Source organism: Telmatherina bonti (genome assembly GCF_933228915.1).
Source record: "Telmatherina bonti genome assembly, chromosome: 8".
Classification (NCBI taxonomy): Eukaryota; Metazoa; Chordata; class Actinopteri; order Atheriniformes; family Telmatherinidae; genus Telmatherina; species Telmatherina bonti.
Window position 1 is genome coordinate 12,149,752 of NC_136626.1, and position 72,089 is coordinate 12,221,840.

General features: G+C 40.0%; 1 protein-coding gene and 1 long non-coding RNA gene across 2 annotated transcripts; one reads left to right on the forward strand and one right to left on the reverse strand.

Annotated features, from left to right (window-relative positions):
- Window positions 1–2,551: 2,551 nt before the first annotated feature.
- On the reverse strand, window positions 2,552–48,039 carry pde4cb (phosphodiesterase 4C, cAMP-specific b; the record flags this gene model as incomplete). The annotated part of the gene is given in 17 exon segments (XM_079245368.1): window positions 2,552–2,712; window positions 2,714–3,118; window positions 3,325–3,507; window positions 4,844–4,966; window positions 5,217–5,371; window positions 6,366–6,465; window positions 6,584–6,748; window positions 7,046–7,144; window positions 7,237–7,409; window positions 9,860–9,953; window positions 13,156–13,268; window positions 13,560–13,609; window positions 13,692–13,765; window positions 15,350–15,386; window positions 16,203–16,244; window positions 16,961–17,152; window positions 47,816–48,039. Coding segments are annotated over 17 exon segments (2,388 nt in total). The 3' UTR covers window positions 2,552–2,553.
- LOC306759231 lies at window positions 33,912–47,946 on the forward strand. Its single transcript, XR_013771417.1, has 3 exons — window positions 33,912–33,956; window positions 35,179–35,247; window positions 47,677–47,946. It is a non-coding gene; the product is annotated as an uncharacterized lncRNA (long non-coding RNA).
- Window positions 48,040–72,089: the final 24,050 nt, after the last annotated feature.

Sequence of the window (72,089 nt, forward strand, 5' to 3'; positions counted from 1 at the left end):
AAATGTACATTGTAGGCTGGCAGGTGTTTGTGGGTTTAACACTTGTGGCACACTTTTTTTTTTCTTTAAAAATCTCAACCAAATAAGACTGATCAGATGAGACCCGATCTGTTGTTTGGGTCACAGATGACTCGTTTCTGTCACCAGTTTCTCAAACTGAGTTCTACAACGCCGTCTGCTGCTGTTTAGAAGCTTTTTAAGTCAGTTTTTTAGCTGTGGTTGATGTTTGATGAGAAAGTTAAAATGCTTTTCCATCTAATTATAATTAAAAAGCCACAACTTTAAAAAAAAAAAAAAAGAAAAAAAGAAAAAAGTAAAATGAGCTTTATTATCTGGTTGGATGACTGACTGGACCATCTAGTCCCACAAGTCCCTCTAGCAGCAACATTAAACACAAATCTTTGTAAATTCACCTCATCATTCTACAACCTCAAGATGTTTTACGTTGAGGTCAAAATAAATAAAGCTTTAAAAAAAAAAAAAACAGATTGGACTTAGTTTCTCTTTACTAATCAGAAATACCCACTGTACATATCCTATAGATCCCTGAACAACACACCTGAAATGAGGTAGCATGCTCTGAAACGGCTAAGTAATTCAGTGTAACAGCAGGAAACTGGACTGTCTGGCTGTAAAGGAGAGGACCGGTTTTACTCCAGGTAATTCTAACAAATTGACACCAGGAATGTGGCGCACAGTAGGTGTTAGCAAGCTGTTACAAAGACGTTACTTAGTTGTTCCAGTTAATTTTAAGTTTGATGGTTTCCTGGGATTTTATTGACAAGTTAGTTATCATGACAGATACTATTCGTTCAGTTAGGCGTTCTGGTTCAGATTCGTTTCAGCTGAGACAAATACGCTTTTTACAAAAATATGCACATTTATCTGCCAGTATTCAATAGACACAAACTTAATTTCTTTAAAAAAAACAAAAAACCAACCCCTGAATAAATATTAAAATCAGGGTTCAGTTTATCAGCTCACACCACCAGATGTGCCACAATGGCAGTGTGGATAGAAGAGCCTTCAATAGATAGAGGTGCTGCTAATTAAACAGATCTATCATGTTTGGATGCTGCAGTCAGAAAACTTCACTGTAGGAACAAAAAAAGCTGGAAAATATGGAGCTAGGTGACGTTGACATGATGTTAAAGGATTGTTAGACTCCTTTCTGGATCTTATTTGTGGCAAAAACTAAAACTAAACATGTTAATTAAACAACTTGTATAAATGGAAGTAAAAGAATCCTTTGTCCACACAGCTGCCTCTCACCTGTTTTACACCTAAAACTGGCCACTAGAGGGCTGGGAACTTTGATGGTCCATCAAATCCACCTTTGAGACTTCCGTTTGTTTCCCACCCTGCCTTGTGGTACCTGCAGTCCATGTCCTGTACTAGTTTTGTGAGCGGTAGGCATGCAGTGGGTGAAGCCCTTTGTGTGACTGAACAGAAGAGCTGAACGGCAGAGACGGTAAAGTGCTACTACAGACCGGAGGCACTCTGATTAAGAAATTATTTCTTTGCCTTTTTTTTTTTTTAAAGCACATAAACACAAACAGGACTAGCAAACAACGAGGAACAGTATGAAAATCAAAACGTTTAAAATAAGTTCAGGTAAAAAATAGAATAAAGCTCCAAATAATTATACAGGTGGTGTCTCCTCCATTTCACCAGGTGGGACTGGGGGGCCAGTCTTCAGTGGTCGTGTTCTGTGGCACTCCAAGCTGGTTTCCGGATTCAATTGCTTCTGCCTGATTCTGTATTAAAGGGCTTTTAGTAAATCTATGGACACACACGTTGAACAAAGTCTCATTTGTCTCTAGCTTGGAGACAGATGAGAAAGACAGTGTGTGTGTGTGTGTGGGGGGGGGGGGGGGGGGGGGGGGGGGGGCAGGTCAGGGATACATCTGTGCTACATTAGATTTGTGTTTCTCTTCATACCCTGAGGTTAAGGTCCACTGATTCTCTTGCTGCTCATCTACATCCTCTATTTGGTTAAATGGTTCACACATCATTCTTAAAGACGCATTCTCACATATTCCAACAAGGACTCAATATCGTTACGTCCTTCGTTAAAACTATGGTGCAAAATAATTTCCGAGACCCTGTCATACCGCCGTGAGCCTCATTCGCTGCTCATGTCCAGACGTCACAGTTATTTTGGAGGAAGACATTTCCTTTACCGTTGTTACTTTTTGTTAGAGTACAGGCCTTGGATCTGCTCTTCTTCCCAGTTTAAATGCAGCATTTTCTGTCTGGAAAACTCCAAATTGAGGCTACAGCACACCAGAACGGGATATTAAGGCCTCTCAGGCACTCAGACAGATCCGAAAACGATTCTTCTTGCTGGGAAATAATAATAATAATAATAAAAAAAAAATAAAAAAAAATAAAAAACACAGAGGAGGAAGGTTCCTCTGTTCTCCAGAGCGGGTGTCTCCAGTGTAAAGGGACTGTGGTGATTTTACAGACATTATTGTAAAGGCTTGGCCTGCCCTCGCCGCCGCACACCCACCACTCATGTCTGTCAGGCGGGGCAGCTTGTGCTGGTTATTACGTGCCCATCCGCAAGCAGGCCACGCCGTCGCCATCCTGCTTCAGCTCCATGTCAGCGTCAGCAGCCTCCCGCCCCGGGGAGGCCAGCGTCCTGTTGGGGTGGGGGCTCCGCACCGACATGGAAGTCAGGGTCCGGGACGGGTGAGGCGATGGGGGGGCGGTACCTGCTGCTGCGGGGGTCTGGAGACAGAGAGGGGGAGGAGAAGTCGTGATGCCTCTCACCACCCGATGAGAACTCCTCCTCTAAGGGGCTGTCCAGGTCAGACTGCAGCTCCTCCTCTTCCTCCTCCTCCTCTTCCAGGGTGAGTTCAAACTGGAACTTGTCCGCTCCTCCTCCTCCTCCTCCTGAAGAGATAGCTCCTCCTGCTTCCACGGCTCCATCAGCTGCTCCCACTTCCACGCGGTGCTCCTCGGGGCTTGAAGGCGAAGGGCTGCGGGGGATCATGCTCTGGTACCACTCCCTGTTGTCCTCCAGCGTGTCCAGGATGTCCTGGGCGTCCGGATGAACCAGGTCTGCCCAGGTCTCCCACAGAGGGTGCACGACGTAGTCAATAAATCCCACCTGATGTGAAAATATTAAGATGACATGTATAAGGTATAAATGCGGTCCTGTTCCAACGGTTTACAACTGAAACAAACTGGTGGAAACTCTGTTTTTCAGATATTTGCTTTTGTAGTTAAAAAACAAACAAAAGAAACAAAGTTGTTGAGGTTGTAAATAAATCCCATGATGTTGCCAGATGAAGCAAACGCAGGTGACTGTGTTACCTGGCTTTTCTCTATAGAGGCATTGTGTTTGTCGCACATGGGGCTGATCTCCATGCCCTTGTCTCGCTCCCGGTCTCCCTGCGTGAAGAACTCCTCCATTACGCGGTCAGTCCACTTGCGGTAAAGCTCCAGCGGTTTGGTCGGGTTGCTCAAGTCGGCACAGTGGACCATGTTCTGTAGAACCTGCGGGAACGACGCACAGTCAAACCTTTAGAGGACACTCAATGAAATACCTTGAAGTTATAAATTCTAACCTAAAATTGTCCTTGTGGTATGTAGCAAGCCCAAAGGTGCTAAATGCAACTGGAACAAACGCTAAGAAAACCGCAGATCAGCAGCTTATTTAAATCCAGCTTAAAGCCCGCCTCTCCCCCTCTAGATTTAAATAGTTTTTATTTAAAATAAATAAAGTTGAAGTGAATTGAATTGAATTAAAATCCCAAACCTGCTTGAGTTTGAAATCTTTAAAACTTGATCATGTTTTTAATAGTTTTTTTTAAATATATATAATGTTCTTTCTTTTTCCTTTTTCATATTAAAGTGGAACTATTATGTGCATTTCAGGCTAATTTATTTTTATTTCTGAGACCAGAAGGGCTGGGATTGATGGAGTTATTGTCACAAATCGATTTATTTACTTCAGACCAACCCTCTCCGTAGGCTGTCTATCAGCCTGCAGGCAAAACGAGTGGATTGAGACTCTTCCGCATTAAGCCCCGCCTCCCGCCACTGCACTACATTGGAGCGCGCACCGCACCTGCTTTCGCCGTCATTGTAACATCTCATAAACAGAAGGATTAGGCTAATATGAACTCAATATAAAAAACTAAATACAATGTCAACACATAGCGTACAGCTCTACATGTTGGAACCTGAATCAGAGCCTGAAAACAAAGTGGAAAACAGCAACCCACAGCAACGAATGCAGCAGGATGTCTCTCTTTGGTAAACTCACCAGCCATCGTTGGAAATAACTTTATCCCACATTTTCCACCCGCCTGATGTATTTGTACATGTCCTTGTTAACCAGTAGAAGGTAACCAATCACCGAACCTTATCCCCCGGGACGTCACAAGGATTTCCAAGTAGAAAAAACTCTCTAAAACGATGCGTTTTTCGTCGCCATGGAAACCGAACAGAGAGAGTGCTGGAACTCAAACTCAAACTCAGACATGTGTTTAGGTGATTAAAAAACAGTGCCGTTCACATGTCTGATGAGGATTCAACACTGTAACACTGTAGAAAGCTCAGAAAACTCCAAATACCATCATAGCACCCCTTTAAACTATGATTCTAGTTTTCTAATGTGACGGACTGGTAACCAGTAAATGTATTAACATTTAAAGATGTTAATACATCTATTTGCACCTTCACACATCAGTGTGTTTAAAAGTATTTATAGCAACGATCCTGCTCAAGCAGAAAATAAATAAAATGTTCTGTTTTATGTGTACTTCAATCTTCTGTCCTACTTCTACATACAGAGTGTGTCATCAAAGTGTAATTACGAGGTAGTAACCTGGATGCGGTCGGAGTAGTTGTCTAGCAGCAGGACTCCCAAACTCGTCACTTTCTTGGTCTCCACCATTGTTTTCATGTCTGCCAAGAAGTTCATGTGTTTGGACATATCTGTGGCCAGCACCTACCACAGGACGCAACCACACACACACACACACACACACACACACACACACACACACACACGACATAAACATGCTTCTTCAGCTCCTTTGTTTTACAAAACTCTGTGTCTTTTCTGTCTTCTCGGCTCTACTGACACATACAACGTGACTTTTCCTTGTAAGGTACAAACATGAGTGAACTGTTAAACTGTAATGATAATTTATCTAACAGAACAAAAAGATTGGATCTAAAAAGTGCTCCGTTCTCACCATATCGATCACCATCTTGCGCAGGGAGTCTCTCTGTTTCTTGCTGAGGTTCTGAAAGATGTCGCAGTTTTCCTCTTGCAGCAGTTTAAAGCCCACAGCAAGGTGATGATTTTCCAGCACCGACGCATCGTTGTACATCAGCGCCAGCTCCGAACCTGGAGGAAAGGAGGTTGAAGTTGTCAAAGAACAGTGATCGGCGGCGCCAATGGTTACTCATGGAGGCCCATTTCAATCCAGACCCAGACCGAGTCAAACACATAAAGGGATCCAAATGTGTCAGTACTAAACTACGATCAGATCTAAATCGACACTGAGGGGCAGGAGATCATCTGTTAGAGGGGGAGAACATGTAAGATCTTACAGTTCTAGATTTTTTCTTTATGATTCCAGTATGGCAGACATGTCATTTATGCAAACCATTTAAAAGTTGGCTTCATGAATTATTCTGTTTTTAAAAAATCTTTAAATCATGGTCTGTGAGAATTTTAATGACAACTGGCGTGTAATATTTTCATGTATATGCACACGTATGGCTGCACGGTGGCACAGTTACTCTAAATTGCCCCTAGGAGTGAGCGTGAGTGGTTGTTTGTCTCTGTGTGGTCCTGCGATGGAGTGGTGAGCTGTCCAGGGTGTACCCTGCCTTTCGCCCAAAAGCCAGCTGGGATAGGCTCCAGCTCCCTGCGACCCTGAATTGGATTAAGCGGAATGCACACGTAGTATGGCAAATTCAATCCCTATAATATCCCTTTGCTAGGGGCGTCACCATAGCAACGAGTTAATCAGCTGATTCAGATCAGCTGTCTTTTAACAGGTGAATGAGCGGAACACGCTGTGGCTTCACGGGGGGTGTTTGGTAGAAAAAGTACATCGAGACCAACATGAAATAGTTCCGATACTTTATCATATTTAGCAAGTTTTGTAAAAAAGAAATACAAAGTTGGTATAAAATGTTTACAGTGTGGGATTATGATATAAGCAGATTAAAGAACTCGGATCCGTGCATTAGACTTTTATAATGCACTTATAATGCTGCGCATCGTGGTTTTCTAAACGCTGCGCCGTGCATTAGACGGGTATAATGCACGGCTCCTTGTTGTTTAATCTTTACCTAAAGCACTATGTTTCCAAGGTGTGCGAGTCACCTACTGGTGTTTATGAGGAACTGGTTGGTGACTCCTGGATGGTCTACATCGTGGATGGCACTAGCAAACAGAGCGGCCATGATCTCCAGGTCTGTGAACACCGACTGATAAGAACAGAGCAGAGGAAATTAGATCATTCTGAACAGATAGAAGTGGATCAAATCCGCACAACCAAGATTTAGTCTAATTTACAAACAGCGTCCTGAGGTTTGCGAAGCTTACCTCTAAAGCTGGGGTAGAGAGGAGGACGTGGGTGGACTGCACCACGTCAGCTGCGTGGATGTTGTTGTGAAAAGCTACATCTGCATGGTAGTGGTCCTCTAAGGTCATCATGAAAGTGATGAAGGTGTCAATTGGCACCTTAAAGGTCTTCAGAAGGTCTCGCTCCTGTCATCGAGGATGAACATGAATAAAACAGAGCTGTGTTTTAGCTTTGTCTGATATGAAAGAGAGTTTTTGAAACATGTTTTTTTTTTTTGTTCAGACTTCGTAGATCCCAGTATAAAACATAGTAGAGACCGGAACAGTTCTTTCCCTTTCTTTTTAGAATCATAACTACGTAGTCATGGACATGAAACTGAATAAATAAAAACTATTGATTTCTTGTAAAGATAAGACTTTTTTTTCTTTATATAATGAACCCTATGTGACATATCACATTTTCTAACGAAGGAGTCTCCTTACCTGGAAGATGGAGTACATGATCACCATTAGAGGCCGGTTTCCTGAATATTCTGCTAATTTGAAAATATCCATACCCCAGCGATTTATTTCCTCGATTTCCTGCAGAAAAAAAACAACACAGGGCATTTAAAAGACTCAGTGCATCAATAAGTGTGTGACTTTGTGTCAGGATGACAGCTGTGTGATCCCACCTTGGCCAGCAGGTTCTCGTGTGGTGTGTTCACTCCGAAGCGAGGAATGCAGGCAGGTGCTAAGCTCGGACTTTGTGTGACCTTTTTTACGCCACTGATCTGGGACATAGGCCTCTTCTTCTTCTCCTTCTCCTTAGGAGGCGGAGACAGGATCTCCATGTCATGTTGCGTCTCTGTAGCATGAACACAGAGACATGTGATGTTAAAAATCTGATACATGTGACGATGTTCTGAATCTCAAGCAGTATATCGTCAGATTCATCATTTTTACGCCATATCTTAGACAAGTTTCCTGATCTGTGTCCTGGCTCAAAAGTTTCCGCTTTATGCAGACACAAAAGACATAAATGAACAAAGTTTCAGGGTATTTACTGAAACGACCAGTAATATCTTGTACTTTTAATCAGAAGCTGATATTCTTAACTTGGATAGTCTGAACTCAGAGAATATAAAATATTAAATTGTGTTTCAGGCTTCTAGTTGGAAAGTAGAGCCAATGGTGGAAATAAGACGCAGCAAAATACCAAAGAAAATCTTTACATAGAAAAACACAGAATTGTTTATTGCGTTGCATGTTAAAATAAGGAAATTTAAGTTCTTCACTGCAGGTAAAGCACATCTAACAAACCACTAACATTTGTCCTAAATGCTGCTAAAACTTCCCTGTCAACACTTTTCTTATAAATTAGACCTGCAAGATAAGGCTGATGTCACAAAATGTTTAAGTTTAAACAAACAGAAACACCTCTGGCACAACCAGCCCCTTTCACGCATTTAAAAATAAAGCTTTTACATACACGGAGCATCATACAAATAATTAAACTACGTTTGAACATAGCTAATAAGCTCATCGTGGCAAAACAGGAAGTTGTCCACACACTGTAGCTCATGAAATCTTTGTAGAAGCAGCGTTCTACATGTTAGAGGTCAACGTTAGACATTTTATACATACTGATCAGAAACATTTTAATTTATTTTGGTAGGGAAATAACACAAGGTTAAAATACTCTGTTGTCTGACTGAACAGCTCCGATGACATCCAGACTAGCTGTAGTCCTAGCCAGCATCATGACCTTGTGCATCTCTCCTGCATCTCAACAAAATACAAAACCTCATTCATTTTAATAACATTAGCACAGCTTGAGGTTGTATGTTTTATATAGTTTTTACCTTTTAACTGTAAGCGATTTTACATGTAAACAAGATCTTCTAATTTGTAAAACATTATGTTGCAGAATACGAGCAGAAAGCTAAATATGACAGAAACAACCATCATTTTCTCGGGAGCTCAGTTTTATGTCACATCCAATGACATGGCATTCATATTTCTCAAAACATCCCAGACCTGATCTCATAACAGGCTGGTATTCTCAACTTGATGTGAAAGTATTGCCCTTTACAATAGACGAAAAAATGAAGAAATCAAGGTTTTCAGCCACAGACATGATCTGAACGTGATTTGTTGACACAAAGGTGTCCCAGCAGACATGTCTGTGGTAAAAATGACTCATCCAGTTTAACAGAAACCAAGGAAATAATGATCCCACTTTGACATCACAGACAGCCGGCTTTACCTCATGTCCACATATCATCCTCTGCATCTTTGTTATTAGCCTGGCAACCTCGACAGCCGGAGCAACAATCAGATCTGAGCCCTGATACGAGCACACGCCACCGTAAAGATGCACAACAACCTGAATGGCAGCTTCATACGAGGCACAGTCTGGCCTCTCTCACCTCTCTCACCGTGTCTCCTCTTCCTCACACCTAGAGCCATGGAGTTCATTTCCAAACGCAGCCAGGCATGAGGCACTCATCTCAGAACGGCACCTGACATACGGCTCCATCCTCATTCGGCTGGATCATCATGCCGGATGGGCTGCTGAAGACTGAGCCTCCTTTTGATGCAACACGCCGCTGAATAATATTGCACCCTGTTGCTACGACAACGCCACACAATGTGTCCGGGAATTCTGTCTGTTGCCACGCCTCCTCCTGATTCAGAGAAGGAAAAATCCTCACCTTCTCCAGTCCTCTCCTTTACCGCTTTCATTTCACTTACATGTTAAACATTCACCTCATTTCTTCCATCCTTCTCTCTTTCCATCTGTGAATTCTCAATTCCTGTCCTTCCATGTACATTTCTCTTCTATTTGACCTTCTCTTATTGCTTAAATAATCCCTTTCTCCTTCTTGCTTTTTTAAAAATCCTTTTTTTTAATTTACCTTTTTACATATTTGACATTATGCTGAATGCAAGTTAACCCCGTAAACAACAGTCTGATCTGCTGCCTTAACCAAACAACACGATTTACAACCGTCAGTAAAAGCAGGTAATGCAGTTATGCAAATGAGCTACATTTTAAGAGTCAGGATGTTATCGCATGCTTTGCGTTTATGTCAGACCTTTATACGGCATTTCAATTAAAAACCAAACATTCAAACTTTTGTAAACCTTTTGTTATTAACATTATACCACACATCATCCAGCTTTGTGTTCATTTCATTGATGATTCTTTCATCCAACTTTCAATGTCTGATGATCTTTTTCTGATGAGTCCAGCTGCTTTTTTTTTTTACTGTTATTTTCAGAAGAAATTATTTTCTAAAGAGTCAAACTCACCGAGGAAGGTGCTGGCGATGAACTCTGACACCTGATTCCCTGAGCGGCTCGTCTCTGACAGCTGTGTCAGCTCACGGTTTAGCATCCTTTTAAACTGTGAGGATACAAGAAAAAATACAAAGATATAGTGCTTAATTTACGCAGATGCTTACAGGTTTATGTTTTTCATTTTACTGGTTGAAAGTCTGGTCAGCCTTTTATTTGTGACTGCATACAGTGTCCTGCCCTGGACATCTGGTAGGGGGGAAATAATAAATTCAGGTGGAACTGAAGTCCACTGTGGTGCAAACATACACATTGTGCAGATTATTCATATATTTTTCTCTTCAGCTTTTCCTATTAGAGGGCGCTGGAGTAAATCTTCTGCCTCCATCTGACCCTCTGCAGCTTCTCCTCTTACACCAACTTCACATCCTATCCATTATACCCATATATGTCCTCTTTGCTCTTCTTCTTGGCCTTCTGCCTGGTAGTCCCAACCTCTGTATCCTCACTGTTCCTCCTCTGTACATCCCTGTCCATCTTATCTAACAGTCTCTTTTATGTCTACAAAACATCCAACATGTGCTCTGATTTACTCATTCCTGATCCAATTCATCCTTGTTACTCCCAAATAGTCCCTTTCTCTGTCTCCAAGCAACATAACATTGGTGATGCTGCCACCAATTTGTACATGTTTCCTTTCATTCTTGCTGATTTATCTCATATCACACCAAAAAACTTTTCTCCACCTGTTCCAACCTGTTTGTCCACTTGGGTCTGAGTTATTTTGGGGGCAGACATAATGATCCTATGGAGAATTTAACATACTGGTTAACAGTCTGGTGATTGCTTCAAGTTTGAAGCTATTCTTTGGTCTATATATTCTCCCACTTCTCTCTCTCTGCTTCTCCTACCTGTGGCAAGGAGCATGAAGGACTTCACTGAGGGGGAATGGGATCACAGGCTACACATTTTACTCTGCAGTCTATCTCCTGAGATACTAACATCCTGCAGGGAGCTGTCCTGACCACGGTGCAGATGTCTGTAGCAGTGCTGACACAGCTAGTCACTGCAAATGATGACGTCAGTCAGGAGACTCGTATCCAAACCAAACCTCTTCATTGGCATCAAGAGGGAATAAATTTCTCTGGAGTACAATGTTGAACAAGGTGCAAAATATTCACCTCCAGTTTGGCTTAAAATCTTTATAAAAGTCAGGATTCTGACACTTTTAGTGAACAGAATTAATTGTTTTTAGTAGTGAAGCTGCATTTACAAGAAAAAAAACAACCCAAAACTAAATATTTTTTTAGTTGTTAAACTATAAACATGCTAGAAAATAGAGCAAAAACATCGTGTCTGACGTAGAAACAGAAAAATCTCAGATTTCTTTAAAAAATATCATATAATGATTTTATAATATAAATCATAGATAAAATCCAGTAGGCCAGGATTAGAGTATCTGTTTTTGTATGGAGATGAATTGTGAACATGAAATGACGACATATGTTCAGCATTAATTGTAAATGACATAAAAAGCCTTGTGAGAATCCAGACAACGTGTTTTTTTTCCAGGGAAGGTCTCAGTTATTGTTTCAAGAAATTTTTAAAACCCATTCTGCACCCATTAGGGTGCCAGGACCTTCCGCCAGTCCAGATCCATCACCTACTGGACACATCATGAAATGAAAAACTGAGAAAAAGCCCAGAAACATATGAATGAGAAACCAACTTTGAGACACTGACAATCCATTGTTCTGTTTGCCACGCAAGTAGACTGACGCTCAAGTATCAGGATGCTTTACCTGTAGGCTTATTAAACTTTTTTAACTTGGCTAAAAAAGTCCTACAATCTGTAAAAAAGGATAAAAACACCAGTGTCTGCAGAAAACACTTGTAAGTCATTCATGACCATAATGTTTATGAAAAACAAAAGTGTTCAGTGTTTCTCTCAGATTTTTATTGCAGCTTTAGTTTCCACACTGATTATGTAACAGCTTCAGCACGTGGTGAATGAAGAGGAAGGGGGGTGAGAGCAAATCTGCAGTTGCTACACGGTTACTATGTGACACACTTAGGGATGCACATGAACACGTACTGTCCTGTAGTTACAAGCAGAATCGGTCTCGGCTCGTCGTGCAGTTTTTGTCTCCTGCAGGGTTGTGAAACATTTTCACATGCAAACACATAAACATGCTTACTTGCAACACTTTTCTGAACTCCATTAATAACAGAGAGCTCTACTCATTCTGTCTTTACATCACATGTTCTCTGTAAACGTGCACTTCTTGTCAATGTTCAGCCTGTTTGTAGATTCAGTCCTGAGTCGGATCGGACGGCCAGGCTCACTCAGCATTTTGCCCCCTGCAATGCCGATCAATAGATCCCACTGTAAACAAGGAAAGCCAGCAGCACTCCCCATCACTCACCTGTCTGAGTCTCCAGCAGAGACAAACCCAGGATGCCAAAGGAAGCATGTCCACCCATGCATGTTGGTGTCAGTTACAGCTAAAATCCAAGTTTGCTTTCTTAGTGAACAGCTGTAATTTGCCTTCTAGAGCAAATCCTGCTTCATGTGCAGAAGACACTGAACGTAAAAGGAAGTCCATATGGAAATAAAAGTTCCCACAGTCCTAGGTGTTGTGCAGGAGATGGAGGAGGGGTTAGCGGGGTAGGCGTGGGAAGCTTGGGATGTGCTCTAACATTAGGGAAAAAACTGTGACTGCAGTCTCTTATCCAGCTTCTGTTACACACTGTCACAGAGAAATGTACAGGGAGGAAGAGAGAGAGGCTGAACAACCCTCCCTCTCTGTCCTGAACGTTGTCCCCCTCATGTCTGACCAATCACATTAGCTTGGTTTCAGGGGCTGGGTGGATGAGAGGGATCTGATTGGCTGAGGAACCACACAGAGGAAAGAAGCAGAATGAGTGATGCTAATTAACTCCTTTTGTTAAAGGAGGTTCCACTCGTTGTTCACTGTGTTAAAATCACTGTTAAAAACTGCCTCAGAACAAAACTTGTGTGTTGAAGCTCCACATAAGACCAACATGTGATGACATAAGGATATTCTATTGCAGGAAAGACAAAAATTTGAAATGTTTTTTTTTTTGCTGAATCATCACTTGCTCAGTCACACTTTGATTTTCTGAGCTGCAAAATATCATCCTTAGGTGACTGATACTGACACACCTTTAGCCCTGTTTTCTTTTATTCTGTTCTTTTTCGCTGGACAGTAAAATCTGCTCCAACGGACGCATCTTCAGTGACCCACTGACTTCACAGAGAGTAAAAAGCTGAGTCATTGTGTGCTAACCTTATTGGACGCCATCTCGCTGACTGAGTGTCTTGTCTGCAGCGTTTCCAGCTGGTCCAGACACCAGTCCAGCTCCTCCATTGTCTCCATCGCTAGCTTCTGATAAGGCTCCTCTGAAAGGTCACACAAGCACATGCTGCAGGTCAGAAGTAGGGCAGCGGCTGCATGAAAATATCTGAAATGTGCTGGGTTGATATTGTGGCTGACCATCTACTCATTTATAGAAAACAATGATGTGGTTAGAACATATTTACAGAGGGAGGGGGTGTGGTTTTCACCAAATATACATTTTAATAAGATTTTTAAAAAAAAGCAGATATCTTTTTTTTGCTATCTTTAAAAAAACCTGGCGACTGCAGCTTTGCACTCTCAGCGCCCCACCATTCAGCGATATTAACACTGACCTGCGAGACATGGCTTACACATGGGTGGCGGGTTGCTGCCTGACGGCCGTCTGAAATAGGAACTACATTAAGTATTTGTAAATAAACAATGACAACAATCTGTTGGTCATCCAGGTTATTTTCTCTCCTTACTTGTTTCCCACACGATCTTGAAGATGTGTCAGAACAGCAAAGTTACTTCTCACTGTTCGCAGGCTGGCAAGAACCTAAGAAGGAAAAAAATGTATAAATGCGATTTAAACATGCAATCTTTATTATCAACAACAACAAATGAAAATACATTGTTAGAGATCAAGCATGTGAAATCCGTTTAGTTTTAACGTTTCACAGCTTTGTATCAGACAGAGATTTGATTCATTTTTGTTCTCAGACTTTGTCATTGCCTACAAACCTGAGATAATAAGAGTATCTGTATAAAACATAATGTAGCCCAGCATAACATATAATTAGTTTCGGAGACATTTTGCATCACTTTAAAGTAAAAAACTTTGTTCAAAATGCTGTTAAACACAATCTGATACTTGTCCTCTGCCCCCTGATAAGATATTAGTAAGCAGAGGATTACACTAGAATAATTTTGACATATCACATGATAATAAATGGTAAATATACCCAAAAATGTATGTTGTTATTTTTTACATATCAAGGGACAAATTAAGATGTGCAGATAAGTAAAATGTGAATTCTCTTTCTATTTTCTTTTGTCATGGGGTGGATCTTTATGGGTAAATTTAAGTGGTGGTTGCAAAGTACATGCTGGATTTTGAATCGGAGAATATCACATTAGACCAGGAGTGCCCAAGTTCAGTCCTGGAGATACCATACTGCAACTTTAAGATGCAACCTTTCACCAACACACCTGAATATAATGGATAGCCTGATGCCAGGCCTCTGCAGAGCTGAATGACATGCAGAAGAGAGAATATAGTTATGTCTTAGAGAGGGGGTGCATGTAAAAGTAGCAGGATGGTAGATCTTGAGGCAGCCATGCGTTAGACCATTTTAACAAGCCATGGCTCAAAAGGATGCAAACACACAGAAAGCATCAGAACAAGCTCAGTACAAAGAAACTGTGTGTGTTGATGTTTTTTCTGTCAAAAATAAACCATTTGAATATTTCTGAAACTGGTGAGTGAAGAACATCATGGAGCCACGTGTAATATCTGGACAGGCTCACTTCTACAGCTGAACTATTTTCTTTGTTTGTTTGTTTGAATGTGTCCAAAAGTATAATTCAGCACACTACATCAGACTAAATATGCATAGCAAAGAAAAGTAAATCACAATTAACGGGGTCAAATTGTGATATCTGCTAATTTTAACAATCAAACAAATACTCAGAATTTATATTATTTAGTATTTTTTATTAAATATTTATGCAATTGCTGCAGTTGGCAAAATGAATGAGGTCTAATGGCTTAAAATCATTGCGAAAATATCCTCCTGTTATAATAAAACACTTCTAGTGAAGACAGATTTGTAACTATTGTGCTCTTTTCTGTACATAAGGCACCAAATGTGCTTTTATTACTTACATAATGGTTAGAGAATAAAATCCATGACATAACAAATTTAATTGATTTTAAATCTACAAATAAAAATAAAACAGAAACACACTGTTTCTTGCATGAATTTTTTACAGAAATGGACTGCTGCTGTATAGATTTTCCTTTCACCCTTTGGTTTCTGATATAAAGATGTTTAGTTGGGTTAAACTTCACTAAACTAGACAATAAAAAAATTTGACAGAAGCATCTGTGAGCTGGCGGATATGTATAAATGTGGCTTACCTGTGCAAAAGGAGTCACTATCATGTCTTCTCCATGTCTGGGGAAAAAAGTCACAAAGATCTTGTGAAAACATCATGGGAGGGGACAAACACAGCAATAATGTTGCAAAATCCTGACAGAACAGACACACATAGTGACAACATGTAAGGATACTGGAGAAAAACTGCAGTTGGTTGAGACCATGCATGGTCCTAAAATCACACCGGGTGAAGGGAATGGAGGGTGGAATGCACTAGTTTCACTCAAACTAAACATCTCGGTAACTGTTACAGCTAAAGGCAAGTGTATATTACTGTTTGGCCAAAAAAGAGCGACAATCACTGTTTTTATGAGGGTCAGAAATCACAGATGGCCTCCTAACATGTTTGTATAAGTAGAAAAGTGTGCAGGAGGGGGAGGGGGGGGGGGGGGGGGGGGGGGGGGGCAGTGTTCATGCTCTGAGTTTTTAAAAGGAAGAGAAACTTTAACGTCACCGCATGCATCTTAGACACCTTAAAGGTTCCGGGTAAAACCATGCTGCATATGAAAGGTAGAAAGTCAACCTGTGCATCCCCACCCAGCAAACATTTTGACTCTGTGTGAGATGCACGTTGCGTGACGCTGATATATAAAAAATTATATGAATTTATACACAAACAAACAAAAAAAAGGCAGATTTCAGTTCACCATTCGTCAAATGCTTGCTGGTGATTTTGCAGCCGAGCTTTCTATAATAATGTTCTTCAGGTCGTGTTTGGGACAAGGTGACTTGTGTACAGGAGGGTTGGGAAGGGGGAAGGGTGACTCATGACCACATGGCACAGCCAAAGGAGATTGACAGAAAAATCACAGCAGTCTTCACACGATGTCTCACCGCGGTAGCCAATTGACTTCCCAATGCTTCAATCCCTCCTCCCTTCAAAACAAAGGAGCGACAGCTATTGGTGGTCGAGGCCCCATTTACACTGTCACTGGCTTCAAACAGACTGCTAGCTGCACAGAGAAATCTTTAGCTTATAAACATACAGAAACTGGATGCAGCACAGCCCATTTCTCTGCTGGAACCTTTGATGACAAAGTTACGCTGTGCCGCCAGAAGCCTCTTTAAAGCCAGATGTTAAAAACACCTTTTCTTAGAATGAAAAAAGGACCTTGGATGGGCCAACAAGAAATATCTTTTAATATTACGAGACTGTTAAATAAATTCCCAAACTCTGTCCTCAGCAGTGCTGGAACAAAGCGTTTGATGCTGATGGTATGTGGACTCAAATTTACATTTTGATCACTTATTATAAACATCAATATCTGTCCGTCTGTAGGTTTGTAAATGATATGTTAAGAGGAAAACAGATTAGGTGACTTATTGTGATTCTGTTCCTCATGCACATCTTTAAACGTTATAACATGTATACTTATTAAAATAACATTCTTTCACATCTTCCTTCATTAGTTGTTATTAGAAACCTTTACGCTGTTTTCAGAACAACAGTATTGTCGCCATTTTGCTGGGGGGGTGTAAACTAAAAGATTTCTAGCTTTTTCCAGAGGAGTATAGAGAAAAGGCAACAAGTGTTTACAGGCTGGTTGACCGCATTTGACACAGAGCAAAGAAAAGCGTCTATAAATACTCACAGGTCGCTGGCAGTGGATGAGTTGCGAGACATAGTTTTGGGTGACAGGTCGAAGTCTGAGTCAGAGCGGTACAGGAAGGACTCACGGCGCTGACTGTGGGGGAAGTTGGCCTGAAGTACCAGACCAGAGCCCGGGCTAGTCTGAGAGTCCAGTGGACTACGTCCCACCGACAGGCCATTCTCCACATCAAAACTGCAAAAACACAAAAAGAAAAGAAAATCATAAAATTTTTTATTTTCATTTTATTTTATTACAATTTGACTGATTGTATAAATTGCTTTTACAATTAAAAACATGTGCACTTAGATAGTACTACAGATACCCGTCACCTGATTGACGTGTTTTCCATTTACAACAATGCCAAATAAACGCTGGGAGAGTCGGGATGTTAACAATGCAGACTGAAGAAAAAAGAATGAACTGAGATAAAAGTGTAACAAGACGGCTTACAAACCGTTAAAGCTGTTCAGAAAGGCGAGCAGCTGAGAACTCAGAGCTTAAAACCAAGTTTATCTTCAAAAATATCTCAAGAGATCACTGTCAGATCTTTGACAGCTGGCAGAAAGAGGCTACGACTGTAACGGTGTGCAAGAACAGGATTTAAGTCAACATGAACGCTGGTTCAGCAAAAAGCAGGACAGCGTTGCATTGTGGTCAAATAATACAATCAGTTTTAACAAAGCTCAGTAAAGAGTCCACTAAAAGTTGTTAGCTATATATGAGATATGTTATCTAAATATTATCTATATGATCTAAATGACATATTGTTTAAATTCCTGGAAGAAAGAAATATGTTTTGAGATTCTCTGTTAAAAGTTGTTTCATCATTTTGATCATATCATCAGTTTATTTAAAGGTGGAGTATGTAAGATTTTCAATATTTTCAAAATAAATTAACTAAAAAATAACTACAATCATAATTAGATAGTTTTTTTTTTTTTTTTTAAACATGTAGGTTCCAGTCTGTCTATATTTGATGCGTTATTCAATTACAAGTTTAAATAATGACAACGACTGGAACCTACATGTTTAAAAAAAACTATCTAATTATGATTGTAGTTATTTTATTAGTTAATTTATTTAGAAAATATTGAAAATCTTACATACTCCACCTTTAAGCTAAAAATCTGTCAGCTTTCTGATCCTCTATATGAACACACCAACAGTTATTAAAGAGTCATTTTTATTTTTTTGTAGTCATGGACCACAATCCAAGGTGTCCCAGAACGTTTCATGTGAAATTGCGTCCAACTGTTTAAACCCAGTGGTGCATTTAATAAAAATCTGTCTGTTTAACATGACACCAATGGTTTGAAGAGCTGCAACACACTCTGGTGGCAAAAGAAGATGAAAGATGAGGAGGATAAAGATGAAGATGTATAAGAAAAGTCAGATGCACTATGGATGCATTTGCAGTTTGGCTGCAAGGACAGCCAACAAAAAGTACAAAAAAACACCTTCATCTGGTGTCCTGGTGGTTTTAAATCAAAAGGTTGATCATAATAATATATCATATCCATGTAAATAATCAATCAGTATTTGCAGATATTAGAAATTCTGTTACAGTATGATTTTATATCAATTTAATTCAGAAGCTGGCGATCAATATAAGACAATATCATATACTGATTTACTTCCATTCATATCAAATCACAAAAGAAAAAAAGTATTTTATTTTTACGCCCAATCAGGGAAAACAATCAGCTCTTCCTACAAAAACAGACTGTGACTATTATTTTTTTATGCATAAATGTTATCAATTACACACATTCTTCTTTAAACACATAATTTAAAGGAGATTTGCTGTATTAATGTTTGATAAATATCTACAGTTTTATTGCTCTTGGACATCCGCTGATGTATTATTATAACCTTGGTGATTATCGGCTTTTTGCAAGCAAAAACATTTATGTAGCTTTTTCCCTTCACTATCTCTACATGACGTCAATGCAGGCGTCTTACATCAGCACATCTACCAGCCATAGCTGCACCACCTCTCCTGCTGTTTCCCGCTCAGCAGCTGCATTCATGTATGTCTGCATGCATCCCCACAGAAACCATTTTTAAAGTATAATTTAGATGCATAAATGATAACAGTTTTTACAAATCTGTATCTTTGATTCAGTGGCGCCCTAAGCAACAGCATCACAACTACACTTGTAATCATTTTAATCCCTATAAAAACTTCCCAATTGATAAGAAGTCAGATGGTTTAAACTGAAGGTTGTCCCAATTTTCAGACAAAACACACTGATCACACACATATAAGAGCAAACCAATGAGGACAAACCAAGCAGCGAATGGTGGGAAAGGAGCTCGAAGCAAGGACAGCGAGGGGTCAAAGCTTATCTACACGGATGTTTTTTTTCTCTGTTCATCTCCAAACCGTGTTTCATATACAGCCAGTAAGATCTGCTTATTTCAAGGATCCTATGGATCTGTGAGTAAAATTAACTGGTTAAAGGACTGAAACCAGCTGCTTTTGGTTTTCATTTGATCTAAATGTCTGAAAATAATTGTTGAATAAAATGTAAAAGCATTGTGTGTAAATCTCTGTGTTATTATTAATACAGTTGGGTTTTTTTTAAGTGTGTTTTTATCAATTAGATTCATTCTCATTCATGTCAGCTCCCCCCCTCCCTCCATCCATGGGTCGTATCAATTGGAAACAGAGCAGTAAGGTTGCCTCTGCATCTATTTTTAGCTCTGCCTCCAGGGCTCCACCAATAATAGGGCTAGATAAAAGAAAGATGGCTATTATGCAACTGATGCTGAATGAAGCAGTCCCAGTTCATAGAAGAAGGGACAGATGAGGATGGGGGAGGGGGTTGGCCAGGAAGGCTGTATCCAGCACTGTGATGCATTTGGTACCTCACACCTGATTGGTGAAACATGATGGAGAGAGGCAGGGCTGCAGCTGCAGGGTTTACCTCAACCATGTCACCCCACCACCGCCACACTTCGCTTAACCCCAATCTACAACCTTCCCCCCCGCTCAGTGCTGCCAGCCGTGATGAGGCTCCATCAGAGGAGCCCAGTGACGTCAGAAGCTATAAATAGATCTGGCTGACAGGAAAAGAGAGGAACTGGGAGACTTTTGACACCTCTTACAAAGATGCCTCTCCTCTCCAGGCAAGGATGGAGACCATTTCTCCCATTTAGATATAAAACCATACAGGAACCTACCAGTTATATCTCTCCCCTGTAGCCTTAAATGTTACATACGTTCCTTTTTCCTCTTTTATTCAACCAAATTTCTAAGTGAGAAGAGATATCATATTCAGCACGATGCTGTCAAAAACTTTAATACCAAGTCTGCCATTTCTGCAGTTTTAACTCTTAATTTTTTTCTTTATTTAGCCAGAGAAGTAGAAACCTTCAGGTTTTCAACAGCCTTTTAAATGAGTTATTTTACCAAGCGGCTCATCATGATAGTTGTGCAATATAAACACACAAATAAAAGAACAAATTTCAGAATTATAAACATAAAAAAAGGGTAAGTATAACAGGACTTTGCAGATTTTTTTTGAATGACTGTAACGCAGAAAGCGAGAAGCAAATGTGGATAAAAACAGAGAGAGCCACTCGTAATGACTAGATTTAACTTTCTTTTCCTCAGAGTCTGAAAAGGAAACCAGCATCGTGTGAAACTGAACCTTTCTACTAAAATCCAGACCAGACACATTTTTAAGCAGAGAGACCAGTTAAACGTAGAAAGTGGTCACATCAAAGTCTCCATCGCAGTTTGGTGCAAAACAAACATCTGGACAAATCCAGCATTTTACTGAACATCCACAAACACACAAAAACTGCTCAGCAGAGCAGTTTCTGCAGAGCTTTTCTGCTCATGCACCTTACTACATCTTACTGGTAGTTGTCTGTGACATCCTCCATCCCCAAGTCAATGGCTATCTAAAAGAGTGCAGCGCCCACTACTGTAGAATATGAGTTACTGCACTGTCAATTAGATTTTTTTTTCAGTACTTGAACTGCTTTATTTCTACATAAATCACTCTTCTGGAGTCATTTTGTTTTCAGCAATTGCCCCTTCCTCTGTTTGGCTGTTATATAATATTAAATAAGAAGGACATACATGTAACTATTTCTGATAGGGAGCACATTTGCATGCTGTGATTATATTCCTTCAGTGGCACGATGGTGTTACCGGGCCAATAGGTGGAAACACATCTGCTCAGGTTGACAGCAAGAGTCTCATTACCAGCCAAATGACCATAAATACAAAGATTTCCTGCAAAACAAATAAAGCTTTGCAGTTTTTAAAAAATTTTTTTTTATCTTATTAGGCTGTAAAATACATCTTGTTTCAGTGACTGACACTTCACACTCCTTCCCACTGTGGCCAGTGTGTTTGCTCAGGATGGGAGATTGAGTTGGACCTTCCAACTCAATCTGTTGGTTTCCTTCTATAGGCTGTTATAAATTGGCTTTCATCATCTTTTTTTCTGTCTGTAAAGCATCTTGAGATGACATTGCCGTGATTTGACGCTATATAAATAAAGTTGAATTGAATTGAATTAAACAGACAGACTGGCAGCTGGGAGGACTGGCGTCTCCTTTGGTTGAAACATACAACAAACTGACCTTGGTGTGTCTCCCGCCTCCTACATTGTTCTCTATTTCTCTGACGTACATCACTGCTCCCTTTTCTCTCTTTAACTCTGTTTTACTAAACTTTCCTCTTTCACACACAAACACATCTCTTAACACCCACATCCTCGCCTTTGCTTTTGTTCCCAGGATGTTTAGTTTACACCAGGAGGGGAAAATCCCAAAACTGTGCATAGTTGATCATACAAAATAAACAATTAAGGAAATTCTTCAAGGTTTAGACAAATTAGGAAACGTGCTTTCACTACGACAACCAGCAAAGTTTTCATCTGCTGACAACCAAATTACGTCGCAACATATGTTCATTGTGTGTAAGTCTGCTTCACGCAGCCTTGACATCAAACTGACATCTGCCATCCAAACCGGGTCTTATGTCATCCTAAAGTCTTCTTTGAGGGCATGTCTCTGTAGTTACATAAAAAGTTTAAAACATTGTGGGAATGCCAGTCCGCTTCCAGTTGTTGTCCATTCCTGTGTGGTTGACAGAGCTCATGGGAACCAGAGCTGAGGGGTTTAAGTATCTTTTGACTATCTCTGTGTGATCCACAAAGCTGCCATCAAAGCCAGATGTTTGACGGAGGGGAGACACAGACTTAAGTTCAAAGGTCAAAGCACACATACATATACACACTAACTCCCTCCTGTTTTCTTTCCTTGCAGCGTGGGAATTGGCCGACAGGCCTCGAACATCACACCAGGAAGGGAAAGAGGCAAGAGGTGAGGAGGGAAACAATATAGGGACTGCTTTATAATACTTGTGTGTGTGTGTGTGTGAGAGAGAGAGACAGTAAGAGGGTGTTAAAGAGAGAGAGAGAGACTTAGTTTAAAACCATCAAAGTAAGAATATTACATAAAGTCTTCCATGTTTTGAGGGTTCAGGCTTGTTTTTTTTTTTTTTTTTTTTTTTTAGCATTTATGGTAAAATAATGTTGTGTAATTGTTTTAGCAAATCAGCTGTGATGGTTTGAGTTTGGGATGCATTTTTCCAGCTTATGTCCTCACAAAGATAGAAGGCCTGACAGCGTGTCAGTGAGAGTTCCCGGAGTAAAGAGGGTTTGTTTGCTTTACACCTAAAGCCTATTGTACATCTGATCTGAACGCAGCAGAAAAACAAGCCGCTTCCCCTCATCTAGCGCCGTGCCAAACAGATCTTTCCTTTCACTGTCACTCTGCGGCTTGTACTGCATGTTCCGTGCGTCTCAATCTCATAATGACTGCAGACACAAAGGAGACGTTGGGCAGCTGGGTGGGAGAAGACCAAGCAGGAAGGTTACTTACGCAGATTCACTTCTGTGCATTGTAAAGAAAGAGGTGAGACGCCAAAGTTCACACTGTTCTCCTGCACCAACTGTACAGTTTCGGCTTTGTGGATAGTGACAAAGTCCCCTTTAAGTGGTGCAGATGGAATAAAGTAACCAGTACAACATATCCTTTTATTATACATCTGCAACGTCTCTGTGCATGGACAGCTCCATATTCAGTAACAGCTGATTTGCAGGAGAATCAGGAACTAAAGCTGCAACATTTAGCGATGGATTGTAAATTAATGACCAGTTCTGAAATCACATTTGCGCATTTCTGGCCTCAGTTAAGCTTAGTTTTACCTTTAACACCAATTCACGACCAACCTTTGGTCTCAGAGCAATTTCCAGTAAATAAAGAAACCAAACAACCTTTAAAAATAAAGCGGTTTCTCAAAAGTGACACTAAATCTGCAACTTTACTTTGTACTCTGGCCATGCCATTGGCGTTGACTGCAGTTAGATAAACATGACAATGACATGAGGGCAAGTCCGTGCCCTGGTGCCTGGTTGTAGCCCCGGGACCAAGGCGGTTGGGGATCGGTGTGTGTGTGTGAGTGAGTGTGTGTTTGGGTATACATGTGTGTATGGGGTATGTATGGAGGAGAGTTGTGGTGCGTCAGGGTAAGGGAGTGTGGTGCTGCAAGTGGATGGGGGGGGGGGGGGGGGGGGGGGGGGGGGGTGTATGAGGGAGTGTGTTGGTGCGTGTGGATGAGGGGTAAGGGGTAAGAGGGGATGTATGGGGGAGTGTAGTGAGACACGGTTATGGGGGTAGGCGAGTGTGTTGGGGGAGTGTTCGGGTGCAAGTGTGTATATAAATGTGTGTGAGGGTGCAAGTGTATGGGTACATAGTGGTACATGTGTATGGGGGATGGGAGGGTAGGGGTGTGTATAGAGGAGTGTGGGGGTGCATAAAAAAAAATAGATAAACATGACAAGTTTCTGCATATTGCAGAAAACTTGACACGGTTGGAAAAGAAAATATCCCTCCCATTTCTGCAGATTACAGATTTACAGATTTATAGACAAGCTCAGAAACAGTCAGTATCTCAATAACACTATAAAAACACATCACACATGAAAGCTAATAAACACAAAAGTTTGCATGTCACTAGATTTTAGGAATATTTTTGCCACAAATTCAACGTTTTTCTGAAAGTCAAGCATGTCAGAAGTGTGAATACTATAGTTCTATTTCTGTTAACAGACAATCAAAAATACAATATTTATCTTTTACTTACTTGAAAGATTTTATATACATTTTACTGCACAGGAATGATAAATGTAAACAATTTGTATATTAAAGCTTATCTTAACTATCCTGATAACTGCTTACTGCTTTAAACTTATTCTTTAGTGTCTTGATCAAAGGCCAAAAGCTTCTTTCAATGCTAATCCCACTTATATTACTGAAGCATCCTGAGAGACCCTCTCTGATTTCCTCTTGTTGCTCTCCTACGTACAGTATAACTGTACCGGACTGGCAGAGCTCCACGAAGAACCACTTGTGTTTTCAAGTTGCCTGACAAGCCACTGTGGATCTCTGCCCAAACACAGCGAATGCTCTGCGTCCAACATCAACATTTGATCACAGAGCGGCTCATGTCTCTCTAAATATAGCAAAGGGGAGGAGAAGGTTGCAGCCAGTCAAACCAGCAGCTTTATTTATTATTTTTCTGTCACCTCTGACCTACAAGCAAAGGGAGGACTCTTGCCTTTGAAAATAGCGGGCCTCTGCTGTAAAACAACATTGGGATTTGAAATTTAAAGGAAACAAACCAGAGATGCCATCTTAAGTTAGTGGTTTTGTTCTACAAGCGGCCTGATTTAAAATTTTAACGATCTTTAAACTCTCAGTTTTATAAAGCAAACAAGTTGGATTTACACCAAATTCTGAAGGTTTTTTCTTCTGTGTGCCCCTCAGCTCTTCACCAGGTTTCAGGTTATTTACAGTAAGACTAAAATAATTTAATAAGAAAAGAAGGATTATTTAAAGGGAAAGCAAATCTTTACCTCAAACCTGTTCTCACTTTGCCTTATAGAAAGAAAGGCCTTTTTCCTCCACCCCAGTTTCCTAAGTATGAATGCGACAGCACGGAGCTGAACTGGTTAAATTTTAGGAGTTCAGGGCGCCTCAAAGGTTGATTCGCTCCTCGGGACTGATATTGATCATATCTGCAGCGATTAGCTCTGTCTGTCCAGCGGGGCAGAAATCCATACAGAGGCTGATCGGCGTTAACATCATTAGAAACTGGTTAGAGATGTAACGCACTGGTCCGCAACTACCCAGGCCACACACACACACACACACACACACACACACACAGCGGCAGTGTGATTACAGCCCCAGCAGTAGAGATCTACATTTGGCTCAAGCATCGACCTGAAAATCAAACAACCTTACATCACACGGGCGCACAACCGGCAGGCTGGTTCAGGGCAGCAACACACACACACAAACGTCTTTGCCCAGCAACAAGCCATGCTGAGTGTACTCCTCTAATCATGCTCATACGGCACTAATTGGCGCCTTTCGGTATACAGTGATTGAGTCTGGAGTTGAGGCAGGAGTGTGCAGCTTCCTCCTCTAATTAGCCGAGGAGCAGCCAATCACATCGCTGATCAGCAGGCCACAGCAAGATGGAGACAACAGGGGGTGTCTTAAACGTTTTCAGGTGTTTGTTTCTTCATGTCAACAACCGGGACTCACTCTTACTTTTGTAACAGAAGTAAGTGGCTTTAGATTAATTATTCATTGAAATAGAACAAAGCAGGTGACAAAAAAAAGAGAAAAGTGAAGGATAAATGTTTTTACAACACACACCCCGATGCTGTGTACGAGAACAGCATCATATCATCATCCACAGGACTGGACTATAATATAACTGGTCCAAGCTAAATCCCTGTCAGAAACAGCCCACTGTGTCCAGTGTGTGTCACATCCACTCAACCCTAACCCACTCCACACGCTGCTTTTACAGCCAAAACAACCCCTGCATCGTCTTACTTTATATAAAATCATCCAAGTCAGTTCAAGATGAGAAAATTATATTTAGTCATAATATTTTACAAGTTTTCCAAGTTGAGGTTGTGGTTTTAGTGAATGCTAACTCCTCTGATTTACAAGCAACTCTTATTTACAAATAGACATACTACATGAGCAACAACGAGAAGCCGCGACAAAATTTTGTTGCACTTATTTTCAAATTGATTCAAAACATCTATTAATTTGCTGAAGTTTTTGGCTTTTTTTTTAACAAAAAGTGAAAACAGGAATAAGTTGTGTGAATTCCCCCTTTGAGCCCCAGTCCTTTCCTACCTGGCCTCCGGCTGCGGAGGCGGAGCCTTGAAGTGTACATAGGTGATAAAGTTCACCCGTGACAAACTGGGCAGGAGCAGGCCTCATGTGGACGCCTTAAATCCTCATTCGTTAAAAGCACTATTGTCTGTTCCTGCGAGGAAACAGTGGAACAAGCCTCTCTGTTGAATGCTGATTTGTCCCTGAGTTGATCATCATAGCTGGAGTCACGGAGATGTCAGGATAACAGTGAGTCTACTATTCCAGCAGTGATATTCAGCAGTCACAGAAAGAGTCACGCAGGTCTGCTGACGTCAGTCGTAGTTTCATGGCTGCTGCTGCTGCAACGCTGATCGACCAGCTTGCAGGCCTGCAGTCATTCTCAGCCCAACGCTCCACTCTTTGCAGTTTTGATTCCAGTAAATGACATCGTGGAGCAAGAAGGATGCTGTGAAAAGGGCTGCATTAGTGGATGCAGCGGGATTATAGCGGAGATGAGTTTGTTGTAGGTTCTGAAAGGAGTGACTCTAGGTGCTCGATGTAGTTCAGCGGCTTGAGGCGTCAGCTGTGGATTGGAAATGATCTGGGAACGAGTCCAGGAAACAGTCATTGTTGCATCAATATTATAACCCCGTCATTGTGTCGAGAATAAGCGGGTGACAGAAAAGAGACATATCCTCGAATAATGACGAAATGGAGAATTCTTCAGATTTTTTCCTGTTCAAAGAAAAGAAACATTTAGAGAGGAAGAGATGTATGACATCAGACGGCGACAGCTGCTGGGCGCAAAACATCTGGGACAGGCGACAGAGTCAACAAGAAAGAGAACAGCATCAGGAGTGGAAAGGCCCTTTCCAAACACTGTAGCTGTCCACTGTTAGTGATATCATCATCAGACAGCGCCCAGCAGATTGGAACGTCGCCTCGTGGAGAATAGATGGACATTTTTCTAGAAGAACGCTCTGCTTGTTTCTAAGAGGCGGGTTGTGTAGCTTCTGTTTGATTCATGTATGATGAGGCAGTAGTCGTCCAAGTCGTCTTTGTAAGGTTGATAAGTTTAATAAATGAAGAAATCCAGTACCAGTGTGTTTGTGAGTCACTTATCGCCACGTTTTTGCTAAGTAACTACCAAGTTAGCTTACCACCCACACACAACCCGTTCCCATTATAAACTGTACCAACTGGGAAAGGGATCAAAGGCCAGTGGCTAAAAGTCAGAGCAGATTAAAAGGAACCATTCATATATTTTAACAGAACCAATCATTTACAACCACCTGTTTGTTTTTTTACTTCATACTGTTTTAACTGTTTAGGGACACATAAGGAAATCCCTAACACACGCTGAAGGTTAAGGTAAAAGTCAACAACTGGATCTTCTGCCAGTTAACATCTAACAGTAAATTACCCAGTTTACGGTCTATTACTTGAGCTGGAAATGAACGACTCAATAACTAACTTTGCTTTTAATTCTGTTAATTTGTCATATTTGGTTTCTATCAGAAAATCTAGGCAACATCTAGGCAAGTCCGATTTCCTTACAGAGACCAAATGCTTACAGAAATTCTGCATAAGCATCACCACCCCACGTCATATCCAGCTGCTTAGGGGACTCCCGAAAAATGAAGGATTACGAGCCAGTTTATTGGATAAATGTTACTGACGGAGGATGCTGTGAGGAATTCAGTGACGAAAGCAGCAACCTGTCAGCACACGCGTGTCACAGGGATGTGGAGAACATGCCTGACAAGCTTAAATCAAGCAGACGGAGCAGGAGGGACACAGAGGGAGGAATTCATCAGCATCGCCAGAACAGGTGAGCAAAGTCGAAAAGGCAGCCGAGGCGTAATGAGGCTGCCCGTACCGTCACCTGATACTCAGAGCTGACTCATCTTCATGGTGAGCATGACTTTGGCGCCATGTCAGGGCTAACATGACTCCCTTTTCACATTATGTCGCAACTCGCTGGCAGCGTTGACTTTTGACCTCATGCTTAGAGAGAGAGCTGTCTGTCACGTCGCGCTGTGTTGACAAGACCTGAGGCACACGGGGCTGAGGAACCTGCTGTGACGCCACCAAAGGTCAGCTGTTACATCTGAGCTGCTGCAAGGGACGGGCTGCACGCAGAAAGCCCAAAAACTCAAGTCATACCTGCACAGAAGATCTGCTTTTTCTTTATGAACTCCATTCAGATCTCAGTGATAGACTCCAAGGGTCTTGCCACATTTGTAGATCAGCTCTACACAAAATAAAGTACCACTTTCAGACCCTGGAACTGCTTTGTTAGGTTTGGCTTATTCTCATGAGTATAGATCCAAGTTTACCTGAAAAAAACCAGCAGGCAACAATCTTTTCCCATATATAAGCATTACATATAAATGTAGAAGCTGTAAAAAAAAATAAAAAAAAAATTAAAAAAATTCGCAACCTTTTATAACATGAAAATAAAGGATTTGATCTTTGTGGAAAAACAAGGAGTAAACTAATAAACAAATCTTCACTGAATCACACACTGTATCGGCAGAAAGGAGCATAATGCTGCACAAACACAAGACATTTCAGCATGACTGTCACCGACATGCTAAGACCCAACATCTCTGACCTCAGCAGCTAAGACCCGTCTGCCACCACCTGCACGAAACCTCACGGCAGAGCTCGAATTCGCTGCATCATATGAAGCTACGCAGGACACACACACTGTTAACACAGACAAAGACTTCAAACTGTGCCTCCAGAAACCTTTCTAATGGAAATATATATTCAAGTAAACAGCAAGTAGCAACATTGCAAATATTATTCCTGCAAACATGAGCTTCCTCTCACTTTATGAGTCAGACTCTAGGACGAATCCAGAACCGATGGTGGGAGGGGAAACTGATCCAGAGTCTTCATTAGACTTCATCATATTCATCATCTTCACTCAGGATGTAGGTCTACTGCTGGAAAACAGAATAACTCACATAATGAACAAAAATTACCTAATTAATCTAAACCTCAACCAGAACTGAATCCCAGGTCACAATATATTATAATATTAATGTATTAAATTTATATGGCTAGTTTTCAAAGAGTTCCAAGTGCTTTACAGTGGATCCATTATTCATTTGCTCCACATTCACACATGCCGTGGTAAGCAACACGTGTAGCCGCAGCTTCCCCAGCGCAGGCTCACGGAAACATGGCTGCCAATCCACACCAACACTTCTCAGCCCAGCACTTCACACACATTGAACCGCAGCAGTGCCAACAGTGAAGGCAAGGAGGGTGACGTGTTTTGCTCAAGGAAATTCAGACAGATTTACATTCTGAACTAAATTTAAATGAATATCAGAGAGAAAACTGACTGAGGGAAATGAATTCACTTCATTGATGAAGATTTACTTTGAAAGTGAAAAAAGACAAAAAAACAAAACAAAACACACACAACCACAAAAAAAAAAACCCCCAGCTAATCTCTAAATAGTCATTTATTGTTGTTATTAAAAGACTAAATAAACTCCTGCAAAATCATTTTTTTCTGATTAAAGAGTTATTATTTCAAAAGCAGTGTGTGAAAATGCTCCGAGTACAAATATCTACCTTCTTTTAACAAACACTACAACAAACCAAGATGAGAAAACCTAGAAGCCCTCAGAGAGCGCAGACCTCCGCCAACTCATAAGGTCACTCGCCTGAGAGAGACCCCGAAGGCCCACCTAGTTACCAACCCCATGCCAACACCCATATGTATACTTCCACTAATATCATGATCTGTTTCCAACAGTATAGATGTCCTGTCGTATTTAGAATAATCAACCCTGGAAACACACCTTTAGACAGCAAGACGAAGGAAATGGTTACAACAGTCTTGACATTTTTACTGAGATTAGCATTTTTTGGCCGTTTGGGCAAGGCTGGATTATCCAATGGGCATTGTGGGCACAGGCCCAGGGGCCCACGTCCACTTGGGGCCCATGTGGGTCCCACATAGGGCATATACCAGCAGTTTGGACATGAAACAAAATGTTCATAAAAACCAGATAGTTACACCACAGTGTCTGGTGTATTGCTATTGGCTGAGAGATGTTAGAAATGCCTTTACAGTGTATCATTCACAATTTTTACAATGTTGCGGTGGGGAAGGGGGCCCCCGGAAAACTCTGGGCCCAGGGGCCTGTGCACTTTTAATCTGGCCCTGAGTCTGGGTTATCATTTAGTGTGTTTTAACATCCATCATGATGTCAGCTTGTGCTTTTTATTTTGTCAATGATTCTGAGCGTTATCTGTTGACCTAGAAGCTGCATTAGCAAAGTTATCCTGATCTCCTAATAGTGGAAATCCCCCCCGAAATCCTAATCACTTCTTCCTTATTAAATTTCCAGTAAATTTAATTAAAACCTGTCACTTAAGTTATGTTGCTAACAGACAGACAGACAGACAGACACAACCTTGCATTGGTTCGGTTAAAACAATCAACTGGAAAACTGGGGAAAAAACTAATTCTCAGTATCATTTTTTCACATTTTGTTTTTTTTAATGTAACCTACTTAAATAGTGAATTTATATGTAGTTTGTAAGGAAGGCAGGCTTTAGTTACATTTAGATTTTAGTTAATCATAAATCAACAAATTTGGACTGTTGGTCGAACAAAGCAAAACCCTCTTGAAGCATGATAAACCAAACATTAATTAATGTATTAATCAAATAAACCAATATCCAGTGCATGAATTTTGCTCTCCAGTCAAGTTAAGCACACACATGAAAGGGTTAGGGGCCAGTATGGTGATTATATTTCTGCCAATAACAGGAAACAAATATGACCGAAAAGGTCTTGGTCATGGGGAAAATATAACGGGCCAGGACAGCCAAGGAAAACAGAAGTAATGTAATGAGTATCTGTCTCATATATAATAATTAGGTTATGTCAATAATTCCTCTTTTCCTACACACAGTCAACGCCACCTTTAAAGTGAAGTTCTACAAGCACCAAGGGCAGTGGTGGAGACTGTATATGTCCCAAGTTATCCAGAAATTACAATGCAATGAGCACTTAACCTCTTCCTGCAACGTTTTCACTGAGTCATTACACACATGTGGTTGATCCATCAGAACTATAAACACGTCCACCTCAGCATTCATTTACAATCTGCCTCTGAAGATTTTTCTTTTATTGGTGGGTTGACATTATAAAGTTGCTTTGATGCCCCTCCTCGCTGATGTCATCATTACTTTCTAGAAAGGTCCGCTGCAGACTGAGTATTTCCTTCTGGGACTCTTAAGGAGGCAGACACTTTCAGGTACATTCACGAGGTTGGAATGTGGTCTGGAGGATGAGGGAACTATATTTCCAGTCTACCACCACATGCTTTTAATACTGCTACAACCTGCTTTACAACTTGTTGAGGTTTAAAACAGTCGGCGGAAAGATTCTTTCAACAAAGACCTAGTTTAAAATCAGATCTGTGGACAATCAAGTTGCTGAATATGTGAATTACCTTCAGTTTTAGTGCATCAGGTGGACATCTTGTCAGCAACTTTGTTCAGACTACAGCTGAGCAAAGCCATTAGCTGGACAGAGAAAAACGCTCCAGAGTTGCAGCTGGTCAGCGAATAGATATTTCAAATTATGAAGTAGCTCACGTTGCATGAAAACTATAAAACACACACTCACTGATTCACGTCACTCCATGTGATTCACCGTTACATTAACAAAGCAGCTGTTACCGTAGTGATTCATGCCGTCTGAGTTCAGCTGCTTCCCACTATTACTGCTTCAGACAGATCAATAACTCTGAATGCAGTTGTTATTTAGACATCATGGATTAAATAGATCTTAAAAAGTTAAGATTGTTTCATTCAGTTTACCTGAGCTCTACAAAATCTGCCAATAAAGAACGGCAGGAATAAAGCTAAACCAGGTGGCAAAAGGTTCATTCACTCCTGTTCTGACTAATGAATCCTGTCGGGTTTATTATACTAAACTGAAGAAAAATGCACCAAAAAAGCGGCATAAGGATGTTGATTTTTAGGCGATGAAGTCAAAGTAAGTTGAGGTCGCTTTAAACTCTGAGACTACAGGCCTAAAGGAAAGAAAAATCAAACTGAATGACAGGGATGTTTGGAGGAGATATATAAGCCAGATTGCTATAAAGGTCATTTTTATAAATACTGGCAGAAATATTTAAAAAATAAAAAAGGACTTTCCAGCCGCACCTGCTGCGAGAATCAGTACAAGACGAGTGCAAAACCAGTCGAGTAATTCTGTATGAATCCTGTAGTTGTAGAGGAATACACACAATATAAACGGCATTCATTTTATAATAAGATAAGTTTTTTCCATCAACGTGAAAAAAAGCCTAAATATCAGTAGCAAAAACTAACAAGGTAGTGAATACTTATCTGACTTTTAAAATGAACAAAATCAAAACAGTAACTTTATATGTTAATGTTATTTGATTGGACTGCCACAAGCAGAGAGAACTGCTGGAAGAAACACAGTAGGTGTTAAATGTTTTTGTTTTGTCAAACAAGCCGATTTTAACAAAGTTACTCCAACATGATCCCATCAGAAGTCTTTGAATTACAGTTTGTGAATTTAAGATAGGATTGTGTAAAGAGTTGTGCAACAACATCTGGATTAAAGCCACATCCGTCCTACCGCCTGCGTTTCTGAACGATGTCAATGGGCCGGTTGACGGCGCACGGCGACCCACAGATATTCCCGCTCCGCACTTTGAAGCAGCGATCCTGAACCGAAGGGGTCAGATACACACAGTTATTTGGTAGACTCATGTCTGTGGCAGAGTGTGTGTGTTTGTCTCCCTTCTGCTTTAGCTTCCACTAATTATCCTCTTCCTCCATGGGGCACTCCTCTGCTCCTCGGCTCCTGTAGGCTCGCTCCTCTCCCTTCGCACTGCAACATGTTTCCACTGACGCGCAGACAGATGGAGGAAAGTCCTCCGCAGCGTGTTTCAGCAGCATGACTCCAGCCAACGTGGGGAGAGAGGGGGGCAGGGGGGACGGGACGAGAGCGAAAAGGGATCAAAGCCTGGTGGGTTTTAAAGAGTCATTTCCTCAGCAGCATGCTGCAGTTTTATGTGGTGGAAAAAAGAGGAGCTACATGCGAGCAGAAGGAGTTAGTCTCATATCCACATGGAGGAGTTTAAAGCTGAACTCTCCCTCCTCTTTGGAGGGGAACTCCTCCTTCCCTCTGTCTCTGTCTGTCTCCTCCTTCCAGCGTTAAAAAAAAAAACAAAACATGTGCATGTACAGTATGCATGACAGACGGGGGGGGGGGGTTTGCATATCCACAGGGTGTAGTAATTGTGTGGTACAGCGTACATGTCAAGTTCTGGTGATACTTTAACAACCTGGAAACCTGAATAACACACAGTCCTCACTGAAAATTTCCTTTATGTTCCATTAATGAAATTATGAACTATTTTGGCCGAGTATCTGTTTTCATGCCCGAGCGAAACTTCATCACTTTCCTGTTGGTGTGTTTTTGTGTTCCTTTCTTTCAAAGATGTTAAATCTAGTTACTTACATGAATCTAAATTCAAACATGTTGTCGTCAGAGCTCAGCACACTTTCACCTGCGGGACCAAGTGTGGTTGTGTAATTCCACATGAGAGGAGAACCAGACAGTTTCCCCTCATGGACCGATGGACATACTGGACCTGATGATGTCACTGGGCTCGACGGCTGTCGACATCGCAAGCAAATATTTGTCTTTAGAGACGCTGGGGAGAAAGTGTGAGTGGGACGTGTGGACAGGCGCATGGAGGAGGAGGTGAGGGGAAGGAGGCTTTATAATGTGGAACATGTTTTATTTTTAATAATGACTGTGAGGAATAAAGCAGACGTGTTGATGCGGTAATGAAGAGCCAGCATGATCAGATGTTTTAAGTCGGATTTTCTGCTGTTCTCTAAACCTGAACCAGCCTCCAAAGTTTTCAGGCTAATTTGTATGGCTTGTAATTCTTTTTTTTTACAAACTTACATAAGATTCTGATTTAATTTATCCAGGCTCAATTTCCTTTTAAGTTCATTGCGTTTTTATTTATTTTCATGTCGACTGGGTGCTACCAGTTAGTTCTATAGTCAGACTCCTTCATGTCCGCCGTAAACAAGGGCGAATGTCAGAACCGGTGCTACACTGATGCCTCAGTTGTTCATAAATATGAAAAAACATAAAGCAGTCAGCCAACATGTTCCCAGAGACAAAACCAGTTCACTTTCCGTCATTCCAGCTTGTTAAACTGTTACACTGAACTGGTCTGTGTTCTTTGTGACTGTATTCATAACTGGCCTCTGTCTGACTGTCTGTGCAACTCCCCAAACCAGAACAGTCTGCTGTCACATCTGCAGCCATGTAAAAATGACTTTGAAGCAGCGACTTTGATGAATTTCTTTTAAAGAGTGTGGAAATAAACCTGCCTGAGCATCTCTAGCAGATGGTGTGGGTGTGTAAATCTCAAACTAAGTGTTTTTTATCACACTGCTGTTTCAAATTTCACCCATTTCACTGTTGTTATGTGATTAATAATTATTGTTTTCATTTCGTATTCCTTGTATGACCTGTTGTTTTATCGTGTTATTTAGTTGCACATGAAACTGTTTTATTCTGTTGTTATTTTGGTGTACAGCACTTTGTTTCAACTCTGGTTGTTTTAAAGGGCTTTCTAAATAAAGTTGAGTAGAGTTAATGATTTCTTCTTTTCAAACATTTACTAAAAAACATTTGCTCTGTTTATTCTTGTCCAAAACAAACAGAAAAACACAGAGAAACATTTTTCTCTGGGCCTTTTTGCTAGAGTGAAAGCTAAAGGGTTAAAACCCAAAATAAGAATAATATATAGTCTAGAGATATCATTTACTCGACAGCAACTCCTCTTTTCTGGTCATTTTCAACATGAGTAAAACTCTGATTTCTGGTACCATAATTAAATATCTACAGTTAAACTGAACTAAAATGTCTTTTCTCCTTCCACCTATGCCGTCCACTGACCTAGCGCAACGTGTTTGTGAAACACGCTGGACCCCGAAACAGATGCCCGGACTGCAGATCTGCTGAGAACGAGGTATTTGTGAGGCCGCTGTGTAACCAAATCCACCAGCCAAATGACTTCTACAGTCCAGCTGGCTGCTGTCTCCCATGACAGCATTACTTCTGCTAATGAGAATAAGCTGTGAGGGAGGAGTGTTGAGAATGCGTCTGTCCAGGAGCATGAGAGTGTTTGCGTGTGTGTGTGCCAAGATTATACTAATGCAGGGTTTCATAGTCAAGTGTCAGATATCGCTCCAACTGATGCTGATAGGATGGAAGTTTAAAGCTACAGAGGAGGAAAAATACCACGCCATTAAGCAAAGAGTCATAATAAAACTGGAAAAGCTTGTTTCAATCGTCTGTAAAGTTGCCAGAAAGACATAAAACTGTTGAGATGTTTTCAGCATGTGATGCTGAGAGAAAAACGTCATAAGAGAGGTCTGCAAGAATGGAGTCAGATATACGATGGCTTCAGCCTGTGGTATAAACTGTATACAGAAACTCCTTGTTACACAGTCCAATGAGGAAGCCACGATGAAAAAAAGACACTTAAAACTAAGACTAACACTAAGAGAAAAGCTTTGGTCCATCTGGGGGAATATTTATGGACAGAGGACAGTAAAAGCAGAGTTCTCTGGAAATGCAGTGCAAGGGTTTCTGGAAAGATTGCAAAGCATCAAGAAGCCTTCAGATGATTACATGGATCACTCACATTCATTCATCTTAACAGACAATCATTATCTTAAGATACTCATGTTTATATAATATTGATTTATTAAAATATTCTTAATTCTGTGCAAATGGATGTGAGCTGAGAAAAAAGGTGCGTCGGTAATCTGGCACCACCTTGTGTGGAAACGTATGTGGTGACACTGATTTAATCTCATTCATGCATTCATTCATTATCTATACAGCTTAGTCCAGTTAAAGCTGGGGTAGGTGATGTTGGGGAGCTAGCAGGACATGAAAATAGCACCATGTCTTGGCTCCTCCCCCTCTGGTTTTGCTGCTTGATCCAAGGCTGTTTTCTTACCTCCGCCAAGGATGTTGTGTTTTTACTGGCGTTTTCAGGATAACTCAGAGAGTTATGGACGGATATTAATTAAATTTTCAGGAGTTGTTGGAAATGTGAGAAGGAAGAACATATCTAATTTTGGTGTTGATCCGGATCACTGTTTGGATCCAGGAATATTTTAAAGGCTGTGGCGGAGGTTCGCGCTCTCCGAATGCTTTTCTAGTTTGCGGCTTTTTCCCACCAACAATTTTCTCTTTCTTGGCTGTTTAGATGGAGGAGGCAAATAAACCGAGCCGGGTCGGGAAAATCCTTCCTGCATTTTCTCAGACATGAAGAAGCGTACGAAATATAAGAAATGAACAACTTCAATTCGGTCCGAACATTTTGATTGGTCAGACATTACAGTGGACTGAGGGGTGTAACTGTATTTCTTATTGTTTGTGATTTGAAAACGTAGACTACTATCAGGATAAGGAACCTATAAAAATGTATCTGAGCAAAATTACCTGCTATTGCTTTAAGTGTGAAATAATGCAAAGGAGAAATCCTAACATTTCACTGGGTAGGAGGATATTAAACTGCATAAATACCACAAAGTGTTTCTATCTGCAAACGCAGGCTGGAAGATTTTAACATTTGGTTTTAAAATAATCTCATGTAGGACTCAAGTCGTACACTCTACAAAGCTGTTTGACAGATTGTGCCATTTCAGAAAGTTTTTTAGATCATTTCATTGATCTTTTTACGAAACAAATTATCTTTGTTTGCCCAAGATAACTGGACAAAAGCACCTCAGCCGTTAGAACAACAACTGAATAAATGAGCAGCACGTCATCTTGATCGATGATGATCAATGATTTTGTCATCTTGTGATTTAGGGATTAATAAAGCATTTTTCATTTAACTTTAATTTCCATTTCATTTTTCATTTCATTTAGCAAATACAGTATGTGTTGCATTCAGTTTGAGTGAGTGGAGCTGACTGCCCAGCAGAGGCCACTCTGGGCCTGAAAACAGCCTCTGCACTCAGTGGAGAGGGAAAAGGAAAGTGGAAAATCAAACAGTCCGTATAGGACACCCACTTCCACAGCTGAGAACGTAAAATACAAGTTAAAGCGGCGGCTCCTTTATGTCCTGCGCTGGCTTCCTTCATACTGCCAATAAAGTTGTAAGAAAATAAAGCCAAGAGATGTTTTTTCTTTTCAGCAGCTAAAGCCACGTTACATGTCATGCCCAAACCTTTGGGAAAACAAACAAACAAATTAAAAAAATAAATAAATAAATAAAAAAAAAAAAAAAAAAAAAAAATTATAAATATATATATATATATATATATATATATATATATATATATATATATATATATATATATATATATATATATATATATATATATATATATATATATATATATATATATACACACATACATATACATATATATACACCACAATTAGTAAACATGACCTAAAAGCATGTACAACAGCTCTCTGGTGGAACAATCAATATGGATTTGGGGACGGGTGGTGATGGCAGGTTGTGGGGTGCGGGTGTTGGCGCGTGTGTTTGTATACACAAGAAACGAGGAACACGTGTCGCATTCACGTGTTTTGTGTAGCCAGGCTGGCGAGGGTGGGGAACTATTCTAGGCTTGCGTGTTGTATTTTAGGGGTCTGTTGTGGTATTGTTGACCGCCCCCTCCCTTGCCTGCCCTTCTACCTCCATTCTCTCCTGCTCTGCTCTGACTAAGCTGTGGCTGCACCGGGTGATGAGCTGGTCTGCTTCTGTTTGGTGAATCTGAAACTTTCAAGCCTGTGTCACACTTTTTTTTATTGTTACATTAATCTTTCTGAGAGGAAATAACTCTACATTTCCAACAAAATTTATTTGTTCAGATCAGCCAGTTTGATAGATGATTAACACTGCAGTTACAATGCGAGTAAAAGTAACAAAAATATCTGTTTCATTGCAAAACATATTTGAAATCTATCTGCGTTAGGTTGTGTGTATTAGTCTAACCCAACCACTGCACTAGCAGCAGTGTGGACAACTGGGTGGAACCCACTGATACAACCCAGTGGGTGTAAGTAGTAACAAAGCCAGGAACAAGCAAGATCGAGCAAGCAACAGCAGCCACAAAACACACCACAGCAGAATGTGAAGAAAGACATTCAAACATACATCAAGTCGGTACATGTGTAAGAAAACACTCACGCCCTTGCACACACACACACACACACACACAAGATGATGTGCTTTTGTCATCAGCATAACATGAGTCAGCTTTTCACCGTGACATCAGCAACAGAAGGTCTAACATGCAGCCTCAGAGGAACATGAGTTATTCACAAGCTGATGCACACACGCTTATTAAAATTTAAACTGGGCTGCTGGTGCATCTGCTGCTGGAACAGAAGCATCACCTGTGTTCATTCATCAACGTTTGTCTCACGGCCTTCGTCGTGCTGAAAAGCGGGTCTAAGTAACTCACAGCAAAGAAACAGGAAGTGTGTTGACTGAATGTTGCCACGAACAAAAGCAGCTTCCTCTAATTTGTTTGGTAAAATGCAAGCAAATAAAACATAAAAGCGCAGCTCTAGAGCCACATCTTCTAACGTGCCCCCCCAAAGCTGAACAACCCTGCAACAGGTCACTCCCTGCTTCTCTTTCCACTGTTCACTGACCTATTTGCTATGAAGTATAAGATAAAAATGTAAATTATAAGGCCTTGTCACTCTTTTAAAAATGTTCCAGTTCATGAACACACAATAAGAATATTTTTTATATTGGGCATCATTTATATATTATATATTCTAAAATGCACAAAACTAACATGCAGCTCTTTAAACCCTAAAACCTGCTAAAATTCCAGTAGCACAAAATCCCTTTTTCCCTGACAAACAGCAAACTATTAATACTTTAAAACATCATATCCTCCAGGAATTAGCCTGTGCATACACTGTTGCTGAGATGCGATGAAGAAAACAAGTGATCAAAGCAACTTATTTTTCACTTGATCCCCTTTTGCTCTTTGCTTTAAATATTCGTTTTAATATATGAGAGATAAATTAATATGCTGAGTCAATGATACTATTCATTTGAGTGCAAAAGAAAGTGAGATGACTATCACATTTAATCAGCAGAGAAATGAAATAAATGCTTGTTTTGGCTTTGGCTGCACAGTGAAAGTATCTCTGTAGGTCTGCTATTCCTGCCTGCAGCCTTTCTCAGCCGTTTGTGTGAGAAGCCCCTCTCATGAGTATCAGTGCTGAAAAGATGCAGGATGCAGAATTAAGGAACATACCCCAAGCACGAGTGCCTGCGACCGTGTCCGAAACCAGTACGGGCCCCTTTCTTTGGAAGTCGGAGGTCTTTGTTCATTGTGCTATGAGCTCTGGACTCATGAGACACGGATGTAAAGATAATAAAATCTGACGTCAGTCTCTTACGACAACTCTTGAATGTCACAACTCAGTTATTTCTCTCGCATGAACCACCTGGCGTTTCACAATTTTGACTCGTTGAAGTTTTGCTCTGAAGAAAAACTGAAACAAAAAGAAGAATCCAGGTCAAAGGCAAAATCAGACAGAGAACAGGCTTCATTTATCTGCAGTGCCTTGGGATGAAGGGAAAAATCGTTGAGGAATGCTTCACAGTTCATCCACAGGAGTGAGAGGCAAGCCCCGAAAAAGTAGCCAAGAGTGTGATATCTAACTAACCTCCAGGAGGAAGAAGCAGAAAAGCAGCTGCTATAAATGAAGACTCAGCTGCAATGACTCAGTCGTCTGTCCTCTCTTCATAGTTTCATGTTGTAAAATCAAAATATTCATACAAGCGGATGAAGGCATTCTTAAAAAGGTCTTTAGCAACGGAAATCCAAACTTCCTGGTAAAAATAAAAACATGAGACCTGGAGAGAAACCTTCAATCTTGCAAAGTTGCTTTTTTTTCCCCCTCCAACTCTCTGTCAGTCCCTCGCTCGCTCTGTTTGCAGAAAAAGGGGAAGAGTTGTGCTGTTGCTGATCACAGTGACACTGCAGGGTAGCGTCAGTGAGGATTGACCTCAGTCCCCCGAGGTCACTTTGGGCGCTGAGGACAACCCACCATGCGCTCAAAAGTCTGATTCCTGCAGAATCTCTAACAGCAAGACAAATCTCTTCCAGGTCCAAGCTGACTGCGATTCACTTCCTCGCTTTAGCAAACTAACAAGCCGTGGAGTGCTGACGCTCTCCCAGCCTTGTGAGACTTCTTCATTTAGACACTTACAGGGTTTTGGTGCATTGCAACTTGTTAAAGGAAGTAAAGTAACTCCACTAAAACATGTCTACTGGGTGTTTTTGTCTCGAGCTGAGCCATCGTTGACACGTGAGATCAACGTGCTGCCTGACCTGATACCCTCCTTCTGCAGCCCTGCAGCTACAAGATATTGTTAGAGTTATTGCTTGGCAGGGTAGGAAGAAAGTATGGGGGGTGGGGGGGGGGTAACAAAACAGAAAAACTTTTCAAACTCTAAATGAAAGCTATAGAAAAAAAAAACCCAGTATATAACCATAAAGAAAGCTTAACACACTTTACACACAGTAATAAAATAAACTCACTGCTTGCCCAGATACTTAACGTGCCACAATAATCAGTCGTGGTGCAAGAGAAGATTATATGTCAACAAGCTAATCAGTCAACAACTCGTTCCACGTCTGATCATGGCGTAATGTAAAATAATGAACTTAAAAGCGGGATGAAGAAAAGAGCCTTGTGTAACTGTTTCCACATGGGAGCAGACATCATTGTCAAGCCTATCATTTAAAAAGCCCCAAAGTCTGCATAAGGAGAAGGAAGGGTGCACGTAATTATAGGTCATATCTTCCTGCATGCACATATGCCACATGGGCATGTTTTAAGGGGGAGGACAGTGTCACGGATTGACTTTTTTTTTAATTAGCCTCAAGTGGCAATCAAAAAAACCACTTCAGTTTTATTTATTTATTTTTGCTTTTACACTCATTTCATGTTTTTAACCTGGAAGCTTGTCATATAAAACTGGTTTCACTTCACTTTCACTACTGTGGTTTCGGAAACTAATACACATTTGTTTATAGTGCTGTCATCAAGTCCTGGATGCAGTGTTGTATAAATATTTGATGGTGTGTAAGCTGCTGATTACTGCCTGGCGAGCTGTGTGAGGACCAGGAGTCGCACAAGAAAACTGTCCAATGAAAACTGGAAATCCACCGGGAAAAATATGACTACAAACTAAAGAGTCAACACAAAGAGTGCAAACACAATTTTCACAACCTTTCTACTCTCATTAACTTTTCACACATCAAATGACAAAAAGTCAGAGGCCATGAAATTGGATGGTGTTAAGGCTTACAGATGGCTGACTCAGAGGTGAGATTACACCCCTGCTACCAACATGCGCACGTCCTCCATCTGAAACCTGACTGCAGCTTCTCAGCAGCAACGTTTTAATGTGAAGACGGAGGTGAGCTTTCACTAATATAGAGCTGCTAAAATTATCTGCTTGAAATAAAGTCTAAAATATATGTTGACATTATTGTAAATCATTCATCTGTGATCTTGTCAAGATTGGCAGAACCTTAAAGTTGCAATAAGCAGAAATTCACTATTAAAAAATCCCTACGTGAAGACTTGGGAGTGTGATTTCATTTGGAATTTAGCATGACATCACACACCGTCACTCTGTTTATTAAGCTGGTCTGGCTGCACATTCAGATTCACTTAAATCAGCACCTTCTTCCTCATGAAGCCTTTCCCCATCAGTTGTTGGCAAAGAAAGGGACAGAACCCAGATTAACACCAGCCTTGTATTTCCAAAGCAGAGGCATTGGCGAGCAAGCTTCGTGAGAGCTTAAGGGGCTGGAAATGTGACTCGGAGCTGGTTGTTCTTCTCCTGGTCGGATAAGTAAGAACATTATGAATTACTTGCTTCCTTACTTGACACGTTCTACAAAATGTGGATGTTTTTTTGCTGAGTTTATTTGCACTTTGTAGATATTCGTTAGCAGAGAAGGCAAGTGGGGGTGGGGGGGCAGTGGTAAAAGGGGATGTGGCCCCTGACACTTTGTTTTGGTCTACAGGCAGTGCACAACAGCAAATTTTACTGTGACACAGTTCACTTTTTTCCCTGCATCATGTAAAAAAAAACAATTGTCAATGACAGAATTATTCTATATATCATCAATTTTGTTCAAACATATGCATCTAATCACTACTGAAATAAATGTTATGTTCTCTTTCCCTTCGAACGAGCTATTTATATCTACTTATTGGGGATCCATGTAAATGGCAGCTGTTTTATTTGTGCCATTATTTTTACAATTTTTACGGTCTCTCTGAATGGACAAACAAACTCTGTGTGAAGAGAGAACACTGAGCTTTAAAACAGCATTATTGGCTTCATTTGATAGGTTTTAAAGCACCATTTTGGATAATTTACCCTAAAAAAGCTACATAGAAGACAGCACACCGGATCAACTCAAATTAAAACATGTTTAGTCTGGAAGAATTTTCAACTTTATTATTGTAAGCAATGGCCACGGCTGACGGAAACGTTGCAGAAAGCATGCCAGCGACCTTTCAGACCATTACAGACACATTCATTCACATTCATACACCAGTTGATACTGGAGGCAGGGAGGGTGAAGCGTCTTGGCCAGGGACACAACTGCAGATTGACTGGGAAAGCAGAATTCAAACTACCAATCTTCCAGTCATTGGACTTCTTTCTACGTCGTTTTCATTCATTCATTCATTTTCCGAACCGCTTATTCCAATTCAGGGTCGCGGGGAAGCTGGAGCCTATCCCAGCTGGCTTTGGGCGACAGGCAGGGTACACCCTGGACAGCTCGCCAGTCCATCGCAGGGCCACACAGAGAGACGAACAACCACACTCATGCTCACACTCACTCCTAGGGGCAATTTAGAGTGACCAATTAACCTATCATGCATGTGTTTGGATGGTGGGAGGAAGCCGGAGTACCCAGAGAGAACCCACGCATACACGGGGAGAACATGCAAACTCCACACAGAAAGGCCACTGACCAAACCAGCCAAGGATTGAACCAGTGACCTTCTTGCTGTGAGGCCACAGTGCTAACCACTGCGCCACCGTGCAGCCTCTACGTCGTTTTAGCATTTGAAATCTTAAACAGTGTAACTTTAAACCGATAAAAATTGCATGTAATTCAACGCTATGCAGATGACACAGATCTATTTTTCTATAAAACCAAATGAAAAAATGGCTGAAATGACAAGTTTTTTTTTTGCTGTTTGCTTTTCTTATTCTTTTCTTCAGAGCCGAAACAACTCAGTAACGTCTTATTTTACAACCTGGTTTATTCTGGAGGGAATTACTTTCATTTACATTAGTAACCTTGGAGTTATTTTTGAACAAACTATATCCATTAACTCCTACATAAAAACTTTACCTTTTTCACCTGCACAATATCACCAAACCCAACAATGATGTTTCTCCTGCTGTAGCTTCTTTTCACTTGGCTTCTTGTGAAATTCCAGATTAAAACTCTTCTCCTGCCACTTAAAGCTCCTGATAACCAAACTCCTCTGTATCTCAAAGGCTTAATGTTATCCTTGCAGAGCACTTCACTTCCAGATGGCAGGTTTACTTTCTATTCTGGAGTTTCCAAAAGTAGAACAAGAGTCAAAGCTTTCAGCTATCAGGCCTCTGTCTCATGGAACAAGCTCCCAGTTTTAGTTCAAGAGTCAGAGACCCTCTCAAGGTTAAAGAGACTTTCCTTTCTGATAAAAAAAAAGTTTAGTAGAGTCTATTTAGTATTTGATCAGGTGACACCAAACATGCCTGAGTTATGTTGCTGTGAGCGATGCAGGGAACTTCCCAACATTGTTTCCGCTTCTCTTCTACTCTCTTTTCTCTCCATGTTTTGGTTGGTCATTGCTGGACAGCATCAACTTTATCATGTGTTTCCATTACATCTAGAACTGTGCAAAAACTAAATATTGGGATAAAAATCGGATAAAAAAAAAAGAAAAGTCAAATGTCACTAAAAAGTTTTTACGCTCTCATAAGGTGGTTTTTCAGGCGTTTCGATGTAGAAATATATTGCAAAAGTGTCATGGAAACAGATTCTTTGCATTGACGTGTCCCCGGACGTGATGCGGGGGGCCATGACCAGTTTATGTCTGGTAAAGACGACACAGTGAGGAACAAACAACAGCGAATTTCCGAGTTTTAGAAAAGAAAATGAGGAAGAAAAGCTTCGGAAAGCCGTAGCAACATCTCCACAGCAAATAGAAAACTGCTACGTGGCTAACTTGCATGAGCCACAATTTTCCTCTCGTCTCGTAAACTCTCGTTTTACGAGACGAGAGGAAAATGTCCTAAACACTATCCAATGGGAACACCAGCAAATCGCAATTGTTGTTTGTCGAAACTTACAAATATCGCTTTTATTTTGCAAAACAATGTAATGGAAACTCAGCTGCTGTCATGTCATGAACTCCATGTACCTGTTCTGCAGGTACCAGCTCCACCAACCTGCTGTCATGCCCTCCCTTCCTGGCTCCACTAGCCCCTAAACTGAGCGACAGTTTGTCCTCTCTCTCCAACCAACTCCACCTGGTCAACCTGATTTACACACACCTGCCCACAATCACCACCATCTCCTTTAAAAGCAGCTCCCTCCTCCACAGCAGCCACCGGTCTGTTGTCGTATCCTGTTCATGATTCCCTCCAGAACCTTTTCATTAAAAATGCTTTTTGGATCGTTTGAACTTTTGCAGCGCGAGTCCTTCTCTAAAACCATGACACCTGCCTGCTTTTTAATCATGTGTTTTTATTTCATCCTAACTGGTCGATAGTCACGCCCCCTTATTGTAAAAATGTTTTTTTCCTATCTAATGCTGCCAATCTGCAGGATTTTTTTAAACAGTTGTCCATTATGTCATTCAGCCTGAGATGCTTTCTGATCTGTACTTTTTATGTTAAGTTAAAACCTGAACCGAAAAGCCTATTCTTAGTCATTCATAATAACCAGTCATTAAAGGACAGTTTAACAGGCATTAATGACACATAAGTAGAAATACATAAAAGGAAACATGAATATAAATCAGTCACATTTATTTCCTTTTTTTTTTTTTTCTAAATTTGCTAACAGTAAAGGAGCTGAACTGCTGGCAGTGCAGACAGATCATAGCTGAGGTTGGGGAAAATTGTGAAGCACCACCTGCTAAAGCCACCATAACCACTTCTCTAAGTGCTTTGTTACTTCTGCAAAATAAAAACAGGATGCTTAATAGATGATTATCTTCCAAATGTGGTTTAGATCTGTTTGTCAGATGTAATCTCAATCGTTCAGTTGTGTTCAGGGCCCTTTAAGGTTTGGTAACTGAAACTGTTACTACACAATCATTTTTTCCAGGCAAGTCTATTCCAGTTTTTTTTTGTTTTTTTTTGTATTTAGTTTGGCTCTCATTCTTTCAAACCTGAGCCTTGCTGGAGCTTAAAAGTTGCTCTCTGAATTTATGACACTTTACCATTAATTTAAACAACCTCTGTATTGTTCTTTTTGTTTTTACAAAACAGAAAAATCAAATGTGTACAGACCTTAAGAAAATGTTACACTGAAAACCGAATCTTAATTTGCACTTTGACTTCAGTTTATTTGTTTTTATTGTTAACTTTTTCTTAACTTAATGCTGGTACAGGTCTGACTGTCTTTCTGCTTGAGGCCAGAATGGGTGACAACAGAGTCACTGGTGATGTTAAGGCAAACATCAGATTTACAAGCAGTTTTCTCCACATAGTTGCAGGCAGACAGAAAGGGCAGCTCGACACTCAGGAGGCTTGGAGACAGCAAAGGGAGGAGGGAGCCAAGACACTCAGGTTTCATGCTTATCTGGTGACAGGGGGTTTAATTTGACATGTAATGAAATGCTAGAAAGTGTGACAGGAGATTTGTAAACATCATGATATGAATTCAGCCTGACAAAACAGTTTGATTAAAAGTATTTTGCAGACAGTACCGATCTTATTCTGCTCCATTTGAATGCTAATGACACAATAGTGGACTGATTTTACTCTAAACACACTCTGGGATATTCGGTTTACTTAAATAGCTTCCATGCAGCTGTGCATTAGCTTGGCATGGTAATTCTTTTCATCACTTCTAAATGAAACATCTTTGTTGAACAGACTTAACCCTTTAGGAGCTGGAGTGTTGAAAGCATTTAAGGTGGACTATAAATGAGAAAAAAATTGATTTTGAACCAGGTAAAATCACTTAACTAATCTCATTTTGTTGCATCACAGTTAGGCAGTCGCATGAAAGTGGTGTAATCGGTCATTCTGGAGACGTATCCTGATGCTTGTAAGAGTTTTAATTTAATTGGATTGATAAAAAAAGTGTGGCTTTAAGCTTATGATCAATGGGCATGACACACGTCATCAATCTATAATAATAATATTCTTCTGTGAGGGAAGCTGTTTGTAACACAGTCAATAAAAAGGACCGAAATCCAGGACCAACAATACAGCTGCAGACAGCCGGGAACTGCATGACAGAGTCCTCCCTCTGCTCCTGGCAGAGTATTTAATAAGTAAAATGTCTAAAGAGAACATCACAAAAAAAAGCTGCTACTTTTCATCAGTTAATCTTGTTAATATCAAACAACCAGTCAGAGCAACATTTAGGCTAATCTGACACTAATGCAACACTGTCGCGGAAAAAGCAACAAAATTTAGGCTTTTTCATTCATTTTTCTTTAAATATTTTCATAATTGCTTTTCAATGTCTCTGTGCTACTTTTTTTGCTCACTTTCACCTTCATAGCAATACAATTTAGCTTTCAGTGCTCAGAAGACATTCTTCTTGTTCTGATAATAATAATAATAATAATAATAATAATAATAATAATAATAATAATAATAATAATAAATAACAATGTGTCCAAAAAAAAAAAATCATGTGAAACACTTATGTCTTTGTTCTGAACATATGGCTTCAGCTTGTGTTATTCTGCGTAAAACAGACACAAGCTGCATGTTTCCAGTCATGAGGGATAAGAAAAATAAGTGCAACATTTAGTACCAGTCTTGTGTTTACAGCTTCGCCTCTGCAAAGCAGAAACCTGAGGTCAGAGACAAGCAGTCCATCTGCTGCTACAAGAACCTTTCTCATCACTATTTGACCTGCTGCTGAACACCTTAGGCTCAAAACAAGACCCTCTTTTTTATTGCAAGAACAATGAGGTCCTTTGAGATGACGCCGTACCCGACGTCAACAAAATCCTGATTTCCCAGAGTTACCTTCTCATCAGACAATGGGGCTTTTTGCGAAAGCCGTCCCATGACACACATTCTGATGACGTGAAAAAGCAGCTTCTGTTATAATGAAACAAACACCATTACCTATCACGTTCTAAACAAATGCATGTTTTCGACTGGACTCAGGTTCAGCGGGGCCGCAGTGTCACAAGGAACATGAAGATGACTCCTGAAACTTTATCGCCATCCCATTCTCGTCAACTTCTCCAGACAAAGTCCTAAATGTGTGACATTCAAATCAAAGGCTTCAGATCACAAACGCTACCTGGGTGTGTGAGCCAAGGTGAAGCGGCGCTGCAGAGCGATGCTGCGGTTCATGAGAAGCTTGCGGTACAGCATCGGAGAGTGCCTGGGGGAGTTCCGAGGAGAGTCACAGGGGGATCCGCAGGGTGAGACAGACGGTGACTGCGGCTTCTGTTTGATGGGCTGAGTGCTGCTAAGTGGGAAGGAACCTGCCTCCCCTGAGCTTTCCCACAGGGCTTCACTCATGCTGCTGAGTAAGGGGGTTTCACTGCAACAAATAAAATCTTCTTATGCTGATTTCTTGTCCAGCAGTCTTATTCCTGACAGGTAGTCCAAGTCATCCATCTCAGAGCCGCAGTTCTCATCTAACGTGACTTTCTTGCGATAAGATTCACACTCGCACACTTGTGAGTCTCTAAATAATTCAGGTCTACTTTTACCTCACAATATGACAATCTTCATCACCTTTCACCACACGAATTTCTACGAGCCCCGTTGATGGACACGGACATGAGTGCAGGACTGAGCCCTCCCCTCAGAAGTAAGCTGTGTTTACACAGCACTGAGCTCTGCCTAAATATGGCCAGGCCTGAATTATAGTGTTGTTAGCTCATGCTCATGAGTGAGCTAGCTGTGTGCGGCAGTCCCTTGACGCAGAAGCGAGGTGGCAACCAGAAAGCACACCGGTTTACATCTGTTTCCTTCGACAACTCATCAGCGCAGAAACATTAACCACTGATTGTAGCTCCTCTTGTGTCGACAAATGCCAGGGCTGTGCTGCACTGAGAGGCCACAGCCAGGACAGACTTTCACTTCGCTGGTCACTGAGGCCCCACTCTTGTCTAAAAACAGAGCCTGCTTGAGATAACAGATAAAAGCAATCCTGGATATGTCACTTTAACTTTTACTGTTATCTCCAGTGAATAGTGCTTTCCCAGTGAGCCGGAGTGCTGATGGAAAAAAGTCATTTCATCTTTGACCCACTGGCAGTCAGTGACCCAAACCTCCTGTACCCGAAACACAACCTTGTAAATTCAGCCAAAACACACAAACTGACGTCCTAAATCTGCTTGTGCCTAAACACTCCAATGATAAGCAGAACCTTGGAAGTAAATGCTGCATGGACCTTCCAGATTCAGTCAATACCTTTACATGCTGCTATCAAGGAACAGTGAAAGTAAAATTCACTTAACTTTTCATTTCAGACACCCAGAGATTTAAAAAGAAAAAAAAAGAAAAGAAAAGAAAGTTGCTGCCAGCCAGCTGTGTTTTGGGACTGCGTGACAGCAGTGTGTGTCCTGATACTTATCACTGATGTGCTTAAATCGGTAGCAGACAAAAGCAAACTTGAGACGGGACTGTTGTGACTACAAATGCGATCGCATACTTTTGCAGAATCGCTGTTTTGGCAACCTCACCACCCCCACATCAGACATTTTCAGCAGTTTTATCCTGCATACACTGTTTCCTTTAACCTTCTTTTGAAGAGACTTTTGTACCAGTAAAATGTTTCCTGCCGTGTTGCCGTTGCAACACATTTATCAGAGATTGGCTGTCAATCAGGATTTGCACTTTCTTTTGTTCAATCACACCTGACGACAAAGTGAGAAACAAAAGCAAATTACAAAGGTGTTGACAGGAAAGGTGAAATAATTGTAGCTATTAATAATGTGTAATAAGTATGTAATTGGTTAGAACTGTTCACGAGCAAAATCCAAATTATTCACTTTCTGCATCCACTTTACTGAAGCATTAAAGCAGAGGGATAGAGGAGATCTTGAGTCTGCGGTGACGGGCAGGGGTGGACTGATTTAACTCAGGAAAGCTGATGAGGGTTTACTGTGATGAGCTCACTAACAAAAACACAGCTGTTGCATTGAGTGCTGCCAAATGAGGCCAGCAGATGGCTCCAACGCACACGCAGACAAACGGATGAACATGGAAATAGCCACACAAAAGCACACTTGGGATTATAAAATGCCACTTTATCCTGTGGGGTTTCGCCTTGGAAAAATTCCGCTTCACATCATGTGTTTTTCTGAGCTTTGGTGGAAATGTTAAGCTGTGGCACCTCACTGCATTACAACTACAGGTCCAGCTTAAGAGATCCACAAGTGGGAACGCCGGAGAAAGTGCATCGTCTGCTCAGGCAATATGCTGTTACGCCTCTGACTGAATGAGAGTGGGTCAGAGAGCAGAATTCAAAACATGAAAATCTGCAGACCACGTGAGCTCAGCCATTCAAACAGTCACTGATGGAAGTCAGAGAGCAGAAAACACTGGGAGCTAAATTTCAATGTGTTTTCTTTATGTTACTAATACTGAGATGTGTGAAACTATATATCCAATTGAGTCACATACGCATCCTCCTCCCACCAGATCAAATGCACACTCAAACACACAATTTCTTAAAAATAAATACTTGTGTGAGACACCTAACAAGCCTGTGTGGCAGTAATGACGCTTTTATCCATTAAGCTCCAGTATGTAGGTGTTATTGCATCATACTGCCGATCACATCCTCAGCCAAGGACTCCTCATAAAAAGAGATAGTGAAAACTTAACTGCAGATTCATTTAATGGACACACATCTCTCTTTATATGTCAGTAGCTGTGCTTGTTGAGCTTCTCTCTCAAGGCTATATTTTTAATAAAAAGACACTTAGAGAAGAAGCATATTTTCAGCAGTCGAGCCTTTATAATAAACGACCCTCCAGGATCTGTGAGGTGGTGATAAAAACAGTCACAGCACCACAATTACTACAGGTTTTCTCCATCATTTGGATAAATTGGGGGTGAGGTAGTGTGGAGAAGGCCCTCCAATGACCAGAAGGTTGGTGGTTTGAATCCTATTGCCCCAGTCATCTGCAGTGTCACCCCCTTGCCGTCTGTGTTGGCATCGCTGGGGTCTGAATGTCAGCTGGGAGTGGTCATTGGTGAGCGGTGGCTGAGTGAGGAATGGAGGAATATTGGATCCAATGCTTTGAAAGCTGTCAGCAGTAAAGTGCAATAAAAATCAAATCCACTATTATTAAGTCTTATTATAACGGTTTTATAGGAAATAATGCACAATTGGACAATACTAGGAGAGTAAAGTTATGCAGGATATCCCACTTTAGCTGAAAAAGGAGTGAAGCAATTCGCTTTGAGGGTAACGATATAGACTAGGAAACACTCGACATATCTAAGACCAAACTGTCTATGAAAGATCAAAAAAGGTTTAAAAGAAAGTGCTGCAGTATTTTAAACAGTTTTTCATGATTTCTCAGACAGATAAGGATAGAAACCATGTTAAATAAGGAAGCCACTGTTTGTGTCAGGACGAGATTTGCAGTAAAATGTCACCGCACCAACAAAATACATGACAGTAGAAAAAACAAAAAGCTAATAATTCAGAAAGTGCAAAATGTCTGCAAAATGCTCAGCTGAAGGTATAAACAGGATTTTAGATCCTTTTGTTCACATGACAACCTACTGCAGAGGAGGAGGGGACCTTAGATGAACCAAGCATGCCCCATCAGAAGGGTACAAAGGAGCATGTTATCTACATAGCACTGCAACTACACCATGTGACCTAAATAAACGAGGAATGAAAAATTACACGTCCACAAATACTACAGAAATGCATGAATACACAATGTTAATATAATATACAGAGGTAATGTTGAATTATTTGTAATAATATAATTATGTTTTCAATCTAACGTTAAAGAATTCGACTTTTTCCAAAAAAAGATGGATGGAGATCATCCTAAAATAAACCACTGAATAAAATAATTCACTGTGATTTCTGGTTCTGGTTGTAACTGTTTGTCAGAATAAATACAGCTCTGTGTGCTGACTGCTGTGTGTCTGATGATAACGCGTCAAGGTGACTGAAGTGTTGGAGTGGGAGCTTGACAAAGGGGAAAGGAGCACATAAAGGAAAAATTGCATGTCTGAAATTGCACCAAAGACTGACTTAATGTCAGCTTTCTGCAGCTTCCTTTGCAAACATTTGATATTTTTTAGCATAACTTTCCATTCCGGTCTTTTCACTGTTAAGCTTTACAGCATCTGCAGTTATTACATATTAATGTTTGCTCCTGGGCAGAATTTCTTCACTGGTGACATTTAAAAGATTAAGCACATCTTAACATTTTTTAAAAAGAGCTGCAGTTGAAGTAAAAAAAAAAACAAAAACGAAACTCATCCCTTAACACTGTGAATACTGATTACGCAAACCATACAAATAAGTGAGGAGGTGAATTAATCAGCTGCAATAAAAAGAACCACCAGACTAATTCTGTGTGTTTATTAGGACTGTAAATCACAAGTTTGATTAAGAAAACAACCTTATATAAACTGAGATGCTTTCAGATGAGGGGGGGGGGGGGGGGGGGGGGGGTTCAGCATGTTCTGCAGTAACTGATCAGCAGCTCAGACTTCAGCAATTTACTCGACGGTAAATCCGAATCATGCTCTTCTATGAGCCTTCAGTGCACATGACCCTGTCCTGACACAGTATGGTACAACCCACACTGCTTTAAGTTATTCTTCTTTGCTCTTAGCAGTCGTGGAGTCACAATCTGCTACATGTCAAAGTGACAAAGATTGTTCTGCTTTCTGACTTTTCCTGCTTCCAACACTTCAAATTCAAGAAGTCCCAGTTTCCTTGCTGCCTAATATAGCTTGGGCCTTGACAGGTGCCACTGTAACACGATAATTAATGTTATTCGCTTCAGCTGTCATGTTGTACCACTTGGACCTATGTAGATTCACCTGATCCTGGCAGCTTCAGTGAGACATTCAGATTAGTGATGCATCATTTCATAGCAGATCCAGCATAAAGCCATCTTTTATCTTCATCCTCAACTTCAAAACATGTTACATTCCCAAAAGTGTCAAATCCAAACTTTCCCTGTTGCTCTATCGGTAGCGATGAGACCTCATCAACAGTTGTATAGTTTACTCAACTAATAATGCTCCACAAGTCATTCATTCATTCATGATCCTAACCGCTTAGTCTGATGAAGGGTCGAGGGGAAGCTGGAGCCGATCCCAGCAGTCCTTGGGGGAAAGGCAGGGTACACCCTGGACAGCTCGCCAGTCCATCGCTCCACACGTTGTCTAATATTTTAAATCCAGATAAGGAGATGTGATCAGTGATGGGATTTTTTTTATTTTTCTCAGAGTCACATATTCTGAGTTTCAATTTGTCACTGAAAACATCGGCAACTGAGATTTCTCCACTTCCTAAACTAAAATGCTCTGAACATCAGTAAAGCATTTCCCATAAAAACAAAAGTCCAGCAAATATACATCTGTGATCTGTGTTGATACTGTACAGCATGTCTATGAAATGAGATCCTGGTATCATACATATATATATATATATATATATATATATATATATATATATATATATATATATATATATATATATATATATATATATATATATATATATATATACACACATATATATATATATATATATATATATATATATATATACATACACATATATATATATATGTATGTATATATATATATATATATATATATATATATATATAAGTATGTATATATATATATATATATATATATATATATAAATATATATATATATATATATATATACATACTTATATACATATATATATATATATATATATATATATATATATATATATATATACATACTTATATACATACATATATATATATATATATATATATATATATATATACATATATATATATATATATATATATATATATATATATATATATATATATACACATATATATATATATATATATATATATATATATATATATATATGTATAGGTGTATGGCTTGACCATACACTACGTAACTGTGTTGCATCGTGTTTAGAGACCATATGTTCCAGATCACCACATTGGCAAAACCTCAGGAGAAATCCTGATATGTTTTAGCAGACTGGGGACTGGATGAGTCTAGTCAGCAAATTTAGCAAAATTTTCTTTAGAAAAAATTTAAAGTACGCTGATCTTTGTATATTATTGTTATTTTAGTTGAAAATTATCTCAAAATGACAACAATAATAGCTTAGTGCAATACTATCATCTATAATTTCTGACACAATTAATAGCATGGCAGAATTTGTTTATATATATATATATATATATATATATATATATATATATATATATATATATATATATATATATATATATATATATATATATATATATATATATATATATATATATATATACATATATATTTTGTCTGGCTGTCACCTTTATGTTTGGGTGAGGGCACTCTGACAATGTGTGCACAGGCTTAACACTCAGTCATCGCTGCTTGGATCACACAGCATCAGATTTAACAGTTAGGGAGTGCTGCATCTCCAAGGCAACCGGGAGCTCCTCAAAAGCAAACAGTTCGCTGTTATTAAAACATGACGTCAGCTGAGGCTCTAACTACGTTCTGTGACCTTGCAGCCACAAAGATGGGATGGTTAAACACTACAGGTTTCAAGATAACTGGTCACTTTAGCAAACAACTTGTGTTTAAGCATACATAACTAATAGAGATATGTGCACATGACATGCTGTTAGTGCTTGTGTCTTTATCTCAACATAGGCTGATGGGAAAGGACAACATGACAGCATTAACAAAAAAGATAAAGGCAGCTTTTAATCTGCTACTAAATAAAAGATAAAAAGAAAGGCATCTGGCAGTGGGAGAAGTTCATGTTATATGTAGTTTACTCTAGAAATACCTTTAAAAAAAAACATAGAAAAGGAAACCTGTCACTGCATTGTGTTTACCGGCAAACAGCATGCACCTGCAATGCTAACACAAGACGGAGGCAGAAGTCAACAGAGGCTGGAAGGAAATCACAATGAGTTCCCAATATCGGGTTCCTGTTGGTACACACACTCTGACGCGGTCCTGAGCTTTCTCTTTGGTCTGAATTCAGTTTTTAGTTGTACTTTTTAGTTGAAATGCTGTTAAAGGGGAATAATCCAGAGAGGAAGTGAGAGCTTAACATATTTCTGCAACAACCACGTCTGTGGTGACTGCATCCATCGTCTGTGATACAATACACGGTGTGATTGTAGTGACACATGTTTCTGTATCATTAATAAATGTGCAGGCTTAATGTTTTGAAGCTGTGTATTCAACTTCTCCCAGAAGACATTGTTCCTAAATCCATCTTCACAGCATTAATGACTAAACCTAGTAAAGTTAAACCATATTAATAGCCAAATTATTATTTTTTTTGGTTGTTTGTTTATTAATCAACACTCCAGAAAGATGTTTAATACTTGAATGATTTTTCTTAATAATTCTATCTGGTGTGTCTGGTATGTCTTCATGCATTAAAATATTTACAGATACGCACATCCTTATAAAAGCAACATGATGCCACATAAATGTGCTTCTGGTACAGCATAAGAATGATCTTTATTTGAGTCTATTTTTGAGTCTGACGGGTTCATGAAAATGCTACTTTCACAACAAAGACTGCCAAACTGTAATGTGCTGACAGTCATGCAGTACAAGGCGGGAGCTTTTGTACTTCACATGCACTCTCACAGCTCCATGTAGAACATGCAGGGCAGGCGGCTGGCTAGAAAATGTCTTGTTACACGCAGCGGCCAAAAATGGCTTCGAAAAAGATTGATTGTAGCACTGGAGTGATTGATTACTAACACTACCATGGGCTAACACTACCATTCATGTATTTGTGTTTGTGCGTGTGTGTGTGTGTGTGTGTGTGCTGTGTTTTAAATCAGCAACTAATACAACAGCATTATGATGTTTTATACGATTAAACTCTGCAGTTTGTATGTTTTACCACATGTAACAGCGTGGTCGCCTGCATGTTGTGATTGTTACAGAATGAAAAATAGTTCTGAACATTTACATCATCTGTCCTCATGATCTGTCAACCTTTCAGCATTTCGATCAACAAAGACGACATCAAAGGTGTAAAGACATTTTTCAGCAAAGCTGCACAACTTGCAGATGTCACATTATGTTGCATATAAAATGAACAGAGAAAAGGAAAAGAAATACTTTGGTTTATTTTTCTCAAGGCAAGTTTATCTCTGTTTAAACTGTTTGTTATTTTTTTCTTGTGGTTCTTTCCATGAATTGTTGATGGGAGATCAGCTGACCACTGCCAGCATCTACAAAGCCCCCCGACGGCTTTGCAGCTCCTCTCAGTTGAGCAGTGACTCTTGACTGCACAGAAACACATCACCTGGTGGGAAAAGACAGGCAGGCTTCCAAAAGTATGAGGACAACCAGCAGCTGAAGGACTCATTAAAAGTGTTCACAACGTCAACCCTCAGTATGGAACAGACATGGGTTTACTGGGGTATTTATTTATATAAATGAAAACTACACGTACCCTCTGATTTTAGCCTGCAACACATGTCAGAAACAGAAAAAATAATCAGTGTGAAATTCATTTACACTGAGTTTACACTACATATTTCATTTTTTTATGTAAGACTTCATGCTGTGTTATTTTTTGTAGTGTGAACCGATGCATGGTGTTAAAGGAACAACAAATAAACCCTTCTGAAAAGGTAGTTTTCAGTCACACCTACAAAAACACTTGTTTCAACACTGACTAGTGAGGAAGGTAGCACCTGAATGTGTTACAAAAGCTGTGGAGTGTTCAGTTACACATCCAAGCTGCTTCATTTTCACTTGGTTTTATCAGCAGTGCTGAGAAAAAGCCCACAGTGGTGGTCATCCTGCAAGTTATCTGGAAAGTTTTCAAGAAACATCTTTTTTCTTGAATTGTATAAAAATGGACTTCTGTGAAATGTGTAGCTCATTGTCTTGATATGAAACTATTTTAATCTATGGTTAATCATATTCTATGAAGCATTTTACAATTGATTCATCTAATAAAACTGCACAAGATATAGGCATCCATTCAGGTGGAAGGGAGAAAGATAAAATAAATAAATAAAATCAACAAAGAAGGACATAAGGGACGAGAAAACCTTTCAATAGTCTCTAATGTGGCAGTTCATCAATAACGTTTCAGCCAGAAGGTCAAACTTTTCTTCTCTCGGGGATGAGGACCCTGGGTGAAACCATGAGGCTGACTGTCATTAAAAGGTCAGAACATTAGGGGTTTCTCAGCCTTTTCAAAGAACATTTTTTATTCCACTGATGAAAAAAATATCATGACATTTGGAGGCTCAGTGTGGAATTTCCATCTCGTGACAAATGTAGTATGAAGAGAAATGTTCCAACATTCATCCTAAAGTAGTTTATTTTCACCTTAAGCATTAAACATATTACAAAGGAGCAGGTTTTCCCTCATTTTACTTCTAGAGGAGCTCATTTCTAGAGGAATAACTTTAAAACATAGAAAAAGAAAGTTATGAAGAGGTTAAGCGCCAACCTGCTTGCCAGCTAGTTCTCACATTCAACACAACATTGGAAATAAATCAGATTTAGTCTGAACACAAAGCTTTACTTTATCAACAGAAAAAAATGCTTCAACAAACATATCGACTCACAATTTCCCTCCATATTACAGTTTAAAACCTTTTTCACTGCACTCATACAGTGATTATCTGTGCTGTAAATGTTAAGAGGTGCTCAGCGTTGCAGAATACTTTTTCTACATCAGCAGCAGCTGTAATGAAAATTAGGACTGAACTGGATCAGGGTGTAAATCTCTGTCTATCCAATCATAATGACACTCCTGCTAAATATGCGTTTTATTTAAAGTGTGGACAGTGAAACAGGAGCACCCAACCTTTGGTCACTTCTTCACTTTAGGAGACCCTTCGACATAAAAGCCTTCCATTAATGTGTAAATGCATAAAGATATCTCATGCTACCTAATGAAAGAAAACTACAGGTAACTTAAACAAAAGCTGCGCTTCATTTATGTTTTACCATAAAAGAAATTTAAGTAATTTAAGCAACTCCAAGCAACATACCAAAGAAACATTCAAGTTTAATGTCTTTTCAGTATGAAGGAAGCTATTTGGGACATTTCCTTTATATAAATATTGTATTGAGAGGGACAAATTTATGTGTTTACAACCACTAAACCACATGGCAGGAAAGGTCACAGGACAGTCCTATAGTTAGTATGTTTATTAACCAAAACATTGAACTGGTACATTAAAATCAACACACATGTCACAAACCAGCCCAATTATAAGAATCAACTCAGCTGATGTTGATATGAACAAAACTCCCACACTGTAAAAAGTGACACTGGTTTTAACAGAATATATCTAGTAGATGTAATCCAATTAATAATAATCTAGTTGTTAATGATACTAATCTAAAATAAGTTAGGATGTATAATAATGTTAAAAAAAACTTAAGTTGAATCAGAATAAGTAAATGTGGACTGGTGATGGTGTGGGCACAAGTTTTCTCACAATGCAGTTCACTTCTATTAAGAACAAATAGATTGAATGTAATTTAATAAAAGAAACTTTAAAACTTTCATTTTGGCAGATTATTAATAGTTGAAATCAAACAATTACTGTCCTGACGCTGTCAGTCTTGATGACTGGCAGTGGCAAAACTCAAAGGCAAATATGTTCTGGTCTCCATGTTGACCTGATATCAGCTAGTATCCGTCTTTAATTAGTGTTTCAGAACAGAAAACACACATTTCTCACCATTTACTGAGCAACTCAGTGTTTAAATCTGGAATCCAAGTTATCCAGAAAGCTTCTGCACCATTACAAAGGTTTCTGCCGTCTGACATTAGAGTGGAAACTCCACCTTCACCAGGTTCTTGCAGCAAAACAAGAACAATTTTAAGTCCATTAATTACTTCATGGTGAACTTGATATCATTATGTGCATTAAAAAAAAAAAAAAAAAAAAATCCATACCTACAACAAGTTCTCTTTAGCTTATGTCTCGTCTCATATTAAGACTTTCCCAAATGCTTGGTGGAACGAGCCGTCCTTAATGCAACACCAGCTGCCATTGTTCATGTGATAGATGCAAGCTGCAGACTCGACCAGGATTTGGCACTCGACTGAAGCACATGTCCAGGTCTTTGCTGAATTCTGGCACAGTTTAATGGATCATTTCCATTGTTTGAGGTGAAAGCAGTGAACACGATTAAGATTTGTGCCATGCAGATGTCTTTCCCTCTTTTCTTTAGAAAAAGAAATCATGCTAGAATTTTTTTGTGTGTGTGTGTGATGACTTAGCAGTGTCAACCACAAAAATGAAAGTGAGATTAAAAGAAGAAAAGTAAAGACCGACAACTACCAAGAGGCCTCAGAAATCTCCAACACAGAGATAAGCACCACCTAAAAGGTTAGAGAAAAGAGTTAAACTGTTAATGCCACACATCTCCTGCACCAGAGCTCCGTGGAAAGTTCACACAGACTTTATTCAAAGCCAGTCCCTCTGAAACTCTACTAATGCAACTGCAGCTGAGCTCATGGAAGGGCAAGAAAGATGTCATCTAAAAGATCATCACAAATATTTGATCTCCATAATTGCTTGTTTGGAAGTGAACCTTTAGTCTCTTCTGCTGAAGATTATTAAGATAAAAAGGATTTTCTAGAAGGAAGAGAAGAAATGGTGGCAGAAACGGTTATGTTGCACACATCAACAAATAAAGTCATGTTAAATGTACGTACAAAAGATTACCTGCAAAACAATGACATGTTGAGCCGGTTGTGGTACTTTTACTCTTCAGAAGCACGAGAGCCAGCGAGGCGAAAAGGTTGTTACAGGACAACTGCTCTGCCGAAGACTCACATCGGAAACGCACAGAAAACACCACAGAAAACCTGATGAGGATCACACGTTCATTTCCTTCATAGCGTTTGTGACAGGGATCATTTTCAGAGAACAAATCACACTAAACTGCCCCAAAAAATGAAGCACTGACTTTTGGAACCACAATAAAATGTGAATTCTGAGGTCTCATCTTTCTATCTGGAGAGAAAAAAAAAGTTGTTGAGGAATAACCGTTTCTGCTGGATACGCCAGTTGTTGCATTGCAAACCAAGTTAACTTGATCATCCATCTGAATCATTTCAGTCTGCATTTCCGCTGAACAGTGCCCACATTTGCAAATGATCTGATTAAACTGTCAGACCCCAATTTGATCAAATCTGATCAACAGCCTCCCAAACACCCTTGTCTTTGCAGCCTTTATGCTGCCTAGATGACTTCATTTAAACAAATCTTGCATAATGTAGCTTTAATTCTGTTTAGAATAAGTACAAACACAAATTTTTATTGTAATAAAACTGTGACCGTCTCTGGAGGCAAAGACTCTGGTTTAATTCCTGGCTGTGACAAGCAAATATCCTAGACTTACTGTGAAATGAATACAACACAGATTTGGCTTCACAGCCAGTAATTTGGCTGTTAAAGGGGACAGATTTAGTAAGGTTAGAAAAAATCTTAATATTTTCAGCAGAAGTCTCATTCTAAATCAGCTTAATACTGTGGCTACATGTTGTTTAAGAGGAGCACGGTAAACAAAATAAAGTCTACAGAACATTACCGCTGTTGTTCTTGTAATAAGTACTTCCCTTTGGCTAAAATAAGACATATTTCAACATTGTTAACATCTTTCTAAAACTCTTTTAATGCAACTAAACAAAGCATGAGTAAACCCAAACATCAATGCTGTGGATAAGGATTTCTGCGTGGAATCTGGAAATAACATACGCAGTTTGTATATGTTGTGCAGAGATTGCTGCAACCTGATTGCTTTGCGAGTCGGGTTTTGCAGCTTATGCAGATAAGCTGCAAAACCCGCAGAAAACCAGCTACCTATAGAAGTTACCAGCACAAGCTAGGTGGCGCACACAGCAGAAGTCCGGATGATAAGCTATCTGGAGTGATTTGCAGTTGTTTGTGAAGAGCCAACCTGGCAGGCTCTGTTTAAAGCGTTGAATGTTTTCCATCATATAAACAGACGTGGAGTTACTTTACTCATCTCAGTTTCCCATCAATGATATCAGTAAATATGGACCTTCTGTCTTCATTTTGCATTTTTCTGACTGCTTTCCTGGTTGATAGTAAACAAATAAGGAAGGTTGTTCCAACTTAACCAGGAGACACCATAAACATGTTGGGCAACCAGTTTGTATTTAGTTTATTTGTACAGCATCTTTCATGCAAGACAACTCAAAGTGATCTATATAAGACACGAAAAGCATTACACATGGTGTAAAGAAGCATAAAAGACAACAACAATGTTGTGTTTTCTGCTTGTTTCACCCTGATTAGTAATTCCTACACACATACTGCAGTGGCAGGAAGTCCTTGCTGGGGTACCCTGAAGAATCTGACCATGGGCAAACCTTGGTTGCTGTTGGGAATTAGCTGTGAGCAGGCATATCCATCAGCCACCAATTAATTCATTTTTGTTTTCTCTCCAATTGTTTTCTCATTGTTCCACTCTTATTTGCGATTGCTGCACTGAAGCTGTGGGTCTCCAGGTATACGGAGCTGTGGTCTTGTAGTTTGTGCCCCGGGCAGAGAGTCTGTGAGATGCCAGCAAAGCTGTCAGGACGCGCTGACACTCAGCACCAGAGGTGATTATGCAAGAGGCCTGCTGTAACGACGCATGACGGATGCAACTAGCCTGCTGCTGGATTTAAAAGTCTAAATAATCAGTACTGAATCATACATACTACAATACAACTAGTCTGAACATTTCAGCGTCATTTGGAAAACTGGAGCAGGCGATCGGATCGGTGCAACGTCTGCAGCGATGCATCGGTCTGTCGTGGTGGAAAAAGAGATAGATGAAAGCAGATGAGGTGACTCAGGCATTTAATTAGGATGCCTGCTGGACATTAGCAGGTGAGGTGTTGAGGGTATGTCCAACCTGTAAGAGGTCCCTTACAGAGGGAAAAGTCTAGGTTTGTTGTTTAAAGTGGAACTATTATGTGCATTTCAGGTTAATTTATTTTTATTTCTGAGACCAGAAGGGTTGGGATTGATGGAGTTATTGTCACAAATCGCTTTATTTACTTCAGACCGACCCTCTCCGTAGGCTGTCAGATCAGCCTGTGAGCAAAACGAGTGGATTGAGACTCTTCCGCATTAAGCCCCGCCCCCTGCCACTGCACTACATCAGGAGCGTGCACCGCACCTGCTTTCGCCGTCATTGTAACATCTCATAAACAGAAGGATTAGGCTAATATGAACTCAATAAAAAAAACAAACTACAATGTCAACACAGAGCATACAGCCCTACATGTTGGAACCTGAATCAGACCCTGAAAACGAAGTGGAAAACAGCAACCCACAGCAACGAATGCAGCAGGATGTCTCTCTTTGGTAAACTCACCAGCCATCGTTGGAAATAACTTTATCCGACGTTTTCCACCTGCCTGATGTATTTGTACATGCCCTTGTTAACCAGTAGAAGGTAACCAATCACCGAACCTTATCCCCCGGGACGTCACAAGGATTTCCAAGTAGAAAAAACTCGCTAAAACGATGCGTTTTTCGTCACCATGGAAACCGAACGGAGAGAGTGCTGGAACTCAAACTCAAACTCAAACATGCATTTAGGTTATAAAAAACAGTGCCGTTCACATGTCTGATGAGGATTCAACACTGTAACACTGTAGAAAGCTCAGAAAACTCCAAATACCATCATAGCACCCCTTTAAACTGCTGCTGTCGCAGCCTGACCTCAGGTAAGCAGTAAAGGATGGATGGATGGATGGATGGATGGATGGACGGGTGGACTGATGGATGGATGGATGGATGGATGGATGGATGGACGGGTGGACTGATGGATGGATGGATGGATGGGTGGATGGATGGATGGATGGATGGATGGATGGATGGATGGCTGGATGGATGGATGGACGGATGGATGGATGAATAGATGGATGGATGGATGGATGGATGGACGGGTGGATGGATGGACGGATGGATGGATGGATGGATGGATGGATGTATGAGGTCATTATGCATAATACTGTGTGGTATTTATGCCAACAAGTTATACTTCCATGGATTCTGTAATGACTTGTGAAAGGAAACACCAGCGTGAGACAAAACCAGCTTGTTTGGTTCTTTTATAAATGGATGAAAGTGTCTTAAGCTCCTTTTCCACCGAGCTGGCCCAGTGCTGGGTAGGAGCCAGAACCAGACTAAGCACCAGCTCTTTGGCACCTGGCTCTCGGGGAGCTCGTTCTTATGGCTAGATGGTGAAAGTGAAACGTGAAACTGGCTTTTGCATTCCCAGTAGGAATTTACAGGTATGTAAAAAAAAAAATCGGACACGATCCAAGTTACTCTCAGCAGCACGGATTATATTTTTAGATGATTAATTGCTTCCGGGGTTGGAGTTTAAATATGATGAATTACTATCCTGGTAATTTCACTTATCCTACAAATACCAGATGTCTGCACAATTAATAGACACTTGAGGCAGCAACACATGATGTAGAGGTTCGTTATCCGTCTGATAAATCAGTTTATTCAAAAGTTTGTGACAAATAATAGAAAATGAGGAAAAGTAGCAGGTTTATGTGAGTGACAGGCAGTTGTTTATAATGGTAACTGTCTGGGCTTTAACAGGAAGATGTGTCTCATACCATTCTGCCTCTATTTGACAAATCAGCACAGTGATTACCCTCGACTCAACACACCAGATCTGCACCGATGAAATGAATCAGTGTCATAATGGCCACCGCCTGCTGTTTGCTCCTGGGTTCAATCTGTTGTTCGTATTTGTCGTATTACTAGTCACACTAAACCAATTACAGATATTACAGCTGCATTATTTCTGTGTGAGGTAGCGAGGGTGGCAAGGGAGGAAGGGTGATGGCGTCTGTGGCAATCAGCAGGAAAAGCTGTTTATTAGCCGTGTCAACAATAAGCAGATGTGGCCAGAAGCGCCACAGGTTGTGGCCAGTTGCAAAGTAAAACCAACACGTTTTACTTTCTTTCCTATTTCAGTCAAACACAAATAGACTTAGGAAATAAATCTGTTATAGCGGTTTGCTTCTCCTGCTCTGAAACCACCATGCAGACTGAGTCCTACACGGTAAGATTATATGCAATCGCGTAATGATGTAACAGCGAGCTTGAGAACTGTTGGCACAGGTGTGTGCCATCTGACAGCTCTTCAGATGCCAGAAAACATGATGAACAAGGGCGACATGTTGTTTTTCTGATGTCCAACCACTTACAAAGGCAGAAAAACAAATGAAACAGGACTTGTGCTTGAGGCTCCATGAGAAGTGAGATCAGGAAAATGGCAGAGAGAGAAGTCTTGTTTGACTCACAGTAGATTGTTCAGTAAGTCATCTGGGTTTATCAAGAGCTGCTGCATTCATTTCTCTGACCCGCCGCATGATGACCAAACTTGTGGGCATTGAATTCACATGGACAACCAGTGCTTTACTCAAGCACACAATCACTAAGATATTGCCCTGCTTCTGCCAGATGGATCAGAAACTCTATTTTCTGGAGTGATTGCAAACTACTGAGACATGCATAGTACATAAGGGGAGAACCAGCCTTAGGAGTAGTTTTAATAATAAAAAATCAGCTTGAATGAGATCAGAGACATCTCCCTCCTTACATCACCCTGTAGCTATAGTTAGTCAAATTAAACCATTAAATCCTTGAAATGTTTAGATTTATAAACAACGGAGATGCATGTTGTTTTATATGAGAGAGGAATGTGCACGCCATCTGGCCCCTTGTGGATTCAGGCTATTACTAGTCAGAGGAAGGTTGATAAAATGATAGTTTTCACACTGCAAATAGCATTAGCTTGTTAATTAAAACTCATTCCCTTTTTTATCTGACACCCATCAATAATTGCAAAACACTGAGAATCAGTCCACTGTGTGTAAATCGTTATTTTTCTTGATGGTTTTATTGCAGGATTACAGTGCACTGATGTGCAACATCTCACAGTTTGAGTCAGGGTGACAAGGCTGCTGATGTTTGGAACGACAACAAGGAAGGCATTTTGCCTGTCAGGTTAGCCCTTTACAGACTGCGTGAGGTATGCAAACTGCCTCTGACATAACCTGGAAACTATATCTGCTGAGATTTGTGTGTTAGTTGATTAAAACAAGGATCATAAGTTGAGCTTTAAGATTAAATGAATTTTTCTCTCTTCTCTCGTTTAGGCTCCATGGAAAATATTTCAGCGTAAATGCTCATACAACAGACACAACTGTGTTTTTTACTATTTTCCAACTGGAATTCAAAGCAGCTATCTAATTTTTTTCAAAGGTAATTATTCAGCCAATCAGCCAATTAACACAAGCACCGTGCACTGCACAGCTTATGATGACAAACTGAGTCATTTTTTCAGTTTGGAAAAGTTCACTGATGCAATGCAATTTCCAGAACAACACAGTAGGACACATTATGAAAGATAAAATAATTTTACACGACTCACTGAAGAGACTGAGATTACTCTCATGTGTGCAGAGTGGATTGCATGTGCGGGTGCAGATTGTGACATTATGGGCATGTAGTTCTAGTCTGACTACCTTTAGGGTCCCCTGTCTCTAAGCTTTCTATGTAGAAATATGCAAATAGTACATTAAATATATGTGAATATTAGCCATTCTCCTGTAAAGTCTAGCTTCAAAAATAGCATGGTGCATTTTGTCTGTTGTTGTTTCTAAAGTGAGGAATAAACTCAGCGGGTGCAGAGAGACCTGATTGACCCATACAAACTATTACTGTATGAATTTATGTTGCACCTAATGCCAAGCATCGTGCAAACACAGAAACCACATCAGGCCTGACCTTAACATCTGAAATTGTATGTATTTGCTAAAAAAAAAACCAACTTAAACTTATGTATGACTTGTACCTGACTGGAAGAATGGAGTTCTTATGAAAAGCTTTTGGCTGCAACCGTTAAATAATTAATTGAGATGGAACCAGAGATAGATGCTAGATATTGCTATGCATTTACACATGTTTATTATTTCTAAAAGGGAATAAGTGAAGATCCTCTTAGTGTGAATGTTTAACTGCTCAAATAAAAGGCCTGAAGTGAGCTATAGCAGCCTTTCCCAAACAAGGTGTCCAAAACTCCAAATGCATCCCAAGATCCTTTTAAGCCTACATTTATCAAAGAAAACTGGGATGTTTACTACTTATTATGATTCATACCATATTGTGTTGACATTTGAGATCAGAACATAATCTGGACATTAATAACACTGATATAATGTATAAGCAACAAAGGTGCCAACCAACATGAGACAAGATCAACAAACTTGTAACCGTCACCTGAATCTTTAATTAGTGACTATTTAGACAGAGTTTAGAGACCAAACATGATGTTGTTAATGAATCTACATGTAGAGCAGTATTAACCAGGGCATGGTTTTATCACCATAAAATCTCTCTATGTTTAAGTTCCTACCTGTGCCTTGTGTTGTACTTGATCTATTATTGACAATGTTTCTTTTTTCTGCTTCCTGTCTGAAATGACATACCTAATCATCACTACAAAGGCTCTATGTATTATCTTGGTCTCTACAGAAAGCTGAGAGACGTGAGATTACTACAGTAGAGTCAGAATAAAGAATTGTGTTACTGTGTCAGAATAAATTTACCTGGAACATGGAGAAAATGTGAATGGTCCTCTCTTCCTAAAATGAAATCACATTACTATCAATAAGAGCCAGAAGATAGCTGCCCAGTTTATACAGGAATTATTAAAGTAGTGTATAATGAGGAAATATGCAATAGAAAAACCTAAAAATGAAACGTTATTCAACCTCTTTAACAGACGTTTTAATAGAAGTGTTACACATCTAAATATTCCAGGAACCCCTAACGTCAATAATGGACATTTCTATTTATCATTACAGTCAGAAGAATTGAAAGAATTTCCCCCAAATTCACCTTAGAAACACCAAGAGGATTCTGTTGATCCACAGCCCACTGAACTCAACTATTCCACATTATCCATGTCAGGGGTGGGCAGCTTTGGCCCTCTAGGGCCACATTCCTGCAAGTGTTAGGAGTTTCCCTGCGTAACATCAGACTTGATCGGCAGACTTGTGCAGACTTTGACAGTAAACTCTGCACAAGTCTGCTAATTACCCACTGATTTAAGACAGGTGTGTTGCAGCAGGGAAACTCTGAACACTTGCAGGACTGTGGCCCTCAAGTTGCCCAGACTTATGTGTTCTTTTTACTTTAGATCTTTGTTTTAACAGTGAATATTTTCACTTGCACTTTTCTGTTATTGTCATGTCTGAGCCATTAAACCCTGAAATAGCATCTTGGAGTGACCAAACTGTGCTTTATGAGTCATTTCAGCGTCACAAACAATAATGTTTGTTGTCCTGGGTGTCGTTGGTTTAAAGTTTGGGAACTGCTGGGTGATTTAATTGTGAGGTGGTATCAGAGGATGACAGGTCATGTTAAGTATGGCTGTAATTACAAGAGTTCTTAGCCATAAAACAGTGTTTTTCTCCCTGTTTTGTTATTTTCTGCTGCCATAATCAAACTTATTGAATGGAAATAAGACAAAAAACCCCTCCCTTTGAGGTTGGCCTAATTCAGTTTTATCTGCTTGTTAATATTAGTATTAATGCATCACCTGTGAATAAATCTCACAGTACCCCTTATTTTTCTGTTGAAGAGATCAAGACAATGATAAATTTTGCCAAAGGAAGCAGAAGGGTACCAATGAATAACACGTCCTGAGCAGTATCAACAAACAAGTTTATCAAACAGGCAGCAACGCCGCATCCCAGAAAACACGACTCGCTTTTGTCAGGGTTGACTGCTCTGTCAGGGAAACAAGACAGCGGTTCTGCATTAGTCTTACCATCTGCCAAAGGCAAAAACTCAAGGAGTAAGAAAGCAGCAAAGGTTTTTTATTTATTTATTTCATCTTTCAATGGATGCGCCTCTGCATCACACGTGCTTGTCGAACAAACAATTTCATTATGTGCGTCAGGCTGAAAGGTCATCTACATAAAATGAAATTGTGCAAGCCTCAAGGCAAGATGCAGTGTTTGCAATGAATTACAGAAAAGGAAATGGCCACATGTTTATTATCTGTCACATTAAATTTGTAATGAAGCTTTGCTTGGTAGGTTTCAAAGTCCAGGAAAAAATGTTTGATCTCTCTGATGACGGCGGTGTTACGATGTGTGCACCAGCTTGAGCAAATGCAGACAAAGGTACAGGGTTTATATTAAAGCAAATAAAACTGAAAAGCCTCATATGAAAGAATATTTCTACACTTTCAAACGTAACTTATTAGAGGATTTCTTTATAGCAGAGGTATTTAATTTGGTCCTAAGAGGACCGCAGTCCAACAGGTTTCTGCATCAACACACCTGAATCAAATTAAACGGATCTAACAGCCTATCAGGTTCTGCACAAACATTGATTGATTTGAGTCAGCTGTGTTGGAGCAGGAATACATAGAAAGCCTGTTGGATCCTTGTAGGACTGAACTGAATACCTCTGCTCTATAGTTTTGGAGGATGTCTGTACAGAAAAGTTACAGAGTAAAGGTCAGTTCACGTCACTAAACGAGGAAAATATTCTGTTCCAGTGATCAGCTTTAGAGGAGGTGGTCGCTGATGTACTTTCCTGTTTACATTTTTTTTTTACTTTGAATAATAAACTATTTATTTCCGCCTGCTGCTAGTCTTCCTCCTGGCTCCCGCTCTGTGCTTAACACAGCGGTAAAAAGCTTGTGAGCATATTTCCCAATCCTCCTTCCCAAACCTTTCCTTCAAAACCTTTCTGATGGAAACAGCTTTTCTGTTTGTGTTCTCAAGCTTGAATAATTTACAAACGAAACAAGAAAATTGACTTAAAATAAATTAAAATGAAACTTGCACACAAGGAAAGAGCGGACAGATGAATAAAAAAATGCAGAAAGTTTCACCTCGCTCTGATGCTGACTTAAGAATATTTCCTACCTGGGAGTCTGCATATGAGCATCTGGACCGAAACAAACATCATTTCTGACCCATGATCTACAGCAGGAATAATCTGAAAGAAGATTAATCTAATCTTGAATCAAAAGGGAAAGATTTTTATCAATCAATAATATAACACTATCAGATAAATACTAAATGTAATTTATGACTCACAGGAGAAACAAAGACGCTGTTCTTAAGAAGAAAACTTGTTTATCATTCACTATAAAGCAGTTTCATAAAATGAATAACCTTTTGCTATTTAATAAGCATAGAGAGTACACTGTGACCTCCTAAAGCATTTCAGAAAGAAAATGCTCCTTTAGATCATTTTTATTTGCAATGTCATCGCTGTGTGAAAATGGAAAATAATCATCAGTAAATAAATCTCTCCACAACGATGAAAGCATCATCTGCAGTTACATTCATGTGTGCTGTATAAGTGTGTTTATGTGAATAATCTGCAGGATGCATAACTGGATAAGCCGCAATGAGAAGTTAATATTATTAATCATATACATGACAGAAAAAAAAGCCTGGCATAATTGTACAATTTGGAGAACTAAAGGAAGTGATAAATCTTTAAGACATTCAACAAAAAAAAGCAAGTTACTATTAAAATGTAGCTCCCTTAAAATCATGACAAGGGTCAATAAAGTACAAAGAGTGTTTAAAATAATTTATAGCTCATCTCCAGCATGTCTCGGCTCATCTCAACAGTCCCCAGCACCATGACTAATTGTTACTGGCTAACAGCCGTGATGAAACACAAACTCAGAGTCTGAACATTGAACAGAATATTGTCTCCCCAGACCCCGTTTATTGTCTTGGTTTAACAATGTGGAAGAGAAAAGCGGGCGGCTACGCATTTCTTCTGTCAGCTTTTCAATAAATTGCAGGTGTAATAAATCAACGGCCAAATTACGGTACTGCTACACTGCAAAAAGTCAGCCTTAAAAAACAAGAAAAGAATATACAAAAATGAGGTAAATGTTGCTTAAAATAAGATAAATTATCTGCCAACAGAACAAGAAAATTTGGCTTGTCAATACTTCCCAAAACAAGTAAAAATACTCTTAAAACAAGAGGAATTCTCTGGCATAAATACTAAGAATTATCTTACCTTTAAAAAATAAAAAAAAAAGCATATGTGTACTCAATTTAAGATTTTTAATCTTACTTAGATTTCTGTTTTTGCAGTGTAGTTCATCTCCTCCTTTTACTGTAACAACTATTTTTCAAACTGTGCAACCAAAAACCCGCTCTAACTAGAAAGTTCTGATTTCCTGGAGACGCTGATTAAATAACACAGAACTCATTTAAAATCTTGGACAAAAGAAGCTGCAGGCAGCAGCTTTCTATAGATGTTCTGATCAGAACAATCCTATTCTAAGTCACCAATCATATTTTAAAAATCAGTTGAATTGTTATTCAGTCTTTTAAAGCATTATAATAACTTACTAAACCACGGACATGTTTGATAAACTAAAATGTTCCCATGTAATGCATTGGCTTCTTTTTATATAATCAGCCTAGTTCTTTTGAATGAAACACACACACTCACACAAAAGCACAACACGGTGGCTGTTAATTGATGGTAATTCACTCATCAGTCAGCAACCTTTCTCATCTCCCCTGTGGTGGTTGCACCATTTAACCAAATGCATTAAATGGTGCAGATTAATGCAACTCAACTGAAGCAACATCTCCACAACTGAAACCTGAAGGTCAGCTTCAACAACAGGTATTGAACACAACTACATTACCCCCCCCATTCCTCCCTCAGCGATGCAGCCAACCCGCTTTGTGCCTTTTGTTAACCTGAACTTAGGTAGATAACACTCATTTCCCCTATGTACTAAAAACCTGCTCCGTCTCTGATAACCTAATGGGGAACCCTTTAGGCCATTATCCCAGGGAAAACAGAGCTCCATAGCAACGGGTGTAATTTGACATAAAAAAAAAAAGTGCTTTTGAAACAAGCCGTTCTTGTTTCGAGTTGCTGACCAGTGGTCTGGATCACAGTTTCTTTCTCATTACTTCTTCCGTCCTCGGCCAATAATTCCTCCTAGCAGCCAACATGCCTCCATCAACTGTAATGTGAGGCTGAAGTGCCTCAGCGGAAGATACCCAAACCCTTCTAGTTAATTCATTGTAATTCAGCCTGAAGTGTGACCTTTTAGCCCACACCTGTAACAGCTCATCCGGTAATGTGGATCTGGCCCAGCTCCTTCACTTGCACATTCTTTGACATTTCTATGCCTGTCACCACCAGTTGCAATTCTTAACAGGCAGAAATGGGTCCAGTTAAGTTTGCAGTGACATTAAATGATGTCTAAGGAAGATAAGTGAAACGAGTTAAATCCCTGAACATTCAGCCCATTCTTAAGGGAAAGGAGGAGGATAATAGAGTTATTCACCGATCAATGCCCAACGCTGCAACACCGTGGACTGTGTGAAAAAATGTTCAAGATATTCTGGCACTTCTATTTCTGTGGGAAATGATCATACACGTAATTGCAGACCCATTTATTGCCTGTGTACATTTGCTGATACGTGCAGGAGTTACTCCACATAAATGATCTGCCGCTCTTCTGTGTTGATCTGCAGCAGACAACAATAGTCATTGTTCTGTCTGCATCTCTGATAAGGCTTGCATCTCATAAACAATTAGAGTCTGTGTCATTTGTGCCAAATGGCTGCTCTGCCTCTACCGTTTCCACCTGTCATGCACAGACTAACAGGACAGTTTTTGATGGAGGCTCTTTAAAGGTAGAAAAGCTTTTCTCATGGTGTGTGATGCATTTCCAGTTTATTCTTCAAACATCACAGCTGTCACCAGGCTAGTAAGCTTCACAACATGCACATCCCAGACAGCAGCCTCACAAAGATAGCCATGACATGAAGTCCATTGTTAATTGGAAGATCAGACTCTTTTTACAGATTACAGATTTCACTGGTAAATGGATTTGTATTTATATAGTACCTTTCCAGTCATGTCAACCACTCAATGCACTTTACATTATGTGTCACAGTCACCTATTCACACACACACACACACACACACACACACACACACACACACACACACACACACACACACACACACACACACACACACACACACACACACAGGTGCATTAGGGAGCAGGGTTCAGGGTCCTGCCCAAGGACACTTAGGTATGTAGTCATATCCACCGACCTTCTGGTTGGAAGACGAATGCTGTTCCACCTGAGCTAAAGCTGCCCAACGTTACGGATTTTAGCTCTAAACTGTTGCTTTTCAGCCTCTATCATCACTGAACACTGAAATTCACTCTTGGTTCATTAGAAATAAGAACCAGTTCCATGCCCGCAGAGCTGTTTTAGTCTATT